Source organism: Callorhinchus milii, unplaced genomic scaffold, assembly GCF_018977255.1.
Source record: "Callorhinchus milii isolate IMCB2004 unplaced genomic scaffold, IMCB_Cmil_1.0 Scaffold95, whole genome shotgun sequence".
NCBI lineage: Eukaryota > Metazoa > Chordata > Chondrichthyes > Chimaeriformes > Callorhinchidae > Callorhinchus > Callorhinchus milii.
Genome location: NW_024704836.1, coordinates 10,304 through 81,005, shown reverse-complemented (window position 1 = coordinate 81,005; position 70,702 = coordinate 10,304). Strand labels below are relative to the sequence as shown.

Below are 70,702 nucleotides of genomic sequence, written 5' to 3'. Positions count from 1 at the left end.
GTCTACTTTATCAGCCCTTTAATAATCTTATATGTTTTAATAAGATCCCCTAATTCTTCTGTACTCCAGAAAATACAGTCCCAGTTTATTCAGTCTCTCCTCATAGGTCAGTCCACTCATCCCAGGAACTAACCGAGTGAAGTTACAGCCTCCCCCGGGGTATTGGTCAGGAACACGAGATCACAAAATTGGTCCCAGATTCAGAGACGTAGAGTGAACAGTGTGGAGAGTGGGCGACATGGAGCCGTGGCTACTCCGGCCCTGAACCTCGATTTCTCTCTGTCTCTCAATCGTCTGTGTTGATGGTTTTATTTCTGCAGAGACTGAGGCAGGTGTTGGCGGGGGAGCGGCTGGTGTGTGTGTGTGTGTATAGATCGAGTGGTTGTGTATCCTGTGTGAGGTTTATGTACGAGAGATCTGTCTCTCTCTCACGCTGTGCCCTTCTCTCGCAGCGCAGTAATACACCCCCTCCTGGGTTGGGTTCACGCTGGAGATCTCCAGGGTGGAGTTCATTCTGTCCGGTGTCTTGTAATGTTGTAGCCGGATTTAAACTTGTCCTCATATGTGGTTGAATATTGGTTATATCCGATCAATGTGAGGCCTCCCTGATGGGGTTGGATGTACCAGAGCATCACAGTAAGAGGCTGTCGTCCTGGTGACAATTCAAAGTCACTGTCTCCCCCTCTCTGGCTGTGACTGTCCGCGGCCACTGAGTCACCAAAGCTCCAGTGACAGACCTGCAAAGACAATATAACAATGAGATCCGCCGACAGGGAATCTGTGCTGAATGTCCTGGGGGTGTTCAATGGATTACGCACACACACAAAGCGCGATCATCCGGCGGACAGAGAGAGGGTGTGATATGAATTCCCAGTTGGATTTGAGAGTTACCGGGATGAGAGAGATGTTGAGAGATACTCACAGGGCCAGGGATGGAGATCAGAGAGACAGTGAGAAAGGACATTGTTGGCAGAGACTTGGATTAACATTGGAACCTCACACCAGAGCTCAGGTTCTCTCTCTCTCTCACATACACTCACTCTTTAACATTCACACTCTCGCTTTTGGGTTAACTTTCTCAATAACTCTCCCCCTCAATCCTAAACATTGTCTCTCTCACTCTATCTCTGTGGAATGAAGCTCTGGAAAAGGAAAGTCTCCAATGACACCAAAGTGTCGGCACCAAATCGGAAGTGACCTCTCCCCCCACCCACCCCCACCCACCTTGTGGGACATTGGTTGGAGAGGAGATGTGGGGGAGTGGGGGTGTCTTAGTGAAGCTACAGCCTCCCCCAAAGTATGGCCTGGGAACAGTTGGTCATAAAATTAGTCGTTGGTTCGGAGACGTAGAGGGAACAGTGTGGAGAGTGGGCGACATGGAGCCGTGGCTACTCCGGCCCTGAACCTCGATTTCTCTCTGTCTCTCAATCGTCTGTGTTGATGGGTTTTATTTCTGCAGAGACTGAGGGCAGGTGTTGGCGGGGAGAGGGCTGGTGTGTGTGTGTGTGTATAGAATCGAGTGGTTGTGTATCCTGTGTGAGGTTTATGTACGAGAGATCTGTCTCTCTCTCACGCTGTGCCCTTCTCTCGCAGCGCAGTAATACACCCCCTCCTGGGTTGGGTTCAAGCTGGAGATCTCCAGGGTGGATTCCTTGTCATTAGTTGTCTTTGTTCATGTTGTGCCGGATTCAAAAGCCTTTCTCATACGTTGGGGACATATAGATATATGCGATCAATGTGAGGCCTCCCTGGTGGGGTTGGATGTACCAGAGCATTGTATCAAGGGCACTGTCATTCTGATAACTGTAAAACTCACTGTCTCCCCCTCTGTGGCTGTGACTGTCCGCGGCCCCTGAGTCACCAAACTCCCAGTGACAGACCTGCAAAGACAATATAACAATGAGATCCCTCCGACAGGGAATCTGGGCTGAATGTCCTGGGGGGTGTTCCAATGGATTACGCACAAACACAAAGCGATCATCACCGATAGAGCGAGGGTGTGATATGAAATCCCTGTGGATTTGAGAGTTTACGGGGATGAGAGAGATGTTGAGAGATACTCACAGGGCCAGAGGATGGAGATCAGAGAGACAGTGAGAAAGGACAGACTCATTGTTGGCAGAGACTTGGATTAACATTGGGAACCTCACACCAGAGCTCAGGTTCCTCTCTCTGTCACTGTCTCTCTGTCTCTCCCTCTCTCTATGTCTCTGGAATGAAGCTCAGACAGAGTAAAGTCTGCACCACATCGGAAGTGGGCCTCACCTCCCCCAGTGATGGGAGGTGGAGCTGGGGAGGAGGGAGGTGTCTTAGTGAAGCTACAGCCTCCCCCGGGGTATGAACTGGGTACAGCGGGTCCCAAAATTGGTTCCAAATTCAGAGATAGAGACACAGATGCATCTGTAATGCGTTGCCTGAAAGTGAGGCATTGGTGGGAGGTTTGAGATGAGGGGAAAGGGAAGCCTTTTAGTGAAGTTACAGCCTCCCCCGGGTATTGGTCAGGAACACGAGATCACTAAAATTGGTCCCAGATTCAGAGACACAGAAGGGAACAGTGTGGAGAGTGGCGACATGGAGCCGTGGCTACTCCGGCCCTGAACCTCGATTTCTCTCTGTCTCGCAATCGTCTGTGTTGATGGGTTTTATTTCTGCAGAGACTGGGGCAGTGTTGGCGGGGGAGGGGCTGGTGTGTGTGTGTATAGAATCGAGTCGTGTATCCTGTGTGAGGTTTATGTACGAGAGATCTGTCTCTCTCTCACGCTGTGCCCTTCTCTCGCAGCGCAGTAATACACCCCCTCCTGGGTTGGGTTCATGCTGGAGATTTCCAGGGATGATTTCTTCTTGTCATTACTCTGTGTAATGTTGTAACCAGATTCAAAGCCTTTCTCATACGTTGGGTTTGACAGAACAGCATATCCGATCAATGTGAGGCCTCCCTGATCGGGTTGGAGGTACCAGAGCATTGTTTCATATTTAGTGTTATTCTGGTAACATCTCAAAGTCACTGTCTCCCCCTCTCTGGCTGTGACTGTCCGCGGCCTCTGAGTCACAAAAGCTCCCAGTGACAGACCTGCAAAGACAATATAACAGTGAGATCCGCCGACACGGAATCTGGGCTGAATGTCCTGGGGGGTGTTCAATGGATTACGCACACACACAAAGCGCGATCATCGCGGACAGAGAGAGGATGTGATATGAATTCCTTGTGGATTTGAGAGTTTACGGGGATGAGAGAGATGTTGAGAGATACTCACAGGGCCAGAGGATGGAGATCAGAGAGACAGTGAGAAAGGACAGACTCATTGTTGGCAGAGACTTGGATTAACATTGGGAACCTCACACCAGAGCTCAGGTTCCTCTCTCTCTCTCACATACACTCACTCTTTAACATTCACACTCTCACTTTTGGGTTAACTTTCCCAATAACTCGCCACCTCAATCCTAAACATTGTCTCTCTCACTCTATCTCTGTGGAATGAAGCTCTGGATAAGGAAAGCTCCAATGACACCAAAGTGTCGGCACCAAATCGGAAGTGGCCTCTCCCCCCACCCACCCCCTTGTGGGACATTGGTTGGAGAGGAGATGTGGGGGAGTGGGTTTGTCTTAGTGAAGCTACAGCCTCCACCAAAGTATGGCCTGGGAACAGTTGCTCATAAAATTAGTCGTTGGCTCGGAGACGTAGAGGGAACAGTGTGGAGAGTGGGCGACATGGAGCCGTGGCTACTCCGGCCCTGAACCTTATTTCTCTCTGTCTCTCAATCGTCTGTGTTGATGGATTTTATTTCTGCAGAGACTGAGGGCAGGTGTTGGCGCGGGAGGGGCTGGTGTGTGTGTATAGAATCGAGTGGTTGTGTATCCTGTGTGAGGTTTATGTACGAGAGATCTGTCTCTCTCTCACGCTGTGCCCTTCTCTCGCAGCGCAGTAATACACCCCCTCCTGGGTTGGGTTGATGTTGGAGATCTCCAGGGTGGAGTTCATTCTGTCAGGTGTCTCTGGTTAATGTTGTAGCCGGATTTAAACTTGTCCTCATAGGTGGTTGAGGCTCGGTTATATCCGATCAATGTGAGGCCTCCCTGATGGGGTTGGACGTACCAGAGCATTGTATTAAGGGCACTGTCATGCTGGGAACATCTCAAAGTCACTGTCTCCCCCTCTCTGGCTGTGACTGTCCGGGGCTCCTGAGTCACCAAAGCTCCCAGTGACAGACCTGCAAAGACAATATAACATCCATCATCCTGCCCACAGGGAATGTCCTGGTCTGATCCCCGGAATTACATACACATACGGGCGCACACACTCACACATACACATACACACACATACACAGAGCCGGATCTTCTCAGACATAGAGAGGGGAGGATGATATGAAATCCCAGTGTATTTGGGAGCCTGAGGGGAATTGAGAGATGTTGAGAGATACTCACAGGGCCAGAGGTTGGAGATCAGAGAGACAGTGAGAAAGGACAGACTCATTGTTGGCAGAGACTTGGATTAACTTTGGGAACCTCACACCAGAGCACAGGTTCCTCTCTCTATCTGTGTCTCTCTGTCTCTCCCTCTCTCTATGTCTCTGGAATGAAGCTCTGGCAGAATAAAGTCTGTACCACATCGGAAGTGGACCTCACCTCCCCCCAGTGATGGGAGGTGGAGCTGGGGAGGAGGGGAGGTGTCTTAGTGAAGCTACAGCCTACCCCAGGGTATGAACTGGGTACAGCGGGTCCCAAAATTGGTTCCAAATTCAGAGATAGGGACACAGATGCATCTGTAATGCGTTGCCTGAAAGGCTGGTGGAAACCCATTCGATAACAGCTTTTATGAGACAAGTAGATACCTATTTGTGGAGGACAAGTTTGCAGGTTATGGGGTGAGAGGGGGGGGAGTGGGGTTGAATTGGAAGCTCTTTTCAAAGACCGGCACAGACACAATGAGCTGAATGGCCTCCATCTGCGCTGTATAATTCTGTGATTCTACATCGGTCTCGTGCCCCACCCACCAGTGGGACATTGGTGGGAGGTTTGAGATGTGGGGAAAGGGAAGCCTTTTAGTGAAGTTACAGCCTCCCCCGGGGTATTGGTCAGGAACACGAGATCACTAAATTGGTCCCAGATTCAGAGACACAGAGGGAACAGTGTGGAGAGTGGGCGACATGGAGCCGTGGCTACTCCGGCCCTGAACCTCGATTTCTCTCTGTCTCTCAATCGTCTGTGTTGATGGGTTTTATTTCTGCAGAGACTGAGGGCAGGTGTTGGCGCGGGAGGGGCTGGTGTGTGTGTGTATAGAATCGAGTCGTTGTGTATCCTGTGTGAGGTTTATGTACGAGAGATCTGTCTCTCTCTCACGCTGTGCCCTTCTCTCGCAGCGCAGTAATACACCCCCTCCTGGGTTGCCTTCTTGATCTCCAGGGAACAGTTCTTATAATCGTCTGTCTGTTTAACTTCGTACTCAAGTTTGTAAGCATCCTCCATCGTTGGGTTTGACGCATAACCGTATCCAATCAATGTGAGGCCTCCCTGATGGGGTTGGAGGTACCACAGCATTGTTTGATAGGCTGTGTCCTTCTGGTGACAATTCAAACTCACTGTCTCCCCCTCTCTGGCTGTGACTGTCCGCGGCCTCTGAGTCACCAAAGCTCCCAGTGACAGACCTGCAAAGACAATATAACAGTGAGATCGCTCCGACAGGGAATCTGGGCTGAAAGGAGGTGATCAATGGATTACACACACACACACAAAGCGGGATCATCGCGGACATCCATCAATAGAGGCGAAGGGGTGATGTTGAGTGGAGGATGATATGAAATCCCAGTGTATTTGGGAGCCTGAAGGGAATTGAGAGATGTTGAGAGATACTCACAGGGCCAGAGGATGGAGATCAGATAGACAGTGAGAAAGGACAGACTCATTGTTGGCAGAGACTTGGATTAACATTGGGAACTTCACACCAGAGCTCAGGTTCCTCTCTCTGTCACTGTCTCTCTGTCTCTCCCTCTCTCTATGTCTCTGGAATGAAGCTCTGACAGAGTAAAGTCTGCACATCGGAAGTGGGCCTCACCTCCCCCCAGTGATGGGAGGTGGAGCTGGGGAGGAGGGGAGGTGTCTTAGTGTAGCTACAGCCTCCCCCGGGGTATGAACTGGGTACAGCGGGTCCCAAAATTGGTTCCAAATTCAGAGATAGAGACAGATGCATCTGGAATGCGTTACCTGAAAGTGAGGCGGGAGGTTTGAGGTGAGAGGAAAGGGAAGCCTTTTAGTGAAGTTACAGCCTCCCCCGGGGTATCGGTCAGGAACACAAGATCACTAAATTGGTCCCAGATTCAGAGACACAGAGGGAACAGTGTGGAGAGTGGGCGACATGGAGCCGTGGCTACTCCGGCCCTGAACCTCTATTTCTCTCTGTCCTCAATCGTCTGTGTTGATGGGTTTTATTTCTGCAGAGACTGAGGGCAGGTGTTGGTGGGGGAGGGGCTGGTGTGTGTGTGTGTGTGTATAGAATCGAGTCGTTGTGTATCCTGTGTGAGGTTTATGTACGAGAGATCTGTCTCTCTCTCACGCTGTGCCCTTCTCTCGCAGCGCAGTAATACACCCCCTCCTGGGTTGGGTTTATGCTGGAGATCTCCAGGGATGATTTCTTCTTGTCATTACTCTGTGTAATGTTGTAACCAGATTCAAAGCCTTTCTCATACGTTGGGTTTGACAGAACAGCATATCCGATCAATGTGAGGCCTCCCTGATGGGGTTGGAGGTACCAGAGCATTGTATTAAGGGCACTGTCATTCTGGTTACATGTAAAACTCACTGTCTCCCCCTCTCTGGCTGTGACTGTCCGCGGCAACTGAGTCACCAAAGCTCCCAGTGACAGACCTGCAAAGACAATATAACAATGATATCCGCCGACAGGGAATCTGGGCTGAATGTCCTGGGGGGTGTTCAATGGATTACGCACACACACAAAGCGCGATCATCGCGGACAGAGTGAGGTGTGATATGAAATCCCTGTGGATTTGAGAGTTTACGGGATGAGGGAGATGTTGAGAGATACTCACAGGGCCAGAGGATGGAGATCAGAGAGACAGTGAGAAAGGACAGACTCATTGTTGGCAGAGACTTGGATTAACATTGGGAACCTCACACCAGAGCTCAGGTTCCTCTCTGTCTTTCTAAATGTCTCTCACACATTGGCTCTGTCTCTATCTCTCACACTCGGCAGCGTAAAAACATTAATGACCCCAAAGCGGAAGCGCGTCTCTCTGCCTCCCCCCCACCCCCTCCCCCCAGTGGGACATTAGTGGGAGGTGGAGATGTTGGGGAGGTGTTGGTTTCTTTGTGTGTCTGGTAAATTGAGTCGTGTATCCAGTGTCAGGTTTATGTATGTAATTTTGATGAAGTGACGGAGAGTGTGGATGAACTTAGTGCAGTTGATGTAGTTTATATGTATTTTCAAAAGGCGTTTGATAAAATTCCATATAAGAGACAAGTAATCAACATAGAAGCCCTCGGTATTAAAGGGACAGGGGCAGCGGATACAGAACTGGTTGGGAGACAGAAAGCAGAGAGTGGTGGGTGGTGAACAGTTCTATCCTGACTGGAGGGAAGTGTGCAGTGGTGTCCCCCAGGGCTCAGTATTGGGACCACTGCTGTTTCTGATCTGTATAAATGACCAGGACTTGGCTATAGAGAGTATAATTTCCAAGTTTGCAGATGATACTAAGTTAGTAATAGCAGTAAACCGTGAGGAGGATAGTAGCCGACTGCAAATGGACATTGGCAGCCTGGTAATATGGGCAGACACGGGGCAGATGAAGTTTCATGTGGATAAATCCCAAGTGATGGATTTTGGAGGAAGAAAGATTAATGGTAATATAAGCTCATGGTAGAATTTTAAAGGAGGTGAAGGAATAGAGAGACATCAGTGTTCATATAAGTAAATGTTTGAAGGTGGCAGGACAGGTAGATAAAGCTATTTTATAGAAAACATAAGGGAAACTCGGCTTTAAAAATAGTGGCATAGAATACAAGTAGGGACGTTATGATTAACCTTTGTAAAGTCACTGGTTAGGGTCAGCCAGAGACTGTGTTCAGTTCTGGGCACCACACTTTAGAAATCATGTTAAGGCATCGGAGAGAGTGCAAAGGAGATTTACCAGGAAAATACAAGGAATGAGGGACTTCGGATATCAGAAGAAGCCGGAGAAGCGAGGATTATTCTAATTTGAATAGAGAAGGTGAAGAAGAGACTGAATAGAGGTTTTCCAAATTATGAAGGTATTTGATGGGGTGAACAAGGAGAAACTATTGCACTGGCGGGTGGGTCGGTAACCGGAGGACACCAATTTAAAATAGTTGTTAAAAGAAACAGAGGGGAAATGAAGAGACATGTTTTTACACAGCGAGTTGTTGGGCTCCGGAATGGATTGCCACAGAGGATGGTGGAAGCCCATTCGATAACAACTTTTAAGGGAGAAGCAAATTTGGGGGGGACAAGTTTGCAGGTTTGCAGAGGCGGGGAGTGGGGTTGAATTGGAAGCTCTTTTCAAAGACCGGCACAGACACGATGAGCCGAATGGCCTCCACCTGCGCTGTATAATCTATGATTCTACATCGGAAGTGGGTCTCGTGCCCCACCCACCAGTGGGGCATCGGTGGGAGGTTTGAGATGTGGGGAAAGAGAAGCCTTTTAGTGAAGTTACAGCCTCCCCCGGGGTATTGGTCAGGAACACGAGATCACTAAATTGTCCCAGATTCAGAGACACAGAGGGAACAGTGTGGAGAGTGGGCGACATGGAGCCGTGGCTACTCCGGCCCTGAACCTCGATTTCTCTCTGACTCTCAATCGTCTGTGTTGATGGGTTTTATTTCTGCAGAGACTGAGGGCAGGTGTTGGCGGGGGAGGGGCTGGTGTGTGTGTGTATAGAATCGAGTCGTTGTGTATCCTGTGTGAGGTTTATGTACGAGAGATCTGTCTCTCTCTCACGCTGTGCCCTTCTCTCGCAGCGCAGTAATACACCCCTCCTGGGTTGGGTTCATGCTGGAGATCTCCAGGGTGGAGTTCATTCTATTAGTTGTCTTGGTAATGTTGTAGCCGGATTTAAACTTGTCCTCATATATGGTTGAGTGTTCATTGTACCCGATCAATGTGAGGCCTCCCTGATGGGGTTGGATGTACCAGAGCATCGTATAAAGGGAGCTGTCGTCCTGGTGACAATTCAAACTCACTGTCTCCCCTCTCTGGCTGTGACTGTCCGCGGCCACTGAGTCACCAAAGCTCCCAGTGACAGACCTGCAAAGACAATATAACAGTGAGATCCGCCGACAGGGAATCTGGGCTGAATGTCCTGGGGGGTGTTCAATGAATTACGCACACAAAGCGCGATCATCGCGGATAGGGAGAGCGCGCATGTAATCCCAGTGTACTTAGAGCCTGAGGGGAAGTGAGAGATAATAATATAATAATAATAATCCTTGCATTTGATATAGTGCTTTTCACGTCGGGAGGACGTCCCAAAGCGCTTCACAGAACACACTGTAAAGTGAATTGACTGTATATTTGTGGGCGAACGCGGCAGCCAATTGCGCACAGCAATGTCCCACAAACAGTCGTAGATTGAAAATGACCAATTTAATTATTGTTTTTGGTTTTTTGGAGGGATTATTATTATTAATGTTGAGTTATACTCACAGGGCCAGAGGATGGAGATCAGAGAGACAGTGTAAAAGGACAGACTCATTGTTGGCAGAGACTTGGATTAACAATGGGAACTTCACACCTCAGTTGTCCTTCTCTGTCTCTGTATGTATGTATGCACACACTGTGTCTCACACACACTCCTTTTATTTCTCAGATCAATGGCCTCTCTCAGTCTGACTCTCTCTCTGTCTGTGGACTGAAGCTCTGGCAGTTTGAAGACACCAATGACACCAAAGTATTCGAACTACAGCAAAAGAACCCACCCCCTGTGGGAATGGGAGAGTGAGTCAATGAGGCCATAGCCTCCACTAGGGGACGGACTGGTAACTACAGACAGCAAAATTAGTACCAACTTCCTGTCTCCCAGCCTCAATTCTAGTTTCCTGTCTGTGCTCTTCTGGTTGCTGGCTATTTACGTCCTGTTTTCCAGTCTCGCTTCCCGTTTCCTGGCTGCAAACACCTGTTTCCCGGTGCTCACTTCCTATATCTGGCTGGTCACTTTCTGTTTCCGCCATTGTTGCCCACCGTTGGACAGAAGCTCCGAGATACGACCCAGCCATGGAGGCTCTGAGGCCTTGTTGACTTCCAGTCAACGAACGTGAGAGTCGGTGAATGTGTGTGAGTCAGTGAGTTTGAGTCTGAGAGTGCAAGTGAGTCAGTAAATAGGTGAGTGAGTTGGTCAGTGTGTGTGTGGGTGTGTGTTTCTTCGCCCTGGCTGACCAAACATCTGTCTTCTACCTTCAGATCTTGTCCCCTTCATCATTGAACTTGTCCTCCTCCCTCACCTCATTCACCTCTCCCCCCTCTCCCCCTATTTCACCTCCCCCCCTCACTCAGACACCTGGGGTGTTTAACCACCTCCCAAGAAGCTATTGTGAGTCTGTAGCTCAGTGGGTTAGAGCACTCGCCTCTGAAGGGCGAAATATTGGGCAAGTTTCTTTTCTCCACGCGCCTCTGTTTACCGAGCAGTAACTAGGCACCCGGTTGCCAGTTGATTAACGGATTGCTTTAGCGGTGATAATAATCCTTAAAAGAATAATAATTTGGTAACTGAACCCACGAATGTTTGTGAGATGTTGCTGTGCTCAATCGGCTGCTGTATACCCACAAACATACAGTCAATTCACTTTACAGTATACTCTGTGAAGCGCTTTGAGAGGTCGAGAAGATGTTACATCAAAGCGCTATATCAAATGCAAGGCATGTTATTATTAGGATCATCTCTTACACCAGAGACCAAATCTCCACCAGGGCAGAGGGAGAAGCTTTGTATCGGATCAGGACAAACGACTGGAATGAATGTAAGACAGTATTTACTGATCGAGCTGCAGACCAGCATGGATCGGGACAGTCAGATCCAAGGGTTCTCGTACCCCGTGCTGCACAGAGAATATCAGGATGGGAATATCCTCGGGAAGAGGTCAGTTTGGGTATTAGAACTTGCTGTACACAAACTATCTGTGCGCGCCAGGCAACCCTCTGCATGGTTCAGCATAAAACTTAACTGCTGATAGATTTGCTCTATGTCTTTGTTTACCCCTATATTACGGCAGAATCACCTCTGCAGCCCGGGGTATTAGTGGTGTAATATCCTTGGCTCCCTCATGGGGTCAAAACTTGCAAAGATTGAATAAAGGGAAGCTAAGTAGTTTGAGTTGAATATTGCTCTCTTACCTCTTGATGTTGTTTCCAGAATTGCTTCTAAAATGAGGCGATCATTTATTCCATGAATATAGGTTTGAATGAACATCGTCTTGAATTCAAGATCCTCGTCCTCACCTACAAGGCCATTCACGGCCTCGCTCCCTCCTACCTCTCCGAATTACTATCCCCCTACCTACCTGCCCGTACCCTCCGTTCCTCTGGCTCCGGTCTGCTCCACATCCCCCGCCCCAACCGCCCTACCATCGGGGCCGGGCCTTCAGGCTCTCAGCCCCGAAGCTCTGGAACTCTATCCCCCAGTGCCTTCGCCGCCTCCTCCCTTTCCTCCTTGAAGGCCGGTCTCAAGACCTCTCTCTTTGACCGAGCCTTCAGCTCCCCTCTCGACTCTCTTCCCCCTCCTCGCTCCCTCCCTTCCCTCCCCTCACCCTGACCATTTCCCCCCAATGCTCGGGTCCTGACCCAACTGTCCAGCGCCTTGGGACGTCCTCTCGACGTGAAAGGCGCTCTATAAATGAAATCTTGTTGTTGTATGAATTGTTGATTTGCTGGTGAGGCAAATGCTCAAGCAATAACCAGCTTTGTTCTTCCTCAGTGATATCAGTCCGGTTTAGGTGGATTATGTGCAGCACGGCTAAGATTTGAATGTTATTTTTCAATTTGATACTGAATTAGTTCCTCGGCAAAGGCAACATGAAGTGTCTGATAATGCACTGAAAACTATATCTTTGGATCTTCAGGGAGTTTCAAACAGAAACATCCAGGGGTATAAATTTTGGTCGGCCGTGTGTCTTGACACATGTGGAAACTAACCATCATGTTTAAGAGTATGCAAATGAAGCTGGGATTTCCATTCATCTCAACTACACAAGGAAATCTCAGCGATAGATTGCAGTTACCAGTCCGTGCTCTAGGGGAGGCTATAGCCTCATTGATTCACTCACCAATACCCCAGGGAACGGGGGGGGGGGGGGGGGGGCGGAGGAGTTCTTGTGCTGTAGTTCGAATACTTTGGTGTCATTGGTACCTTCAATCTGCCAGAGCTGCAGTCCACAGACAGAGAGAGAGAGTCAGAGTGAGAGAGGGCGTTGATATGAGAGAGAAAAGCAGTGTGTGCGCAAATGTGTTAGGATGAAGAGAGAGAGAGAACTAAGGGGTGAGGTTCCCAATGTTAATCCAAGTCTCTGCCAACAATGAGTCTGTCCTTTCTCACCGTCTCTCTGATCTCCATCCTGTGGCCCTGTGAGTATCTCTCAACATCTCTCTCATCCCCGTAAACTCTCAAATCCACAGGGATTTCATATCCTCCCATCCCGACCGCCCCGGCCTCCATTGCTGTCCCTGTTGGTGTGTGCGTAATCCATTGAACACCCCCCAGGACATTCAGCTCAGATTCCCTGTTGGAGCGATCTCATTGTTATATTGTCTTTGCAGGTCTGTCACTGGGAGCTTTGGTGACTCAGAGGCCGCGGACAGTCACAGCCAGAGAGGGGGAGACAGTGACTTTGAATTGTCACCAGGACGATACTGCCAGTACTGACATTACGATGCTCTGGTACCTCCAACCCCATCAGGGAGGCCTCACATTGGTCGGATATAACCGATACTCAACCGAATATGAGGACAAGTTTAAATCCGGCTACAACATTACCAAGACACCTGACAACATGAACTCCACCCTGGAGATCACCAACATGAACCCAACCCAGGAGGGGGTGTATTACTGCGCTGCGAGAGAAGGGCACAGCGTGAGAGAGAGACAGATCTCTCGTACATAAACCTCACACAGGATACACAACCACTCGATTCTATACACACACACACACACACACCAACCCCTCCCCCGCCAACACCTGCCCTCAGTCTCTGCAGAAATAAAACCCATCAACACAGACGATTGAGAGACAGAGAGAAATAGAGGTTCAGGGCCGGAGTAGCCACGGCTCCATGTCACCCACTCTCCTCACTGTTCACTCTACGTCTCCGAACCAACGACTAATTTTATGAGCAACTGTTCCCAGGCCATACTTTGGGGGAGGCTGTAGCTTCACTAAGACATCCCCACCCACCCACATCTCCTCTCCAACCAATGTCCCACAAGGTGGGTGGGGGGGGGGGGAGTAGAGGTCACTTCCGATGTGGTGCCGACACTTTGGTGTCATTGGAGCCTTTCCTTTTCCAGAGCTTCACAGAGATAAAGTGAGAGAGACAACGTTTAGGATAGAGGGGGAGAGTTACTGAGAAAGGGAGTGTGAGTGTTAAAGAAAGAGTTAAAGAAAGAGTTAAAGAAAGAGTGTATATGAGAGAGAGAGAGGAACCTGAGCTCTGGTGTGAGGTTCCCAATGTTAATCCAAGTCTCTGCCAACAATGTCCTTTCTCACTGTGTCCCTGATCTCCATCCTCTGGCCCTGTGAGTATCTCTCAACATCTCTCAATTCCCCGTAAACTCTCAAATCCACAGAGATTTCATATCACACCCTCTCTCTGTCCGCGATGATTGCGCTTTGTGTGTGTGCGTAATCCATTGAACACCCCCCAGGACATTCAGCCCAGATTCCCTGTCGGCGGATCTCATTGTTATATTGTCTTTGCAGGTCTGTCACTGGGAGCTTTGGTGACTCAGAGGCCGCGGACAGTCACAGCCAGAGAGGGGGAGACAGTGACTTTGAGATGCAGCCACAACGACAAATCCCTTGATATGATGCTCTGGTACATCCAACCCCATCAGGGAGGCCTCACATTGATCGGATATGCCTTTATGTCAAACCCAACGTATGAAAAAGGCTTTGAATCTGGTTACAACATTACACAGAGTAATGACAAGAAGAAATCATCCCTGGAGATCTCCAGCATGAACCCAACCCAGGAGGGGGTGTATTACTGCGCTGCGAGAGAAGGGCACAGCGTGAGAGAGAGACAGATCTCTCGTACATAAACCTCACACAGGATACACAACGACTCGATTCTATACACACACACACCAGCCCCTCCCCCACCAACACCTGCCCTCAGTCTCTGCAGAAATAAAACCCATCAACACAGACGATTGAGAGACAGAGAAATCGAGGTTCAGGGCCGGAGTAGCCACGGCTCCATGTCGCCCACTCTCCACACTGTTCCCTCTGTGTCTCTGACTCTGAGACCAATTTAGTGATCTCGTGTTCCTGACCAATACCCCGGGGGAGGCTGCAACTTCACTAAAAGGCTTCATCTCAAACTTCCCACCAATGCCCCACTGGTGGGTGGGGCATGAGACCCACTTCCGATGTAGATTCGTAGAATCATATAGCGCAGATGGAGGCCATTCAGCTCATTGTGTCTGTGCCGGTCTTTGAAAAGTGCTTCCAATTCAACCCCACTCCCCCGCTCTCTCCCCATAACCTGCAAATTTGTCCTCCCCAAATAGGTATCTGTTTCTTTCATAAAAGCTGTTATCGAATGGGCTTCCACCAGCCTTTCAGGTAACGCATTCCAGATGCATCTGTGTCTCTATCTCTGAATTTGGAACCTATTTTGGGACCCGCTGTACCCAGTTCATACCCCGGGGGAGGCTGTAGCTTCACTAAGACACCTCCCCTCCTCCCCAGCTCCACCTCCCATCACTGGGGGGAGGTGAGGCCCACTTCCGATGTGGTACAGACTTTACTCTGCCAGAGCTTCATTCCAGAGACATAGAGAGAGGGAGAGACAGAGAGACAGTGACAGAGAGAGGAACCTGAGCTCTGGTGTGAAGTTCCCAATGTTAATCCAAGTCTCTGCCAACAATGAGTCTGTCCTTTCTCACTGTCTCTCTGATCTCCATCCTCTGGCCCCGTGAGTATGTCTCAACATCTCCCAATCCCCCTCAGGCTCCCAAATTCACTGCGATTTCATATCCAAATCCTCTCTGTGTTTGAGATGAGGGATGTGTTTGTGTGAATGTGAGTTTGTATTTGTGTGTAATTACAGGAATCAGACCAGGACATTCCCTGTGGGCAGGATGACCTGATGTTATATTGCCTTTGCAGGTCTGTCACTGGGAGCTTTGGTGACTCAGGGGCCGCGGACAGTCACAGCCAGAGAGGGGGAGACAGTGAGTTTGAATTGTCACCAGGACGACAGCTCCCTTTATACGATGCTCTGGTACATCCAACCCCATCAGGGAGGCCTCACATTGATCGGATATAACCAATATTCAACCACATATGAGGACAAGTTTAAATCCGGCTACAACATTACCAAGACACCGGACAACATGAACTCCACCCTGGAGATCGCCAACATGAACCCAACCCAGGAGGGGGTGTATTACTGCGCTGCGAGAGAAGGGCACAGCGTGAGAGAGAGACAGATCTCTCGTACATAAACCTCACACAGGATACACAACCACTCGATTCTATACACACACACACCAGCCCCTCCCCCACCAACACCTGCCCTCAGTCTCTGCAGAAATAAAACCCATCAACACAGACGATTGAGAGACAGAGAGAAATCGAGGTTCAGGGCCGGAGTAGCCACGGCTCCATGTCGCCCACTCTCCACACTGTTCCCTCTGTGTCTCTGAATCTGGGACCAATTTTGTGATCTCGTGTTCCTGACCAATACCCCGGGGGAGGCTGTAACTTCACTAAAAGGCTTCCCTTTCCCCACATCTCAAACCTCCCACCAATGCCCCACTGGTGGGTGGGGCACGAGACCGATGTAGAATCACAGAATTATACAGCGCAGATGGAGGCCATTCGGCTCATCGTGTCTGTGCCGGTCTTTGAAAAGAGCTTCCAATTCAACCCCACTCCCCCGCTCTCTCCCCATAACCTGCAAACTTGTCCTCCCCAAATAGGTATCTACTTGTCTCATGAAAGCTGTTATCGAATGGGCTTCCACCAGCCTTTCAGGCAACGCATTCCAGATGCATCTGTGTCCCTATCTCTGAATTTGGAACCAATTTTGGGACCCGCTGTACCCAGTTCATACCCCGGGGGAGGCTGTAGCTTCACTAAGACACCTCCCCTCCTCCCCAGCTCCACCTCCCATCACTGGGGGGAGGTGAGGCCCCACTTCCGATATGGTTCAGACTTTACTCTGTCAGAGCTTCAGTCCAGAGACATAGAGAGAGGGAGAGACAGAGAGATACAGATAGAGAGAGGAACCTGAGCTCTGGTGTGAGGTTCCCAATGTTAATCCAAGTCTCTGCCAACAATGTCCTTTCTCACTGTCTCTCTGATCTCCATCCTCTGGCCCTGTGAGTATCTCTCAACATCTCTCTCATCCCCGTAAACTCTCAAATCCACAGGGATTTCATATCACACCTCTCTCTGTCCGCGATGATTGCGCTTTGTGTGTGTGCGTAATCCATTGAACACTCCCCAGGACATTCAGCCCAGATTCCCTGTCGGCGGATCTCACTGTTATATTGTCTTTGCAGGTCTGTCACTGGGAGGTTTGGTGACTCAGGGACCGCGGACAGTCACAGCCAGAGAGGGGGACACAGTGAGTTTGAATTGTCACCAGAATAACAAAGACTATTTTATAATGCTCTGGTACATCCAACCCCATCAGGGAGGCCTCACATTGATCGGATATAACCAAGCCTCAACAGTATATGAGGACAAGTTTAAATCCGGCTACAACATGACCAAGACACCGGACAACATGAACTCCACCCTGGAGATCGCCAACATGAACCCAACCCAGGAGGGGGTGTATTACTGCGCTGCGAGAGAAGGGCACAGCGTGAGAGAGAGACAGATCTCTCGTACATAAACCTCACACAGGATACACAACCACTCGATTCTATACACACACACACACACCAGCCCCTCCCCCGCCAACACCTGCCCTCAGTCTCTGCAGAAATAAAACCCATCAACACAGACGATTGAGAGACAGAGAGAAATCGAGGTTCAGGGCCGGAGTAGCCACGGCTCCATGTCGCCCACTCTCCACACTGTTCCCTCTGTGTCTCTGTCTCTGTCCCCGATTAAAGCAGTCAGTGCAGGGAACACACACACCCACCGACTCACTCACACACTCACTGCCTCACTGACACTCTCACACTCACACACACTGACTCCCAAACTCACTGACTCTCCAACTCAAAGCCAACAAGGACTGGGGTTTACTCAGCGCCTTCATGGGTCTTCATGGCCGGCAAACATGGGGTGGGTCTGTCTCTCACACCTTCTGAGACACGGACAATAAAGGATGTGGAGTCCTGGAGCTCAGTGGTTAGAGCACTCGCTTTGCGAGCGAGAGACCTGGGTTCGATTCCCAGCGATGTGAAACCTCGGGCAAGTTTCCCTACTCCACAAACCTGATAATAATCCCTGAAAATAAAACAACAATGATAAATTAGTCGTTTCAATCCGCGACTGTTTGTTTGTGGGACGCTGCTGTGCGCAATTGGCTGCCACATTCCACCCACAAATATACGGTCAATTCATTTGATAGTCTCTTCTGTGAAGCGCTTTGAGATGTCTGGAAGACGTGAAAAACACTTTATCAAATGCAAGGATTATTATTGTTATTAATATTGTAAGACGGTCCCCGACCGCATCTACAACATCACATTGAATTAAGCTCCTCACTGCCTATCGCCTTCCACAGATAATTATCATTCACACTTCTCTTCCATAGTCACCAACACGAGTGCTTAACTTTCCCTGATTCGTTTCTGTCTCATCCCAACCCCCAACACACGCACACAAACACACAAGTAACTGCCTCATGTTGAACACACACAAACACACAATACTAACCATCTTCCTGCCTCCATTGAGCCAACTTCCTCCACCGTATCTTCTGTGTATCTCCATATCTAAACCTGGGAACAATTTTGCACTCTGTAGTTACAAGTCTATGCCCGAGGGGAGGCTGCAGCGTCACTGATTCACTCTCCTGTCCCACAGGGTGGGGGGTGTGGGGGTGGGGGGGGAGTTGGGGGTTGTGATATCTTTTGAATACTTTGGTGTCATTGGTGCCTTCAATCCGTCAGAGCGTCAGTCCACAAAAAAAAGTCAGAGAGAGAGAGAGAGTCGATGTGAGACATAAAAAGAGTGTGAGATACAGTGTGTGACCGCGTGTGAGGATAAAGAGGGAGGAAGAGAGAACTGAGGTGTGAGGTTTCCAATGTTAATCCAAGTTTCTGCCAACAATGAGTCTGTCCTTTCTCACTGTCTCTCTGATCTCCATCCTCTGGCCCTGTGAGTATCTCTCAACATCTCTCTCATCCCCGTAAACGCTCAAATCCACAGGGATTTCATAACCTCCCCTCCCCACTGCCCCGGCCTCCATTGCTGTCCATGATGATTCCCCTGTTGGTGTGTGCGTAATCCATTGAACACCCCCCAGGACATTCAGCCCAGATTCCCTGTTGGAGGGATCTCATTGTTATATTGTCTTTGCAGGTCTGTCACTGGGAGTTTTTGTGACTCAGAGGCCGCGGACAGTCACAGCCAGAGAGGGGGAGACAGTGAGTTTGAATTGTCACCAGGACAATACTGCCAGTACTGACAATACAATGCTCTGGTACATCCAACCCCATCAGGGAGGCCTCACATTGATCGGATATAACCGATACTCAACCGAATATGAGGACAAGTTTAAATCCGGCTACAACATTACCAAGACACCGGACAACATGAACTCCACCCTGGAGATCACCAACATCAACCCAACCCAGGAGGGGGTGTATTACTGCGCTGCGAGAGAAGGGCACAGCGTGAGAGAGAGACAGATCTCTCGTACATAAACCTCACACAGGATACACAACCACTCGATTCTATACACACACACACCAACCCCTCCCCCGCCAACACCTGCCCTCAGTCTCTGCAGAAATAAAACCCATCAACACAGACGATTGAGAGACAGAGAGAAATCGAGGTTCAGGGCCGGAGTAGCCACGGCTCCATGTCGCCCACTCTCCACACTGTTCACTCTACGTCTCCGAACCAACGACTAATTTTATGAGCAACTGTTCCCAGGCCATACTTTGGTGGAGGCTGTAGCTTCACTAAGACATCCCCACTCCGCCACATCTCCTCTCTAACCAATGTCCCACAAGGTGGGTGGGGGGAGAGGCCACTTCCGTTGTGGTGCCGACACTTTGGTGTCATTGGAGACTTTCCTTTTCCAGAGCTTCATTCCGCAGAGATAGAGTGAGAGAGACAACGGTTAGGATTGAGGTGGAGAGTTATTGAGAAAGTTAACCCGAAAGAGAGAGTGTGAGTGTTAAAGAGTGAGAGTATGTGAGAGAGAGAGGAACCTGAGCTCTGGTGTGAGGTTCCCAATGTTAATCCAAGTCTCTGCCAACAATGAGTCTGTCCTTTCTCACTGTCTCTCTGATCTCCATCCTCTGGCCCTGTGAGTATCTCTCCACATCTCTCTCATCCCCGTAAACTCTCAAATCCACAGGGATTTCATATCACACCTCTCTCTGTCCGCGATGATCGCGCTTTGTGTGTGTGCGTAATCCATTGAACACCCCCCAGGACATTCAGCCCAGATTCCCTGTCGGCGGGATCTCATTGTTATATTGTCTTTGCAGGTCTGTCACTGGGAGCTTTGGTGACTCAGAGGCCGCGGACAGTCACAGCCAGAGAGGGGGAGACAGTGAGTTTGAAATGTAGCCACAACGACAAATCCCTTGATATGATGCTCTGGTACATCCAACGCCATCAGGGAGGCCTCACATTGATCGGATATGCCTTTATGTCAAACCCAACGTATGAGAAAGGCTTTGAATCTGGTTACAACATTACACAGAGTAATGACAAGAAGAAATCATCCCTGGAGATCTCCAACATGAACCCAACCCAGGAGGGGGTGTATTACTGCGCTGCGAGAGAAGGGCACAGCGTGAGAGAGAGACAGATCTCTCGTACATAAACCTCACACAGGATACACAACCACTCGATTCTATACACACACACACACACCAGCCCCTCCCTCGCCAACACCTGCCCTCAGTCTCTGCAGAAATAAAACCCATCAACACAGACGATTGAGAGACAGAGAGAAACAGAGGTTCAGGGCCGGAGTAGCCACGGCTCCATGTCGCCCACTCTCCACACTGTTCCCTCTGTGTCTCTGAATCTGGGACCAATTTTGTGATCTCGTGTTCCTGACCAATACCCCGGGGGAGGCTGTAACTTCACTAAAAGGCTTCCCTTTCCCCACATCTCAAACCTCCCACCAATGCCCCACTGGTGGGTGGGGCACGAGACCGATGTAGAATCACAGGATTATACAGCGCAGATGGAGGCCATTCGGCTCATCGTGTCTGTGCCGGTCTTTGAAAAGAGCTTCCAATTCAACCCCACTCCCCCCCTCACCCCATAACCTGCAAACTTGTCCTCCCCAAATAGGTATCTACTTGTCTCATAAAAGCTGTTATCGAATGGGCTTCCACCAGCCTTTCAGGCAACGCATTCCAGATGCATCTGTGTGTCTATCTCTGAATTTGGAACCAATTTTGGGACCCGCTGTACCCAGTTCATACCCCGGGGGAGGCTGTAGCTTCACTAAGACACCTCCCCTCCTCCCCAGCTCCACCTCCCATCACTGGGGGGAGGTGAGGCCCACTTCCGAAGTCGTGCAGACTTTACTCTGTCAGAGCTTCATTCCAGAGATACAGAGAGAGGGAGAGACAGAGAGACAGTGACAGAGAGAGGAACCTGAGCTCTGGTGTGAGGTTCCCAATGTTAATCCAAGTCTCTGCGAAGAATGAGTCTATCCTTTCTCACTGTCTCTCTGATCTCCATCCTCTGGCCCTGTGAGTATCTCTCAACATCTCTCTCATCCCCGTAAACTCTCAAATCCACACGGATTTCATATCACATCCTCTCTCGGTCCGCGATGATCGCGCTTTGTGTGTGTGCGTAATCCATTGAACACCCCCCAGGACATTCAGCCCAGATTCCCTGTCGGCGGATCTAACTGTTATATTGTCTTTGCAGGTCTGTCACTGGGAGCTTTGGTGACTCAGAGGCCGCGGACAGTCACAGCCAGAGAGGGGGAGACAGTGAGTTTGAATTGTCACCAGAATAACAAAGACTATTTAATAATGCTCTGGTACCTCCAACCCCATCAGGGAGGCCTCACATTGATCGGATATAACCAATATTCAACCGTATATGAGGACAAGTTTAAATCCGGCTACAACATTACCAAGACACCGGACAACATGAACTCCACCCTGGAGATCACCAACATCAACCCAACCCAGGAGGGGGTGTATTACTGCGCTGCGAGAGAAGGGCACAGCGTGAGAGAGAGACAGATCTCTCGTACATAAACCTCACACAGGATACACAACGACTCGATTCTATACACACACACACACACCAGCCCCTCCCCCACCAACACCTGCCCTCAGTCTCTGCAGAAATAAAACCCATCAACACAGACGATTGAGAGACAGAGAGAAATCGAGGTTCAGGGCCGGAGTAGCCACGGCTCCATGTCGCCCACTCTCCACACTGTTCCCTCTGTGTCTCTGAATCTGGGACCAATTTAGTGATCTCGTGTTCCTGACCAATACCCCGGGGGAGGCTGTAACTTCACGAAAAGGCTTCCCTTTCACCTCATCTCAAACCTCCCACCAATGCCCCACTAGTGGGTGGGGCACGAGACCCACTTCCGATGTCGAATCGTAGAATTATACAGCGCACATGGAGGCCATTCGGCTCATCGTGTCTGTGCCGGTTGTTGAAAAGAGCTTCCAATTCGACCCCACTCCCCCCCTCTCACCCCATAACCTGCAAACTTGTCCTCCCCAAATCCTCTGCTTCTCTCATAAAAGCTGCTATCGAATGGGCTTCCACCAGCCTTTCAGGCAACGCATTCCAGATGCATCTGTGTCTCTATCTCTGAATTTGGAACCAATTTTGGGACCCGCTGTACCCAGTTCATACCCTGGGGGAGGCTGTAGCTTCACTAAGACACCTCCCCTCCTCCCCAGCTCCACCTCCCATCACTGGGGGGAGGTGAGGTCCACTTCCGATGTGGTGCAGACTTTACTCTGTCAGAGCTTCATTCCAGAGACATAGAGAGAGGGAGAGACAGAGAGACACAGATAGAGAGAGGAACCTGTGCTCTGGTGTGAGGTTCCCAAAGTTAATCCAAGTCTCTGCCAACAATGAGTCTGTCCTTTCTCACTGTCTCTCTGATCTCCATCCTATGGCCCTGTGAGTATCTCTCAACATCTCTCAATTCCCCTCAGGCTCCCAAATACACTGGGATTTCATATCATCCTCCCCTCTCTTTGTCTGAGAAGATCCGGCTCTGTGTATGTGTGTGTATGTGTATGTGTGAGTGTGTGCGCCCGTATGTGTATGTAATTCCGAGGATCAGACCAGGACATTCCCTGTGGTCAGGATGACGGATGTTATATTGTCTTTGCAGGTCTGTCACTGGGAGCTTTGGTGACTCAGAGGCCGCGGACAGTCACAGCCAGAGAGGGGGAGACAGTGACTTTGAGATGTAGCCACAACGACAAATCCCTTAATATGATGCTCTGGTACATCCAACCCCATCAGGGAGGCCTCACATTGATCGGATACGGTTATTTGTCAAACCCAACGTATGAGAAAGGCTTTGAATCTGGTTACAACATTACACAGAGTAATGACAAAAATAAATCATCCCTGGAGATCTCCAGCATGAACCCAACCCAGGAGGGGGTGTATTACTGCGCTGCGAGAGAAGGGCACAGCGTGAGAGAGAGACAGATCTCTCGTACATAAACCTCACACAGGATACACAACCACTCGATTCTATACACACACACACCAGCCCCTCCCGCGCCAACACCTGCCCTCAGTCTCTGCAGAAATAAAATCTATCAACACAGACGATTGAGAGACAGAGAGAAATCGAGGTTCAGGGCCGGAGTAGCCACGGCTCCATGTCGCCCACTCTCCACACTGTTCCCTCTGTGTCTCTGTCTCTGTCCCCGATTAAAGCAGTCAGTGCGGGGAACACACACACCCACCGACTCACTCACACACTCACTGCCTCACTGACACTCTCACACTCACACACACTGACTCCCAAACTCACTGACTCTCCAACTCAAAGCCAACAAGAACTGGGGTTTACTCAGCGCCTTCATGGGTCTTCATGGCCGGCAAACATGGGGTGGGTCTGTCTCTCACACCTTCTGAGACACCGACACAAAAAGATAAGACGGTCCCCGACTGCATCTACAAAATCACATTGAATTAACCCCCTCACTGCCTATCGCCTGCCACACAGATAATTATCATTCACACTTCCCTTCCATAGTCACCAACATGAGTGCTTAACTTTCCCTGACTCTTCTCTGTCTAATTCCAACTCCCCAATACACACACAGTAGTAACTGCCTCATGTCGAACGCACACAAACACACAATACTAACCATCTCCCTGCCTCCATTGAGCCAACTTCCTACAGCGTATCTTCTCCAGGTCTCCATATCTAAAATTGGGAAAAACTTTGCACTCTGTAGTTACAAGTCTATCCCCGAGGGGAGGCTGCAGCGTCACTGATTCACTCTCCCATCCCACGGGGTGGGGGTGGAGGTTGGGGGTTGTGAAATGCTTCAAATACTTTGGTGTCATTGGTGCATTCAATCCGTCAGAGCTTCAGTCCACAGAAAAAAAAGAGTCAGAGAGAGATAGAGAGAGTCGATGTGAGAGATAAAAAGAGTGTGAGATACAGTGTGTGACCGCGTGTGAGGATAAAGAGGGAGGAAGAGAGAACTGAGGTGTGAGGATCCCAATGTTAATCCAAGTCTCTGCCAACAATGAGTCTGTCCTTTCTCACTATGTCTCTGATCTCCATCCTATGGCCTTGTGAGTATCTCTCAACATCTCTCAATTCCCCTCAGGTGCCCAATTCCACTGGGATTTCATATCATCCTCCACTCTCTCTGTCTGAGAAGATCTGACTCTGTGTATGTATGTGTATGTGTATATGTGTGAGTGTGTGCGCCCGTATGTGTATGTAATTCTGGGAATCAGACTAGGACCTTCTCGTGGACAGGATGATGGATGTTATATTGCCTTTGCAGGTCTGTCACTGGGAGCTTTGGTGACTCAGTGGCCGCGGACAGTCACAGCCAGAGAGGGGGAGACAGTGACTTTGAATTGTCACCAGGATGACAGCTCCCTTAATACGATGCTCTGGTACCTCCAACCCCATCAGGGAGGCCTCACATTGATCGGGTATGGCGTTTACTCAGTGATAACGCATGAGAGACCTGACTACAACATTACCACAACACCCGACAACATGAACTCCACCCTGGAGATCACCAGCATGAACCCAACCCAGGAGGGGGTGTATTACTGCGCTGCGAGAGAAGGGCACAGCGTGAGAGAGAGACAGATCTCTCGTACATAAACCTCACACAGGATACACAACGACTCGATTCTATACACACACACACACCAGCCCCTCCCCCACCAACACCTGCCCTCAGTCTCCGCAGAAATAAAACCCATCAACACAGACGATTGTGAGACAGAGAGAAATAGAGGTTCAGGGCCGGAGTAGCCACGGCTCCATGTCGCCCACTCTCCACACTGTTCACTCTACGTCTCCGATGCAACGACTAATTTTATGACCTCTTGTTCCCAGGCTATACTTTGGTGGAGGCTGTAGCTCCACTAAGACAAACCCACTCCCCCATATCTCCTCTCCAACCAATGTCCCACAACGTGGGTGGGGAGTGGGGGGGAAGGCCACTTCCGTTGTGGTGCCGACACTTTGGTGTCATGTGAGCCTTTTCCTTTCCAGAGCTTCATTCCACAGAGATAAGAGTGAGAGAGACAACGTTTAGGATTGAAGCGGAGAATTATTGAGAAAGTTAACTCGAAAGAGAGAGTGTCAGTGTTAAAGAAAGAGTGTATCTGAGAGAGAGAGAGGAACTTGAGTTCTGGTGTGAGGTTCTCAAGGTTAATCCAAGTCTCTGCCAACAATGAGTCTGTCCTTTCTCACTGTCTCTCTGATCTCCATCCTATGGCCCTGTGAGTATCTCCCAAAGAATCTCAATTCCCCTCAGGCTCCCAAATACACTGGGATTACATATCATCCTCTCCTCTCTCTGTCTGAGAGGATCCGGCTCTGTGTATGTGTGTGTATGTGTGTATGTGTGAGTGTGTGCGCCCGTATGTGTATGTAATTCCGAGGATCAGACTAGGACCTTCTCGTGGGCAGGATGATGGATGTTATATTGTCTTTGCAGGTCTGTCACTGGGAGCTTTGGTGACTCAGTGGCCGCGGACAGTCACAGCCAGAGAGGGGGAGACTGTGAGTTTGAGATGTAGCCACAACGACAAATCCCTTAAAATGATGCTCTGGTACATCCAACCCCATCAGGGAGGCCTCACATTGATTGGATATAACGAACTCTCAACCGTATATGAGGACAAGTTTAAATCCGGCTACAACATTACCAAGACACCTGACAACATGAACTCCACCCTGGAGATCACCAACATGAACCCAACCCAGGAGGGGGTGTATTACTGCGCTGCGAGAGAAGGGCACAGCGTGAGAGAGAGACAGATCTCTCGTACATAAACCTCACACAGGATACACAACGACTCGATTCTGTACACACACACACCAGCCCCTCCCCCACCAACACCTGCCCTCAGTCTCCGCAGAAATAAAACCCATCAACACAGACGATTGAGGACAGAGAGAAATCGAGGTTCAGGGCCGGAGTAGCCACAGCTCCATGTCGCCCACTCTCCACACTGTTCCCTCTGTGTCTCTAGAGTCTGAATCTGGGACCAATTTTGTGATCTCGTGTTCCTGACCAATACCCCGGGGGAGGCTGTAACTTCACTAAAAGGCTTCCCTTTCCCCACATCTCAAACCTCCCACCAATGCCCCACTGGCGGGTGGGGCACGAGACCGATGTAGAATCACAGAATTATACAGCGCAGATGGAGGCCATTCGGCTCATCGTGTCTGTGCCGGTCTTTGAAAAGAGCTTCCAATTCGACCCCACTCCCCCGCTCTCTCCCTATAACCTGCAAACTTGTCCTCCCCAAATAGGTATCTACTGGTCTCATAAAAGCTGTTATCGAATGGGCTTCCACCAGCCTTTCAGGCAACGCATTCCAGATGCATCTGTATTCCTATCTCTGAATTTGGAGCCAATCTTGGGACCCGCTGTACCCAGTTCATACCCTGGGGGAGGCTGTAGCTTCACTAAGATACCTCCCCTCCTCCCCAGCTCCACCTCCCATCACTGGGGGGAGGTGAGGCCCACTTCCGATGTGGTGCAGACTTTACTCTGTCAGAGCCTCATTCCAGAGACATAGAGAGAGGGAGAGACAGAGAGACGCAGATAGAGAGAGGAACCTGAGCTCTGGTGTGAGGTTCCCATTGTTAATCCAAGTCTCTGCCAACAATGAGTCTGTCCTTTCTCACTGTCTCTCTGATCTCCATCCTCTGGCCCTGTGAGTATCTCTCAACATCTCTCAATTCCCTTCAGGGTCCCAAAGCCATTGGGATTTCATATCCAAACCCTCTTTCTGTTTGAGGGATGTGTTTGTGTGAATGTGAGTTTGTGTGTGTGTGTCATTCCGGGAATCAGACCAGAACATTCCCTGTGGGCAGGATGACCTGATGTTATATTGTCTTTGCAGGTCTGTCACTGGGAGCTTTGGTGACTCAGTTGCCGCGGACAGTCACAGCCAGAGAGGGGGAGACAGTGACTTTGAATTGTCACCAGAAGGACACAGCCTATCAAACAATGCTGTGGTACCTCCAACCCCATCAGGGAGGCCTCACATTGATTGGATACGGTTTTGCGTCAAACCCAACGATGGAGGATGCTTACAAACTTGACTACGAAGTTAAACAGACAGACGACTATAAGAACTGTTCCCTGGAGATCAAGAAGGCAACCCAGGAGGGGGTGTATTACTGCGCTGCGAGAGAAGGGCACAGCGTGAGAGAGAGACAGACCTCTCGTACATAAACCTCACACAGGATACACAACGACTCGATTCTATACACACACACACCAGCCCCTCCCCCGCCAACACCTGCCCTCAGTCTCTGCGGAAATAAAACCCATCGACACAGACGATTGAGAGACAGAGAGAAATCGAGGTTCAGGGCCGGAGTAGCCACAGCTCCATGTCACCCACTCTCCTCACTGTTCCCTCTGTGTCTCTGAATCTGAATCTGGGACCAATTTTGTGATCTCGTGTTCCTGACCAATACCCCGGGGGAGGCTGTAACTTCACTAAAAGGCTTCCCTTTCCCCTCATCTCAAACCTCCCACCAATGCCCCACTGGTGGGTGGGGCACAAGACCCACTTCCGATGTAGAATCGAATAGAATTATACAGCGCAGATGGAGACCATTCGGCTCATCGTGTCTGTGCCGGTCTTTGAAAAGAGCTTCCAATTCGACCCCACTCCCCCACTCTCTCCCCATAACCTGCAAACTTGTCCTCCCCAAATAGTTATTTGCTTCTCCCTTAGAAGCTTTTAAGCCTTAGAAGAGAGACACAGATAGTGAGAGGAACCTGAGCTCTGGTGTGAGGTTCCCAACGTTAATCCAAGTCTCTGCCAACAATGTGTCTGTCCTTTCTCACTGTCTCTCTGATCCCCATCCTCTGGCCCTGTGAGTATCTCCCAACGTCTCTCATCCCCGTAAACTCTCAAATCCACAGGGATTTCATATCACACCTCTCTCTCTCCGCGATGATTGCGCTTTGTGTGTGTGCATAATCCATTGAACACCCGCCAGGACATTCAGCTCAGATTCCCTGTTGGAGGGATCTCATTGTTATATTGTCTTTGCAGGTCTGTCACTGGGAGCTTTGGTGACTCAGTGGCCGCGGACAGTCACAGCCAGAGAGGGGGAGACAGTGACTTTGAATTGTCACCAGGACAATACTGCCAGTACTGACATTACAATGCTCTGGTACATCCAACCCCATCAGGGAGGCCTCACATTGATCGGATATAACCGATTCTCAACCGAATATGAGGACAAGTTTAAATCCGGCTACAACATTACCAAGACACCTGACAACATGAACTCCACCCTGGAGATCTCCAACATCAACCCAACCCAGGAGGGGGTGTATTACTGCGCTACGAGAGAAGGGCACAGCGTGAGAGAGAGACAGATCTGTCATACATAAACCTCACACAGGATACACAACGACTCGATTCTATACACACACACACACACACACCAGTCCCTCCCCCACCAACACCTGCCCTCACTCTCTGTGGAAATAAAATCCATCAACACAGCCGATTGAGAGACAGAGAGAAATAAAGGTTCAGGGCCGGAGTCGCCACGGCTCCATGTCGCCCACTGTTCCCTCTGTGTCTCTGAGTCTGAATCTGGGACCAATTTTGTGATCTCGTGTTCCTGACCAATACCCCGGGGGAGGCTGTAACTTCACTAAAAGGCTTCCCTTTCCCCACATCTCAAACCTCCCACCAATGCCCCACTGGTGGGTGGGGCACGAGACCCACTTCCGATGTAGAATCGTAGAATTATACAGCGCACATGGAGGCCATTCGGCTCATTGTGTCTGTGCCGGTCTTTGAAAAGAGCTTCCAATTCAACCCCACTCCCCCCCTCTCACCCCATAACCTGCAAACTTGTCCTCCCCAAATCCTCTGCTTCTCTCATAAAAGCTGTTATCGAATGGGCTTCCACCAGCCTTTCAGGCAACGCATTCCAGATGCATCTGTATTTCTATCTCTGAATTTGGAACCAATTTTGGGACCCGCTGTACCCAGTTCATACCCTGGGGGAGGCTGTAGCTTCACTAGGACACCTCCCCTCCTCCCCAGCTCCACCTCCCATCACTGGGGGGAGGTGAGGCCCACTTCCGATGTGGTGCAGACTTTACTCTGTCAGAGCTTCATTCCAGAGACATAGAGAGAGGGAGAGACAGAGAGACAGTGACAGAGAGAGGAACCTGAGCTCTGGTGTGAGGTTCCCAATGTTAATCCAAGTCTCTGCCAACAATGCGTCTGTCCTTTCTCACTGTCTCTCTGATCTCCATCCTCTGGCCCTGTGAGTATCTCCCAACATTTCTCTTCCCCGTAAACTCTCAAATCCACAGGGATTTCATATCACACCCTCTCTCTGTCCGCGATGATTGCGCTTTGTGTGTGTGTGCGTAATCCATTGAACACCCCCCAGGACATTCAGCCCAGATTCCCTGTCGGAGGGATCTCATTGTTATATTGTCTTTGCAGGTCTGTCACTGGGAGCTTTGGTGACTCAGAGGCCGCGGACAGTCATAGCCAGAGAGGGGGAGACAGTGACTTTGAGATGTCGCCAGGACGATAGCTCCGTTTATACGATGCTCTGGTACATCCAACCCCATCAGGGAGGCCTCACATTGATCGCTTATGTCTCTGCATCAACCCCAAACTATGAGAAGGGTTTTGAATCTGACTACAAAGTTAACCAGACCAGTAACAGGAAGGAGTCCTTCTTGGAGATCTCCAGATTGACCCCAACCCAGGAGGGGGTGTATTACTGTGCTGCGAGAGAAGGGCACAGCGTGAGAGAGAGACAGATCTCTCGTACATAAACCTCACACAGGATACACAACCACTAGATTCTATACACACACACACACACACCAGCCCCTCCCGCGCCAACACCTGCCCTCAGTCTCTGCAGAAATAAAACCCATCAACACAGATGATTGAGAGACAGAGAGAAATCGAGGTTCAGGGCCGGAGTAGCCACGGCTCCATTTCGCCCACTCTCCACACTGTTCCCTCTGTGCCTCTGTCTCTGAATCTGGGACCAATTTTGTGACTTGCAGTTCCTGGACCAGACCCTGGGGGAGGCTGTGGCTTCACTAAGACATCTCCACCTCCCACCAATGTCCCTCGGTGGGGGGCGGGAGTGACACCCACTTCCGATGTGGTACCGACACCTTGGGGTCATTGGTGCCTTTACTCTGCTGGAGCTTAATTCCACAAATACAGAGAGAGAGAGAGAGTGAGAGACAGAGGGAGACAACCATTAGGAGAGAGGGGGAGTGTTGTTGAGAAAGGTAAACAGAAAGAGGGCGTGTGACAGTGGGGGGGGAGAGAGAGAGAGGAACCTGAGCTCTGGTGTGAGGTTCTCAATGTTAATCCAAGTCTCTGCCAACAATGAGTCTGTCCTTTCTCACTATCTCTCTGATCTCCATCCTATGGCCCTGTGAGTATCTCCCAAAGTCTCTCAATTCCCCTCAGGCTCCCAATTCCAATGGGATTTTGATATCATCCTCCACTCTCTCTGTCTGAGAATATCTGGCTCTGTGTATGTGTGTGTATGTGCATGTGTGTATGTGTGAGTGTGTGCGCCCGTATGTGTATGTCATTCCGGGGATCAGACCAGGACATTCCCTGTGGGCAGGATGATGGATGTTATATTGTCTTTGCAGGTCTGTCACTGGGAGCTTTGGTGACTCAGTGGCCGGAGACAGTCACAGCCAGAGAGGGGGAGACAGTGACTTTGAGATGTCACCAGGATGACAGTGCCCTTGATACGATGCTCTGGTACATCCAACCCCATCAGGGAGGCCTCACATTGATTGGATACGGTTTTATGTCAACTCCAACGATTGAGGATGACAAACCTGACTACAAAATTACACAGACTGATGACTATAAGAACTGCTCCTTGGAGATCAAGAACGTAGCCCAGGAGGGGGTGTATTACTGCGCTGCGAGAGAAGGGCACAGTGTGAGAGAGAGACAGATCTCTCGTACATAAACCTCACACGGGATACCCAACGACTCGATTCTATACACACACACACACACCAGCCCCTCCCCCGCCAACACCTGCCCTCAGTCTCTGCAGAAATAAAACTCAACAACACATGACTGAGAGACAGAGAGAAATAGAGGTTCAGGGCCGGAGTAGCCACGGCTCCATGTCGCCCACTCTCCACACTGTTCCCTCTACGTCTCCGAACCAACGACTAATTTTATGATCTCCCAGGCCATACTTTGGGGGAGGCTGTAGCTTCACTAAGACTCCCCCACATCTCCTCTCCAACCAATGTCCCACTAGGTGGGTGGGGAGTGGGGGGGGGGGAGAGGTCACTTCCGATATGGTGCCGACACTTTGGTGTCATTGGAGCCTTTCCTTTTCCAGAGCTTCACGGAGATACAGTGAGAGAGACAACATTTAGGATAGAGGGGGAGAGTTACTGAGAAAGAGAGAGTGTGAGTGTTAAAGAAAGAGTTAAAGAACGAGTTAAAGAAAGAGTGTATATGAGAGAGAGAAAGGAACCTGAGCTCTGGTGTGAGGTTCCCAATGTTAATCCAAGTCTCTGCCAACAATGAGTCTGTCCTTTCTCACTGTCTCTCTGGTCTCCATCCTCTGGCCCTGTGAGTATCTCCCAAAGTCTCCCAATTCCTCTCAGGCTCCCAATTCCAATCGGATTTCATATCATCCTCCACTCTGTCTGTCTGAGAAGATCCGGCTCTGTGTATGTGTGTGTATGTGTATATACATATACGTATGTAATTCCGGGGATCAGACCAGGACATTCCCTGTGGGCAGGATGATGGATGTTATATTGTCTTTGCAGGTCTGTCACTGGGAGCTTTGGTGACTCAGTGGCCGGGACAGTCACAGCCAGAGAGGGGGAGACAGTGAGTTTGAATTGTTATCAGAATGACACAGACTATCAAGTAATGCTCTGGTACTTCCAACCCCATCATGGAGGCCTCACATTGATCGCATACGCCGTGGTGACAACTCCAACGTATGAGAAAGGCTTTGAATCCGGCTACAATATGACAAAGACAACTGATGACAAGGAATCCTCCCTGAAGATCTCCAACTTGAACCCAACCCAGGAGGGGGTGTATTACTGCGCTGCGAGAGAAGGACACAGCGTGAGATAGAGACAGATCTCTCGTACATAAACCTCACACAGGACAAACAACGACTCGATTCTATACACACACACACCAGCCCCTCCCCCACCAACACCTGCCCTCAGTCTCCGCAGAAATAAAACCCAACAACACAGACCATTGAGAGACAGAGAGAAATAGAGGTTCAGGGCCGGAGTAGCCACGGCTCCATGTCGCCCACTCTCCACACTGTTCCCTCTGTGTCTCTGTCTCTGTCCCCGATTAAAGCCGTCAGGGCGGGGAACACACACACCCACCGACTCACTCACACACTCACTGCCTCACTGACACTCTCACACTCACACACACTGACTCCCAAACTCACTGACTCTCCAACTCAAAGCCAACAAGGACTGGGGTTTACTCAGCGCCTTCATGGGTCTTCATGGCCGGCAAACGTGGGGTGGGTCTGTCTCTCACACCTTCTGAGACACCGACACAAAAAGATAAGACGGTCCCCGACTGCATCTACAACGTCACCTTGAATTAACCCCCTCACTGCCAAATGGATAATTATCCTTCACACTTCTCTTCCATAGTCACCAACACCAGTGCTCAACTTTCCCTGAGTCTTCTCTGTCTCATCCCAACCCCCCAACACACACACACACAAGTAACTACCTCATGTTGAACACACACAAACACACAATATTAACCATCTCCCTGCCTCCATTGAACCAACTTCCTCCACCGTATTTTCTCTGTATCTCCATATCTAAACCTGGGAACAATTTTGAACCCTGTAGTTACAAGTCTATCCCCGAGGGGAGGCTGCAGCGTCACTGATTCACTCTCCTGTCCCACAGGGTGGGGGGTGGGGGGGGTTGGGGCTTGTGATATCTTTCGAATACTTTGGTGTCATTGGTGCCTTCAATCCGTCAGAGCTTCAGTCCAGAAAAAAAAGCCAGAGAGAGAGAGTCGATGTGAGAGATAAAAAGAGTGTGAGATACAGTGTGTGACCGCGTGTGAGGATAAAGAGGGAGGAAGAGAGAACTGAGGTGTGAGGTTCCCAATGTTAATCCAAGTCTCTGCCAACAATGTCCTCTCTCACTGTCTCTCTGATCTCCATCCTCTGGCCCTGTGAGTATCTCTCAACATATCTCTTATCCCCGTAAACTCTCAAATCCACAGGGATTTCACATCACACCCTCTCTCTGTCCGCGATGATTGCGCTTTGTGTGTGTGCGTAATCCATTGAACACCCCCCAGGACATTCAGCCCAGATTCCCTGTCGGCGGATCTCATTGTTATATTGTCTTTGCAGGTCTGTCACTGGGAGCTTTGGTGACTCAGGTGCCGCGGACAGTCACAGCCAGAGAGGGGGACACAGTTACTTTAAATTGTCACCAGAAGGACACAGCCTATCAAACAATGCTCTGGTACCTACAACCCCATCAGGGAGGCCTCACATTGATTGGATACGGTTATTTGTCAAACCCAACGATGGAGGATGCTTACAAACTTGAGTACGAAGTTAAACAGACAGATGACTATAAGAACTGTTCCCTGGAGATCAAGAAGGCAACCCAGGAGGGGGTGTATTACTGCGCTGCGAGAGAAGGGCACAGCGTGAGAGAGAGACAGATCTCTCGTACATAAACCTCACACAGGATACACAACCACTCGATTCTATACACACACACACACACCAGCCCCTCCCCCGCCAACACCTGCCCTCAGTCTCTGCAGAAATAAAACCCATCAACACAGACGATTGAGAGACAGAGAGAAGTAGAGGTTCAGGACCAGAGTAGCCACGGCTCCATGTCGCCCACTCTCCACACTGTTCCCTCTGTGTCTCTGTCTCTGAATCTGGTACCAATTTTGTGACTTGCAGTTCCTGGACCAGATCCTGGGGGAGGCTGTGGCTTCAGTAAGACACCCCCACTCCCCCACATCTCCACCCCCAACCAATGTCCCTCGGTGGGGGGCGGGAGTGACACCCACTTCCGATGTGGTACCGACACATTGGGGTCATTGCTGCCTTTACTGTGCTGGAGCTTAATTCCTCAGATACAGAGAGAGAGAGTGTGAGAGGCAGAGGGAGACAACCTTTGGGAAAGAGGGAGTGTTATTGAGAAAGGTAAAGAGAAAGAGAGACTGTGAGATTGAGGCGGAGAGAGAGAGTGGAACCTGAGCTCTGGTGTGAGGTTCCTAATGTTAATCCAAGTCTCTGCCAACAATGAGTCTGTCCTTTCTCACTGTCTCTCTGATCTCCATCCTCTGGCCCTGTGAGTATCTCTGGCCCTGTGAGTATCTCTCAACATCTCTCAATTCCCCTCAGGCTCCTGAATACACTGGGATTTCATATCATCCTCCACTCAACATCACCCCTTCGCCTCTATTGATGGATGTCCGCGATGATCCCGCTTTGTGTGTGTGTGTGTAATCCATTGATCACCTCCTTTCAGCCCAGATTCCCTGTCGGAGCGATCTCACTGTTATATTGTCTTTGCAGGTCTGTCACTGGGAGCTTTGGTGACTCAGTGGCCGGGGACAGTCACAGCCAGAGAGGGGGAGACAGTGACTTTGAATTGTTATCAGAATAACAAAGACTATGAAGTAATGCTCTGGTACCTCCAACCCCATCAGGGAGGCCTCACATTGCTCGGGTATGTCTACTACACAACGGTAACGCATGAGGAATCTGGTTACAACATTACCAAGACATCTGACAAGATGAACTCCACGCTGGAGATCTCCAGCGTGAACCCAACCCAGGAGGGGGTGTATTACTGCGCTGCGAGAGAAGGGCACAGCGTGAGAGAGAGACAGATCTCTCGTACATAAACCTCACACAGGATACACAACGACTCAATTAACCCCCTACACACACACACACACACACACATACATACAAACCAGTTCCTGCCCCACCAACACCTGCACCTCGTCTCTGCAAGAAGAAAACACAACAAAACAGTTCCCTCTATGTTTCTCTAAAATTTGGGACCAATTTTATGCTTGCAGTTACCAGTCCATACACGAGGGGAGGCAATAGGTTCACAGAGATTCCTCCCCGCCCCTTCCCCCCCATGTCTCCCACCTATCAATCGCGGCCACTGGGTGGTGGTGGGTGGGTGGGTGTGGGGGGGAGTGTTCTACTTGCCAGATGGCTCATAAGCTTTGGTGTCATTTTTGCTTCAACCTGCCAGAGCTTCATTCCGAAAGAGAGAGAGTGTGTGAGAGACGGAGAGAGGGGAGAGAGAAAGAAAGGGGTAGCAGTAGACGATGGCTTTATCTCCCCAACGCCCCACATCAATAATAATAATAATAATCCTTGCATTGATATTGTGCTTTTCACGTCTTCTCGACGTCTCAAAGTGCTTCACAGAATAGACTGTAAAGTGAATTGACTATATTTGTGGGCGAAACACGGCTGCCAATTGCGCACAGCAATGTCCCTCAAACAGTCGTGGATTGAACTGAGCAATTTATTACTGGTTTTTTCTTGAGGGGTTATTATCAGGCGTGTGGAGTGAGGAAACTCGCCCAAGGTTTCGCCCTGACCGGGAATCAAACCCAGGTCTCTCGCTTGCAAAGCCAGTGCTCTAACCACAAGGACTCCAGAAATATTATCCCCGTGCGAGACACGCTGATTATATGCAATTTATTGATGTTGTTGTTCACTCTATGTCTCTCTCCCGAAACCTGGGGCCAACTTTTCTCCCTCCCCTGGAGGGATGGAACTGTATCATGACTGGGAGTCTGGAGATCAGTGGGGTCTCCTTGGGGCGGAACTGGCTCCAAGATTATGTGCTTGGTAATGGAACGTCAGAATTGAGGCTACCCACTGCGATGATCTCGAGTCTGGGTCCTGAGCCAGGAGGAACCGGGCACTGCTGATGACAACACAGCCCAGCCTAGCTCATCGGCAGGACCTGCAAGGGCAGACCAGTCACTGGGGGCAGGGAATCCTTCCACCGAGTACCAGGAATGGAGGGGCTTCAATTACAAGGAGTGGCTAGAGACGCTGGGATTATTCTCCTTGGAAAAGGATAAGTAAGAGGAGACTTAATAGAGGTTTTCAAAATTATGAGGGGGATTCAATAGGGATTCAATCGACACCTGCACCCACCTCCCAACAACAGCCACTGGGGGGGGTGTCCACTCGCCACGTAGTTCATAAACTTTGCTGTCATTGTTGCCTTCAATTTACCAAAGCTTCAGTCCACAGAGAAGCAGAGAGAGAGAGAGAGAGAGGAACCTGAGCTCTGGTGTGAGGTTCCCAATGTTAATCCAAGTCTCTGCCAACAATGAGTCTGTCCTTTCTCTCTGTCTCTCTGATCTCCATCCTCTGGCCCTGTGAGTATCTCTCAACATCTCTCAATTCCCCTCAGGGTCTAAATACACTGGGATTTTATACCATCCTCCTCTCTCTGTGTCTGAGATGATCTCGCGGTGCTTGTGTATAAATGTGTGTGTGAGTATGTGAGTGTGTATGTCAGTGTGTGTGTGTGTAATCCCTGTGGGCAGGATGATTGATATTAAATTGTCTTTGCAGGTCTGTCGCTGGGAGCTTTGATGACTCAGTGGCCGGGGACAGTCACAGCCAGAGAGGGGGAGACAGTGACTTTGAGATGTTACCAGAATGACAGTGCCCTTGGTGCAATGCTCTAGTACCTCCAACCCCGCAAGGGAGGCCTCACATTGATCGGATATGTCTATGTGTCCCCAACGTATGAGAAAGGCTTTGAATCCGGCTACAACATGACAAAGACAACTGACGACAAGGAATCCTCCCTGGAGATCTCCAGCTTGAACGCAGCCCAGGAGGGGGTGTATTACTGTGCTGCTAGAGAAGGGCACAGCGTGAGAGAGAGACACATCTCTCACACATAAACCTCACACATAAACCTCACACAGGAGTCACGTGTGACTCCCGCCCCAAGCTTCCCCCGCCCCAACTGCACATACACACAGAAGGCCCCATCCGCTCCTCCACACCTGCACCCTTCAAATACAAAACCAGGTCAACGCAGGCAATGAGAGACAGAGAGAAAGCAAGTGGTTGAGGGCAGGAGTAGTCCATGGCTTTAGTTCACCAACTTATTGTCCCCATGTGAAATTCGCTGATTAAATGTCATTACCTCATGTCTCCGTCACGAAACCTGGGAACAACTTCTCTCCCTGCAGTTCCAGGGGGAGGGAGTGGGGAGTGGGGGGTGCGGGGAGCTGTAAAGTCACTAGAATTCAGCGAGGTCTCCTCAGGGCCGATCTGGTTCCAAGTTGATGTGCACGGCAATGGAATATCGGAATTGAGTCCACCATCTGTTCCTGTCTCTATACTGGTTCCGGAGTCAGTCGTGTTTGCAGTATTCCAGGGCACTGCTGATGACAGCACTGTCCAGTTTGGCTTATCAGCAGGACCCAGAAGGGCAGACCAGTCACTCGGAGTAAGGAATCCTCCCACTGAGCTCCTGTTAACACTGCAAACCAAAGCCCTAACGGGTAATGTGGTCCAAGGGTGGTGATAAGTCACCCAGGCCGGATGGGATGCTGAGGGAAGTAAGGGTGGAAATAACGGAGGCTCGGGCCACAATCTTGCTATCCTCCTTGGACATCAGAGAGGTGCCAGAGGACTGGAGGGTTACAAATGTCACTCCCCTATACAAAAAGGGGCAGAAGGATAAACCAGATAACCACAGGCCAGTCAGCCTGACGTCAGTAGTGGAGAAATTTCTAGGGACTATAATCCGGGACAAAATAAATTTTCAATGTGGGTTAATAAAGCACAGAGGCTGGAGAAGCCGGGATTATTCTCCTTGGAGCAGAGAAGGTGAAGAGGAGACGTATTAGAAGGTTTTAAAATTAAGAGGGGATTCGATAGAGTGAACAAGGAGAAACTATTCCCACTGGCGGGTGGGTCGGTAACCCGAGGACATGGATTTAAAATAGTTGTTAAAAGAAACAGAGTGGGGGGGGGGAAAACACAGTGAGTTGCTCAAATCTGGAATGCATTGCCTGAAAGGCTGGTGGAAGCCGATAACAACTTTGAGGAGAGAGGTAGACACTTATTTGGGATTGACAAGTTTGCAGGGCTATGGGGAGAACGCGGGGAAATGGGATTCATTTGGATAGTCCTTTCCAAAGATCCAGCACACACACACACGATGGGTCGAATGGCCTGCTTCCGAGCTGTATAATTATATGAATCTATGAATGCCCCACGATGGGGGAGTTCTGCTTTCATTATGGTTCAATACTTTGGTGCCATTGGTGGATTATCTGTGACAGAGATTTATATCTGAGGTGGGGGGGGGGGCGGAGGGGTGGGGAGTGGGAGGAGATACGTAGAGTGTAAGCGAGAAAGAGAAAAAGAGAGTGTGTGAGACATAGAGAGTGAGAGAGAAAGAGAGAGGAATCTGTGCTCTGGTGTGAGGTTCCCAATGTTAATCCAAGTCTCTGCCAACAATGAGTCTGTCCTTTCTCACTGTCTCTCTGATCTCCATCCTCTGGCCCTGTGAGTATCTCTCAACATCTCTCAATTCCCCTCAGGCTCCCAAATACACTCGGATTGCATATCATCCACTTCGATCTCTGTCTGAGATGATGCCACTCTGTGTGTGTGTGTGTGTGTGAGAATGTGTGAGTGTGTAATCCCGGGAATCAGAACATTCCCTGTGGGCAGGATGATGGATCCTGTCTTATTGTCTTTGCAGGTCTGTCACTGGGAGCTTTGCTGACTCAGTGGCCGGGGACAGTCACAGCCAGAGAGGGGGAGACAGAGAGTTTGCATTGTTATCAGAATGATACAGACTATCAAGTAATGCTCTGGTACCTCCAACCCCATCAGGGAGGCCTCACATTGATCGGATATGCCATGGTGTCGAGCCCAAATTACGAGGCGGGTATGGAAGCTCACTACACGATTACACAGACTAGAAACAAAGAATCCTCCCTGAAGATCTCCAACATGATCGCAGCCCGGGAGGGGGTGTATTACTGTGCTGCTAGAGATGGGCACAGTGTGAGAGAGAGACAGATCTCTCATACATAAACCTCACACAGGATACACAAAGCTTCCCCGTACCCCCCCCCCCACACACACAAGCGCTCCTTCCACATCCCCGACACCTGTACTCAGCCGCTTCAAATACAAAACCAGGTCAACACCGACGATGAGACACAGAGAGCGAAAGGGAGGCTTTGAGTTGAGGGGTAGATCATGGCTTTATCTCCGCATCTCCCCACAAACCCGCTGATTAAATGCAATTTCTTGTTGTTGCTGTTCACTCCGTGTCTCTGTCACGAAACCTGGAACCACTTCTCTCCCTGCAGTTCCTGCCCCTGTGGGTGCTGAAGCTTCACTGGTTGTCCAGAAGCCGGCGGGGTCTCCTCTGAGCCAAACTGGCTCCAAGGTGATGTGCTTGGCCATAGAATGTCTGAAATGAGTCCATCCATTGGGATGAGATGGAGTCCGGTTCCTGAGCAAATCCGCAGTCTTCCAGGGCGTTGCTGATGATAGCACAACCCAGCCTGGCTCATCGGCAGGACCAGGAAGGGCTAACCGGTCACTGGTGGCAGGGATTCCACCCTCTGAGCTTCTGTTCAAGCCAAAGCCCAACAGGTAGGTTGATCCTAACTGGAGAAGCAGTGAGAAAGCTTGCCAGACAGCAGTATCAATGGCAAGCTACGTGGTTTAACTGGTTACACTCCAACGCACAGTATGGGATCCCACCAAGCCTAGGAGCTCGCCAAACTGCACCTAACACTCTCCAGAATTAGTTAAGCAGGATGGGACCCTCTGGGGAGAGAGTGCACATGACATTCCAAGGATCTATCTCTGGGATTTGTATGTGTGGGTGGGTTACATGGACATTTCAGTTCAGTTTGGAGAATCTTAGCTGCTGTGATGGGTTTCCGCGTGTGTCCGACACCGGGCCGGCCAAAGAAAATGTCTCAGGACGTTCCTTCCCCCTCCCCACGTCTCCATAGCCCAACAATCATAGAATTATACATTGGGTCTGTTTCCAACAAGGAATACAATGTCCCACTCGGGGCACGGCTCATACACTATTTCAGCGCCTTGGGACGTCCACATCACTCCCACCCTCGCTCGCCTCCACTGGCTCCCCATCCCCCAGAGGATCGATTTTAAGATCCTCATCCTCACCTATAAGGCCATTCACGGCCTCGCTCCCTCCTACCTCTCCGACCTACTATCCCCCTACCTACCTGCCCATACCCTCCGTTCCTCTGGCTCCCATATGCTCCACATCCCCCGCCCCAACTGCCCTACCATCAGTGGCCGGGCCTTCAGCCTCTCAGCCCCGAGGCTCTGGAACTCCATCCCCCAGTGCCTTCGCCGCCTCCTCCCTTTCCTCCTTCAAGGCTGGTCTCAAGACATTTCTCTTTGACCGTGCCTTCAGCTCCCCTCTCGACTCTCTACCCCCTCCTCGCTCCCACCCTTCCCTCCCCTCACCCTGACCATTTCCCCCACTGCTCGGGTCCTGACCCAACCGTACATCGCCTTGGAACGTCCTCCCGACGTGAAAGGCGCTCTATAAATGGAATCTTGTTGCTTTTGTTGTATTGTGTCATTGGTGGATTATCTGTGACAGAGATTCACGTCTGTGGTGGAGGGGGCGGAGGGGTGGGGAGAGGGAGGAGACACGTTAGAGTGTAAGTGAGAGAGAGAAAAAGAGAGTGTGTGAGACATAGAGAGGGAGAGAGAAAGAGAGAGAGGAACCTGAGCTCTGGTGTGAGGTTCCCAAGGTTAATCCAAGTCTCTACCAACAATGAGTCTGTCCTTTCTCACTGTCTCTCTGATCTCCATCCTCTGGCCCTGTGAGTATCTCTCAACATCTCTCAATTCCCCTCAGGCTCCCAAATACACTCGGATTTCATGTCATCCACTTCTCTCTGTCTGAGATGATGCCACTCTGCATGTATGTGTGTGTATGTGTGCATGTCCGTATGTATGTGTGTGTGTGTGTGTGTTTAATCCCGGGATCAGACCAGAACATTCTCTGTGGGCAGAATGATGGATGTTATATTGTCTTTGCAGGTCTGTCAGTGGGAGCTTTGTTGACTCAGTGGCCGCGGACAGTCACAGCCAGAGAGGGGGAGACAGAGAGTTTGAATTGTTATCAGAATGACACAGACTATAACACAATGCTCTGGTACCTCCAACCCCATCAGGGAGGCCTAACATTGATCGGATATGCCTTGGTGTCAAACCCAAATTACGAGACGGGTATGGAAGCTCACTACACGATTACACAGACTGGAAACAAAGAATCCTCCCTGAAGATCTCCAACATGACTGCAATCCAGGAGGGGGTGTATTACTGTGCTGCTAAAGATGGGCACAGCGTGAGAGACAGACAGATCTCTCATACATAAACCTCACTCCCACACATACACACACACACAAGTGCCCCTTCCACATCCCCGACACCTGTACTCTGCCTTTTCAAATACAAAATGAGGTCAACCCCGACATTGAGACACAGAGAGCGAAAAGTAGGGTTTGAGTTGAGGGGCACATCATGGCTTTATCTCCCCATCTCCCTACATTATTTTCCCCATGTGGAACCCGCTGATTCAATGCAATTTCTTGTTGCTGTTGCTCACTCCGTGTCTCTGTCACGAAACCTGGAATCCACTTCTCTCTCTGCAGTTCCTGCCCCTGGTGGTGCTGTAGCTTCACTGGTTGTCTGGAAGCTGGCGGGGTCTCCTCTGAGCCAAACTGGCTACAAGGTGATGTGCTTGGCCATAGAATGTCTGAATTGAGTCCACCCATTGCGATGAGATGGAGTCCAGTTCCTGAGCGAGTCTGCAGTCTTCCAGGGCATTGCTGATGATGGAACAACCCAGTCTGGCTCATCGGCAGCACCAGGAATGGCTAACACATCACTGCTTCAAAGGAACCTACGCTCTTTGCTTCTGTTCAAGCCAAAGCACAACAGGTAGGTTGGTCCCAACTGGAAAAGCAGCGTGAAAGCTTGCCAGACAGCAGTATCAATGGCAAGCTACGTGGTTTTAGCTGGTTACACTCCAATGCACAGTGTGGGATCCCGCCAAGCCTGGGAGCTCGCCAAACGGCACCTCACACTCTCCGGAATTAGTTAAGCAGGATGGGACCCTCTGGGTAGAGAGTGCGCATGACATTCCAATGATCTCTCTCTGGGATTTGTATGTATGGGTGGGTTACATGGACATTTCAGTTTGGTTTGGAGAATCTTAGCTGCTGTGATGGGTTTCCACGTGTGCCAGACACCGGGCCGGCCAAAGAAAATGTCTCAGGCCGTTCCCTCCCCCTCCCCACGTCTCCACAGCCCAACAATCATAGAATCATACAGCACAGGACCATTGTGTATGTGGGCGCCATTCGGCCCATTGGGTCTGTTTCCAACAAGGAATACAATGTCCCACTAGGGGCACGGCTCACACACTATTGTGTCATTGGTGGATTATCTGTGACAGAGATTTACGTCTGTGGTGGAGTGGGAGGAGACAATAGAGTGTAAGCGAGAAAGAGAAAAAGAGAGTGTGTGAGACAGAGAGAAGGAGAGAGAGAGAGAGAGAGGAACCAGAGCTCTGGTGTGAGGTTCCCAATGTTAATCCAAGTCTCTGCGAGCAATGAGTCTGTCCTTCCTCACTGTCTCTGTGATCTCCATCCTCTGGCCCTGTGAGTATCTCTCAACATCTCTCAATTCCCCTCAGGTTCCCAAATACACTGCGATTTCATATCACCCACTTCTCTCTGTGTGTGAGATGATGCCACTCTGTGTGTGTGTGTGTGTGTGTGTGTAATCCCGGGAATCAGACCAGGACATTCCCTGTGGGCAGAATGAATGATGTTATATTGTCTTTGCAGGTCTGTCACTGGGAGCTTTGTTGACTCAGTGGCCGCGGACAGTCACAGCCAGAGAGGGGGAGACAGAGAGTTTGAATTGTTATCAGAATGACACAGACTATAACATGATGCTCTGGTACCTCCAACCCCATCAAGGAGGCCTAACATTGATCGGATATGCCTGGGCGTCAAGCCTAAATTACGAGGCGGGTATGGAAGCTCACTACACGATTATACAGACTGGAAACAAAGAATCCTCCCTGAAGATCTCCAACATGACCGCAGCCCAGGAGGGGGTGTATTACTGTGCTGCTAAAGATGGGCACAGCGTGAGAGACAGACAGATCTCTCATACATAAACCTCACACCGGATATACAAAGCTACCCTGCCACCCCCCCGCCACCCCACACACACACACACACACACACACACACACACACACAAGTGCCCCTTCCACCTCCCCGACACCTGTACTCTGCCTTTTCAAATCCAAAACCAGGTCAACACAGACGATGAGAGACAGAGAGCGAAAGGGAGGGTTTGAGTTGAGGGGCAGATCATGGCTTTATCTCCCCATCTCCCCACATTATTTTCCCCATGTGAAACCCGCTGATTAAATGCAACTTCTTGTTGCTGTTGTTCACTCCGTGTCTCTGTCACGAAACCTGGAACCCACTTCTCTCCCTCCAGTTCCTGCCCCTGTGGGTGCTGTAGCTTCACTGGTTGTCTGGAAGCCGCCGGGGTTTCCTCTGAGCCAAACTGGCTCCAAGGTGATGTGCTTGGCAATAGAATGTCTGAATTGAGTCCACCGATTGGGATGAGATGGAGACCGGTTCCTGAGCGAGTCCGCAGTCTTCCAGGGCGTTACTGATGAGGTGAGGGGGCGGAGGAGGGGTGGGGAGTGGGAGGAGACACATAGTGTAAGTGAGAAAGAGAGAGAGAAAAAGAGGGTGTGTGATATATATAGAGAGAGAGAAAATCTGAGCTCTGGTGTGAGGTTCGCACGGTTAATCCAAGTCTCTGCCAACAATGAGTCTGTCCTTTCTCACTGTCTCTCTGATCTCCATCCTCTGGCCCCGTGAGTATGTCTCAACATCTCACTCATCCCCTCAGGCTCGCAAATACACTGGGATTTCATATCATCCTATTCTCTCTGTCTGAGATGATGCCACTCTATGTGTGTGTGTGTGTGTGTGTATAGAATCCGGGAATCCGGGTAGATACATGCCCTATGGGCAGGATGACGGATATTATATTGTCTTTGCAGGTCTATCACTGGGAGCTTTGGTGACTTAGTAGCAGGAGAGGGAGAGATAGTGACTTCGAGATGTTACCCGAAGGAAACAGCCTATGAAAGAATGCTTTGGTACCTTCAACCCCAGCTGGGAGGCCTCATATTTAATCAGACATAGCCTTTACTCAAGCCCAACAGTTGAGGAGAATTTTAAACCTGACTACAGCATTACTCCGAGGAGGAACTATAAGAATTCCTCCCTGGAGAACTCCTCCAGGAATACATCTGCAGGAGGGGTCGTAATACTGTGTTGCTGGAGAAGCGTTCAGCGTGAGAGAGAGAGATATAGATCTCTCACACATAAACCACACACAGGATACAAAAACCCTGCCTACACCACACGTGTAGATGCAGATACCTCAGAATACAGCACCGTGTGTCAAGGTCAACACCAGCGATAGATGGAGCGAGAGAGAGAGAGGTTCTTGGCAGGTGTAAGCCATTGCTCCATCTCAGCAACTTCCACAACAACAACAACACAATTACATTTATAAAGCGCCTTTCATGTCGGGAGGACGTCCCAAAACTTCCAACGTTTGTGCAATACTGTAACTCAGTGTAATAATACTGTAATAATTTGGTCACTCAATACATGACGGTTTGTGGGACACTGTTTGCCGCAATTGACTACCGATTTTCGCCAACAGAAGTCCCTTCACTTTACTGTATATTCTGTGAAGCGCTTTGAAATATCTCGAAGACGTGATCAGGCTCTATATCAGATGGAAGGATCACTGTTATTATTCGTGTTCTATCTCTGATTATGGTGCTGATTTTGCACCTTGCAGTTCACAGTGCTGTCACGAGGTGATCTCGCTGAGTAAGTGGAGGAACCTCCAACTCATTAGCTCTTGCACCATTTCTTGCCATTTGCTTCTTGTACACATCCCCCATATTAACAGTGACAACTCTATATAGCATGTTGTTTATTATCAGTGACACCTCTATATGGAGTGATGTAAACAGTGACACCTCTATAAAGGGTGATATTAGCAGTGACACCTCTATAGAGTGCGATATTAGAAGTGATATTAACATTGACACCTCTTTATAGTCTGATATTAACAGTGACACCTCTATACAGTACCATATGAACAGCGACACCTCTACATAATCTGATATTAACTGTGACACCTCAATATAGTCTGATATTGACCGTTGCTCCCCTATACAGTCTGATATTAACAGAGACACCTCTACATAGTCTGATATTAACAGTGACACTTCTGTATAATCTAATATTAACAGTGACACCTCCATGTAGTCTGATATTATCAGTGTTGCCTCTATATAGTCCAATATTAAAAGTGACATATCTGTATATAGGGATATAAACAGTGACATCTCTATATATTTTGATAGTAACATTGACACCTCTATGTGTTCTATATTAAGAATGACATGTCTATTCAGTCTGATATTAACAGTGACACCTCTATATGGTCCCATATTAACAGGAGGGAGGGGGAAGGGGAAAGAGAGGGGTAACAGAACCACAATGATCTGTGTTAACGAGATCTTATTTTTTTTTCTTGCACTATATTTGCGTCTTATCCCATCTCTCACTCACCACTAATATCAGCCAAGTTTCCTTACTCCACAAACACACCCACACACACTTCTGCTTACTGAGCAGCAAGTGGAAACCCGGATATTAGTCGATTGGCAGATTGCTTTCCGGGTGTAATAATCCCATCAAATAACAATAATTGGGTCACTCAATCCACTGCTGTTTTTGGGACACTGTTGTGCGCAGTTGGCTGGTCTGTTTCACCCATAAAACACAGTCACTAAACTTTGCAGTATCTTCTGTGAAGCACTTTGAGATGACTTGACGTGGTAAGGCGCTATATCAAATGCAAGGATTATTATTATTGTATTAACGGTGACACCTCTATATAATCTGATATTAAGTGACAACTCTATGGAGTCTGATATTAACAGTGACAACTCTATATAGTCTGATATGAACAGCGACATCTCCACATAGTCTGATATGAACAGTGACACCTCTATATAGTCTGATATGAACAGCGACACCTTTATATAGTCTGATCTTAACAGGGACGCCTCTGTACAGGTTTGATATTAACGGCTAATAAGGCCAATATGTTAACTCACTTTCCTCTCTCCATAGATGCTGCCTGACCTGTTTTTATATGTGTTTTTGCTGTGTCGGTGGTTTGGGGGGTGGGGGGGGGGAAAGGGGTGGTGTTGGGTGGGGGGGGGAAGAGTCGTTGTGGTCTATCTGCCCCTCTCTCTGTCGGTGGGTGTTTTTGAACGAGTCTTTCTCATTGTGGGGACAACAGGGAGCACTGTGGTACATCTCTCGGTAACAGCTGTACAAAAACTAGTTGTGGGAGGGGATCTCTGTAGGTCCATCACAGATGGGGTTTACGAGTAACTTCTGGTTAGGTTTAGTTGTAAAGCAGGAGAGAGAGAGAGAGAGAGGGAGAGATAGGAGAGACATGGTAGGAGTAATAGGAAGAAACGTTTTGAGAGAGGAAGCGAGCGAAGGAGAAAAAGGAAGGGGAGTAGCAGAGTCTCAAAGCACTTCGCAGTAACGTGAATTGACACGGTATGCGTTTGGGTGAAACCCGGCAGCCATTCGCACGCTGCGCAAACATTCGTGGATTGCGGCGGCCAAATTATTATTTAAAAAAAAACAAGTTCTGAAGGGATTGTTAGCCTCCGGAAACGCGATCAGCCAATTGACTATCAACCGGGTTCCTCCTCACTGCGCAGTTAACCGGAGACGTGAGTAAGGAAACTTGCCCAACCTTTCGCGCTGCAAGGAAACTGAATCCAGTTCCTCCGGCTTGAGTGGTGGTCAAAAGGTGTGAGAGAGAGGCACAGAAAGAATGAGATCGAGGGAGAGAGAGCGAAGGAAAAAGGAGAGCGCGAGTGAAAGAAGATGGGGCGAAGAGATAGGGAGTGTTTATGTCAGTCGTTGACATGATGTGCAAACTCAATTGCGTATTTTGGAAACGGGACAAGACTGAGAGTCCTGGGTAAGTATTGACTGGATGTGAGGGTCTGTCTGTCTCTCTCTCTGTCCCTGTCTCTGTCTACCTCTCCCCCTCTCTGTCTCTGTCTCTGACTGTCTCTCAGCCAGGAGATATACGTCAGACACTGCTCGCTGTGTACAATCCAGCATTCTTCGGTAGCGGGTCTAAACTGGCTGTTATCGGTGAGTTAAATACCTTTTAAATCCTGGTTAAGTTCTGTCCTCTAACCCCACAACCCCTGCTCTCTCTCTCCTGCATCGTGGGTCTGCTCTGGTCCTCTTTCCCCCACACTGGAACTCTCCATTCTCATCCCATTCCCTACTCTCTCTCCCAACCCTCCATCATGTCCTTGTTGGTGTTTGCCTCTGAACTCTGTCTCTCTCTCTGTCTCAATCCGTCTTTTTCTGTCTGTCTGTCTCCCTCTCTTTCTCTCAGTCTTTCTCTCTCTCTCTGCTACTCTGTCTCTATCTTTCTCCTGTCTCTGATGTAAACTGCTTTTCAAATGGAACAAAGCTAATCCTTATCGGTGAGTTTGAGTGGATTTTTCTGGTTCAAATATGAGCATCGGACACAACTTAATGTCTCAGTCTCCGCGTCTAGTTATCTCTCTGTCAGCCTCTGGCTGTCTGTTTGTATGTAACTCTCAGCTCCTATGCCTCTCGCTCTATCCATATCTCTCCTTCTCTGCCGTGCCTTGTCTCAGTCCCTCTCCCTCTCAGTATCTTTCCATCTCTCTTGCTTCTCTCTCTCTCTATATATGTTAGGGTTGTAATATACCCACCTGTCTCTGTGCTCCTCTGGTGTAAACTACTTTGCAGATGGAACAAAGTTAATTGTTCTCGGTGAGTTTCAGTTCATTTCTCTGGTTCAAAATGTGTATTAGGCATCAGTCCCCATCTCTAATCCGCTCGCTTTGTCTCAGTTTCTCTCTCACAATCTCGCTCAGTCTTTCTCTCTCTCTCTCAGTGTATATCTCAGTCTGTCTCTCTGTTTATTCTCTAAGCCTCTCTCTCTCTCTCTCTGACTGTCAGTATCTCTTTTCGTCTCTTTCTTAATCCCCATTGCAATCTCTACCATTCAGTCTCTCTCTGTATTTGTCTCTCCTTCGCTTTCTCTCTCTCTCTCTGTCTTTCTCGTGGTCTCTCTGTAAGGTAGACTGTGAGTATGAGATGCAATGATGATAAAAAAAACAGATGCAGGTACAGAGGGAATTGGTGAGAGAGCAATCGTCTATTCCTTCCTTGAAATTGGTCCTTGATTTAGAGTTAGAGACATGGAGGGAACAGTTGAGGCAGTTGGTGAAATGGGGACCCAGATTTATGGACAGATTAACAGTGAGACACTGGGTATTCCAGGCTGCAAAATTAGTCCCAGGGTTAGAGATGGAGATAAGGAATGAACAGAGAAGGGAGGTGGCGAGATGGTCTGCTGTAAAATTGGTCCCGGCTTCAGAGATTGAGCCATGGAGAGGATTTTGAGAGATGGAGGAATGGAGTTGGACATGGACAGAGAGATATGAAGAGCCAGAGAGAGAGATTTTATTTTTGTCAGCGCTATATAAACGTAACAACTTGCATTTATATAGCACCCTTCACGCCAGGTAGTGTCCTGGAGTGCTCGACAGTGGCAGAGTCTGACCCCGAGCCAGGGGGGAGATGGAGGTGGGAAATTGGAGAGATAGAGAGGTGCGAGGGCATGAAAGGATTTGAAAACAAGTGAGGGGATCTTGAAGTCGATCCGTTCAGATATTGGTAGCTATTGGAACGACGAATGTGAGGGGTTATGGAGTTTTGTACGGGTTATTATCCGGCGGGGGGTATATATATATATTTCTAATTCTCTCTCGAAAGACTACGTGGATTCTGCTTCCAACACTGCTCCTTGCCAGGATACTCCGTATCCGAAACACCCTTTGTGAAAACAACTCACTAACTTGCTTGTTTATTGAATATCTTATGTTGAGAGATGAGGGACTTCAGTTAAGTGGAGAGACAAGAGAGGATGGGGTTGTTCTCCAAAGAGCGGAGAAGGTTGAGGGGAGATTTAATAAAGGTGTTCAAAATTATGAGGGATTTTGATAAGAGTAAATAGTGAGAAAGTGTTTCCTCGGGTGGGTGGGTGGGTGGGTGGGTCGGTGGGACAAACGAGAACACACGTTTAAGAAAATTGGCAAAGGAACCAGAAGGGAGTTGATGAGAATTTGGTTTTACGCAGAAAGACGTTACGGTCTGGAATGCACTGTCTGAAAGGGCGGTGGAAGCAGATTCGATAGTAGTTTTCAAAAGGGAATTTGATATTTACTTAGAAAGGAACGATGTGCAGGGCTGTGGGATAATAGCGAGGGAGTAGGACTGGTTGGTAGAACAATCCATTCTCTCTCGTCTCTCCACACATTTGTGGTTGCTCATCTCTGGTACCAGTCTTCCAAATCTTTTCTGTTATAAAGTATGGCTTAGAGAATTGGACCCAATTTCCCTCTTTCTCTCTGTCTGTCTGTCCCTCTCTATGTCTCTCTCAGTTTGTTGTTGTTGTATTCTCAATTTTTCACGACCACTCTCTTCTGAGAACTTGAGATGAAACACTCATTAAAAATCTCTCCCAGATCCTCATTTTCTATGACTAGATTCCCCTTTCCGTTTCCATATGGCTGTACCTTCCTTACTTTAATGATCCTTTTGTGTTTTATATAAAATAATATAATAATCCTTGCATTTGATATAGCGCTTTTTTTCCCCGTCTTCTCGACGTCTCAAAGCGCTTCACAGAACATGATGTAAAGTGAATTGACCGTATATTTGTGGGTGAAACGCGGCAGCCAACTGCAGCGTCCCACAAACAGTCGTGGATTGAAAACGACCAATTTATTATTGTTTTGTTTTGGAGGGATTATTATTAGGCTCTGTGTGGAGTAAGAAAACTTGCCCAAGGTTTTGCCCTCTGCCTGGAATTGAACCCAGGTGTCTCGCTTGCAAGGCGAGTGCTCTAACCACTGAGCTACAGGATTCCACCTTTCATGTGTTTTATAATCTTTTGGTGTTTTTCTACACAGATTTGTTCAAAGCAAATCATGTCTGACAAACCTGATAGAGTTTTGTGATGAAGTGACGGAGAGGGTGGATGAAGGTAGTGCAGTTGATGCAGTTTATAGGGATTTTCAAAAAGCGTTTGATAAACTGCCACATAAGTGACTTGTAAGCAAAATAGAAGCCCACGGTATTAAAGGGACAGGGGCAGCGTGGATTCGGAACTGGGAGACAGAAAGCAGACAGTGGTGGTGAACAGTGGTTATTCTGAGTGATAGGGGTGGTGGTGGGGGTTGGAGAAGTGTGCAGTGATGTCCCCAGGGGTCAGTATTGGGATCACTAGTATTTTTGATCCATATAGATGACCTGGACTTGGGTATCATAGAATCATACAGCACAGAAAGAGGCCATTCGGCCCATCGCGTCTGCGCCAAAGAGCTTCCAACTCAATCCCACCGGCCCGCTTTCTCTCCATAGCCCTGCAGTCCCGTCCTCCCCAAATACCCATCAACTTCTCTCTAGAAAGTTGTTATTGAATCGGCTTCCACTACCCTTTCAGGTAATGCATTCCAGATCCCAACAACTCGCTGGGTGAAAAAATGCTTCCTAACCCCCCCTCTGTTTCTTCTAACAACTATCTTAAATTGGTGTCCTCGGGTTACTGACCTACATCCCAGTGGAAACAGTTTTTCCCAGTTCAACCTATTGAATCCTTTCATAACCTTGAAAACCTCTATTAAATCCCCTCTTAATCTTCTCTACTCCAGGGAGAATAATCCTAGTTTCGCTGCTAACCTCTCCTCATCACTAAGGTCCTTCATTCCTGGTACCATCCTGGTAAACCTCCTTTGCACCCTCTCCAATGCCCAAACATCTTTCCTAAAGTTCAGAATTGAACGCAGTCCCCAACTGAGGCCTAACCAGCATTTTATAAATATTCAACATAACCTCCTGACTTTGTATTCTACGCCCCTATTTATAAACCCTAGGATCCCGTATGCTTTTTTTTAACAGCTTTATCTACCTGTCCTGCCACCTTCAGAGATTTGCTTATGTGGACCCCCAGGTCTCTCTGTTCATTTGCCCCCTTTAAGATTGTACCATCAGCTTATACTGTCTCTCCTTATTCTTCCTACCAAAATGCAACACTTGGCATTTCTCCACATTAAACCTCATCTGCCACGTTTCTGCCCATTTTACCAATCTGTTTAAATCCTCTTGGAGTCTGGTGCTATCCTCCTCACCATTAACTACTTTTCCTGGCTTAGTATCGTCTGCAAATTTGGAAATTGTGCTTCCTATATCCAGGTCCAGATGATTAATATAGATCAGAAAGAGCAGTGGTCCCAATACCGACCCCTGAGGGACACCACTACACACCTCCCTCCAGTCAGAAAAGCAACCGTTTACTACCACTCTCTGCTTTCTGTCTCCTCGCCAGTTCTGAATCCATGTTGCCACAGTCCCTTTAATACCGTGGGCTTCTATTTTGTTTATAAGTCTCTTATGAAGCCCACGGTATTTGTCAAATTCCTTTTGAAAATCTAGATAAACTACTTCTACTGCACTACCTTCATCCACCCGCTCAGTCACTTCACAAAAAAATTCTATTAGGTTTGTCAGATCTGCCGTTAACAAATCCGTGTTGACTGTCCTTTATTAGATCATATTTTTCTGAGTGAGAATTTATATTGTCCCAGATTATAGTCTCAAGAAGTTTCCCTACAACTGATCGGCCTGTAATTCTTCTGCCCCTTTTTGTACAGGGGAGTAACATTTACAACCTTCCAGTCCTCTGGCACCACTCCAGTGTCCAAAGAGGATTGAAAGCTTGTGGCCAGAGCCTCTGCTCTTTCCACCCTTGCTTCCCTCAGTAACCTCGGATGCATCCCGTCCGGACCAGGTGACTTATCTATGTTGAGCACCGACAGCCTTTTTAGTACCTCCACTCTGTTAATTTTTATCACATCCAATTTCTGTACACACGCCTGCGATATTGTGGCATTGGTTGCACCATCTTCTTTTGTAAAGACAGTTGCAAAGTACTTATTTAGTACATCAGCCTCAACAAGAAGATTTCCACTTGGGTCCCTAATTGGACCCACCCTACCTTTGACTAACCTTTTACTCTTGATATGCTTATAAAATACCTTAGGGTTTCCTGCTAATCTTTTCTTGTACAATCTCTTTGCCCCTCTTATTTCCCTTTTCACTTCTCCTCTGTACTTCCCATATTCCATTTGATTATTCTGTGTGTTTTGGACCTGACATTTGTCACAAGCCTCCTTTTTTTGTTTTATTTTAATCCCAATTTGTTTGTCTGATGACCTACCTGCCAATCTTTCTTTCCAATCTACAGGGAGTACAATTTCCAAGTTTGCAGATGATACTAAGCTGGCAAAAGTAGTAAACAGTGAGGAAGGTAGTAGCAGACTGCAAATGGATAGACTGGTAAAATGGGCAGACTTGTGGCAGATGAAGTTTAATGTGGAGAAATGCCAAGTGATGCATTTTAAAAGGAAGAACGTGGAGAGACAATATAAGCGAGATTGTACAATCTTAAAGTGGGTGAAGGAACAAAGTTTCATATTAGTAAATCTTTGAAGGTGGCAGGACAGGAAGATAAAGCTGTTAAAAAATCTTACAGGATGCTAGACTTTATAGATAGGGGCATAGACTACAGAAGTCAGGAAGTTAAGATGAACCTTTATATAAAACACTGGTTAGGCCTCAGCGAGAGACTGGGTTCAGTTCTGGGCCCCACACTTTAGGAAGGATGTCAAGGCATTGGAGAGGGTGCAAAGGAGATTGACCAGGATGGTACCAGGAATGAGGGACTTCAGTTATCAGGAGAGGCGAGAGAAGCCGGGATTATTCTCCCTGGAGCAGAGAAGGTTAAGAGGAGACTCAGTAGAAGTTTTCAAAGTTATGAGGGGATTTGATCGGGTGAACAAGGAGAAACCATTCCCACTGGCGGGTGGGTTGGTAACCCGAGGAGACCGAACTAAAATAGTTGTTAAAAGAAACAGAGAGGAGGTGAGGAGACATTTTTTTCACACAGCGAGTTGTTGGGCTCTGGAATCATTGACTGAAAGGCCGGTGGAAGCCGATTCGGCAACAACCTTGAAGAGAGTAGATAATTATTTGGGGAGGACAAGTTTACAAGGCAATTGGGAGAGCGTGAGGGAGCGGGATTGATTTAGAAGCTCTTTTCAAAGAGCCGGCACAGACACAATGACTCGAATGGCCTCCTTCTGTGCTGCATAATTCTATGATTATATATGTTGCCTATCAGCATCTGTCTATGTTTTCTATACCTAATTTTCTTGTGTATTATTAGCGTTACATTTATTGTCTACTGGGGTGAGGGGAGGTGGAAGAGTGAAATAGGTAAATAGGGAAAGAGAGACAAAGGGAGAGAGAAAGGGAGAAAAAGTCAGAGAGATAGAAAGACAGAGAAAGAGAGAGAGAGAGAGACAGGCACAATGTGAGAGTAAAAGGCGGAGAGACAGATACAAGGACAGCGAGAGAGAGAGAGCGATAGAGAGAGACAGCGAGACTGAGAGAGTCTAGGACAGACAGAGACAAGGAGAATTAGACAGAGAAACAGATAAATGCAGAGAGACAGAGATAGAGAAAGGCATACAGACAGATAGAGACAGAGAGACACACAGAATGGCAGGGAGAAAGAAAGAGACATGGACAGACAGATCGCAAGAAATACAGAGATAGAGTGAGAGAGATACCATTCTCACTTTTCTCTTTCATTATTTCTCTTAACTCTTTCTCTCATTCTCTCTCTTTCCCGCCCTCTAATTTTCTTTTTCTCTCTCTCATTCCCCCTTTCTGTCTTTCATCATCACTCTTACTCTTTCTCATTTTCTCCCGGTCTCGCCCTACCTCATTCTCTCTCTCTCTCGCTCATTCTTTCTCTCTATTGCTCCCTCAGGCCCAAAAGACGAAATACAACCCCCCAAAGTCTTCCTCTACGATGCATCCCATGACGAGCTGAGGACGGAGAACTGGGGAACATTGGTGTGTCTTGTCTCTGAGTTTTACCCGGACACAGTTGAGATAGAGTGGAAAATCGATGGTGCATTGGTGAGTATCTCTCAGAGTGTTAAAGAATCCACAATAAAATTATAAGAACATTTGGTGTAGCACATTTCAATGTATACTGTGAAGTTCAGCGACTGTGTAATTTGTTGACAGACGCAGCAGCTAATTTGCACACAGAGATGCCCAACAAATAGCAAATGAATGAGCGATCAATTTTATTTGGGGGATTGTTGGCCAATACAGCGAGAGAGAGAGAGAGAGAGAGAGAGAACAAGACACTCCCTTCTGTTTTCAAGTAGTGTCATGGGATCTTTAATCCCCGCAAGATTGGGGGGGGGGGTGAGGTTTAACACGTCACCCAAAGGACCACTTATCTGACAATGTAATGTCCCTAACCCCCAGCTCTGCACCGGAATATCAGCCTAGACTGTGATCACAGAGGCCACCGAGTGTGTCTTGAACGCCCAACTTTCCGTTTCGGAGGCGAAAGGGCGAGTGACTGATCCGAGCTGAGATACTGGGTCTGGTTGTAAGTTAACAACAGTACCAAAAATCTCACAACATGATGATGATCAATCATGGCTGCCCCTAACGTCACTTCCTGCCCCCAAACGGCTGCATTTGTGTTTCTGAGCTTGAATGAAAGAAACAAACTGCGATCACAAAATAGCAACGTGTTGGCCAGGCTCTGCCAGTCACTCTCTGTGCCAACTCTACTCTCCAACGCTGTGCCCTGGAGGCCTGTAGCCCAGTGGTTACAGTGGTCAGATTAGCTGAGAGCCACAGCCCCCACCCACCCACCGCTGAAGGTGGGGTGGGTCGGTGGGGACATGAAGCAGATCAGGAACCAGACAGTGAGATTGAGCCGTGGTCAATTTCTGTTGTGCAATTGGGGACATTGGAGAATGTGACTGTAGGCATGGTCAAAGAGGAAGGTCTTTAAGCGCTCTGGGATGCTGCCCGGGGTGGTGGGTGGGGGGGGGCAATATAAATGCAAGTTGTTGTTGTTTTCATGTGCGATCTGAAGATGCTGGAAGGAGAGAAAGGCGGAGGGAGGGAATCGAGTGAACAGGTGGCAAGAGTTTCGGGCGTAGTGGCTGAAAGTGCGGCTGCCGAAGGACAACCCGAGCGGTTGTGGAGACGGAGCGATGGTCTGCTCTGCCCTGAAATTGGTTCCGAGACATTTCCTAATGTGGATTTTTTTTTTACAGGTTAAGAATGAGGACAGCAGACCAATTCACACCGATTTAAAATCCCTCAAGTCAAAATCCAGCTCAACGTATTCTGTGACCAGTCGTCTCCGTCTGTCTGTAAACGACTGGGCTGATGCCAAACTTATAACCTGCCGCGTCACCCACTTTGGGGAAGGAACTACTATAACGAACCATGAGGCAAATGTGGAGCCGACTGGAGGTAAATATATATACATATGCATGTCCGTCACTGTCTAACACACACACAAAACCGTCTTCAGTTAGGCATCTGATTCACACAAAATCCAACATCTGTGGTCACAATCCCATCACCTGTCACCGTGACACACACGCACACGGAAACTACGCACGCAAAGATTCCTGAGCCAAGCTGGTCCTCAGTGTTCCAGGGTATCGGCTCATCGGCACGACACCCCTCAATTTAGAACACTGTCTATCAAGCTTTGCATAACTCAGACTGTTGAACTCATGGGAACATCGTAACAGGAGGAGGCATTTCAGCCCTTCGAGCCTGTTCCGCCATTCTATAAGATCACGGCCTGATCTGTACCTCAACTCCAATTTCCCGCCCTGGCCCCATATCCCTTGATACCCTGACCTAACAAACATCTATCCACTCCGTCAACTCATCAGTCAGGGTTTTGGCCTGGGAGCTGAGTCGGCTGAATCCCCAGCCCCTCCTCAATGACCTGTCTGCTCCCTCCCGAATCTGGCCAACCAGCCCGGCTATGTCAGACAGTGCGCTGTCTGGCTCAGGAACCCGGGTGACCTGGAGAGCCAAGAGAGAGAGTGAGAGAGAGATCATCTCAGCCCTCAGGTGATGCAGTACAATGCAGTAACTTTTTCTCATTGGTTTCCCCTCTAGAACTCTGTGCCTTCATTACAAAAGGTGAGTGTAAAGAACTGGATACTTGGTCTAGACATGAAGGGGATGGATTGAGGTAAGAGAGGGAGGTGGATAGAGACTTGAGGAGACAGGGATAGATTAATTAACTGACTTTTGTTGATTCTTAGATGATATTCAGGAGAGGATGGTGACTGGGAAATTAACCTATCTAATCTTGCTGTGTAAAAGTATCCTCTTTGGCGTTTTCATATCCTTCGTTGTATGGAAAATTAAGGTAGGAACAAAATAATTTCACTCAATAAGTGTGAGTCGTTGTGAGACTCTGAGATGTGTGGTGTGAGCGGTGATGTGTGAGCGTGAGTCGTTGTGTGAAATTAAACTAAATTAGGTTGTTTGCTGTTTCTTTTTCCCCCTCAGTCTCCTTCCGGAAAGCGATTTGACTGATTCTGAAACTGTGAAGGTTTTGAACAAGAAGCAGGGAGAGAGATCATCACATCTGAACCGCTTTCATTTAAATATTTTCTTGGCAGGGGATGGGGTTAGATTAGAGAGCTCCAGTGGGGGTGTGAGATGGAAAGAGCACCAGCGCACTGGGGAGTGAGCGAGAGAGAGAGAGAGCAGGGGGTTAGGTTTAGAGTAAAGAAATACAATTTTGAGGGGAATGAGCAAGAGCAAGGACAAGATGGATGGAGAGAGAGAGAAAGAGAGCAGGGAATGGGATTAGACCAGAGGGAGCTCCAGTGTGGCGAGATGTGCGTGTAGAATGACCTCTATTTCATGACAGAGCTTTCGCTATCGTAACCGTACAATTTAGTGACTCGCAAAGAGTAAGCGCTTTCTTGTAGTGGAATAGCTCCTGCGTTTATTAAACTCTTGATTTTTATTCACATTTAATTCCTGTTGATTACTTTTCTCTCATTGGCTTGAACGAGGCCTCAAAATGGCCGTCAGAAGTGGCTTCTGGACGCTGTCAAATGGCCGCCATAAGAGGAGGGGGTGAGGGGGGTGTCCCTAAATGACCGACAAAGTGGGGGCATCTCAAGTTGCCAACTAAGGGCAACTTGGGGGTAGTGAGCACTGCGTCTATTGTCTGTTTCTGTCTATATGTCTGTCTGCCTGTGTTATATCGTTGCCTAGAATCATAGAATATTACAGTTGACACATCCTGCCTCTGCCGGCTTTTTGAAAGAGATACCCAATCAGTCCAATTCCCCCACTCCCTCGTGCAAATCTTTCCTCTTCAAGTACCTCTCTAATTATTATTATTATTATTAATTCCCTTTTAAACGTTCTTATTGACTCTGTTTCCACCGCCCTTTCAGGCTGTGCGTTCCAGACCGTAACAACTTTCTGTGTGTAAAAAAAAATCCTCATTTCCCCACTGGTTCTTTTGACAATCAGCTTAAATCTACGTGCCCTGCTTGCCGACCCACCTGACAGTGGAAACGGTTTCTCAGTATGTACTCTATCAAAACCCCTCATGATTGTGACCTACATTAAATCTCCCGTTAACCTTGTCTGCTCCAAGGAGAACAATCCCAGCCTCGCTAGTGTCTCTACCAGAAAGGCAATATAAGCTGATGGTACAATATTAAACACGGTGAAGGAATAGGGAGACCTGGAGATTCATACAAGTAAATCTTTGTAGGTGGCAGGACAGGTAGATAAAGTTGTTAAAAAAAGATACAGCATACTAGGCTTTATAAATAGGGGCATAGAATACAAAAGTCAGGAAGTTATGACGAACCTTTATATAAAACTGGTTAGGCCTCAGCGAGAGACTGGGTTCAGTTCTGCGAACCACGCTTTAGAAAGGATGTCAAGTGATTAGAGAGGGTGCAAAGGACATTGACCAGGATGGCACTAGGAATGAGGGACCTCAGTTATCAGGCGAGGCCAGAGAAGCCGGGATTATCCTCCTCGGAGCAGAGAAAGTTAAGAGGAGACTTAATAGAAGTTTTCAAAATTATGAGGGGATTCGATAGGGTGAACAAGGAGAAACTATTCCTACTGGCGGGTGGGTCGTAACCCGAGGACCCCGATTTAAAATTGTTGTTAAACGGAGGGGAGGTGAGGAGAGTTTTTTTTTTACACACAGCGAGTTTTTCGGATCTCGAATGCATTGCCTGAAAGGGCGATGAAAGCCACGCTGACCCCTTTAACCATTCACTGTACATTCCCTCTCCTCGTTCTTCCTTCCAAAATGCATCGCCTCACACTTCTCTGTATTAAACTGCATCTGCCATGCGTCTGCCCATTTCACCAGCCTGTCTACGTCCATCCTCCTCCCTGTTTGCTACCTTCCCAAGTTTTGTGTCATCTGCAAACTTTAAACTTGTTATTTATACACAAGTCCCACGTTATTCAGCTTGTCTCTGTGTGTGTGTGTGTTTCTGCCCGTGCGTTGGTTTCTGTCTGTGTATTTCTCTGTATGTGTCTTTTTCTGCTTATCTGTGTATGTCTGTTCGTCGGTGTCTCTATCTCATACCCCTCCCCCCCCCTCAAGACATTTGGAAAGATTATGACTCAAATTTCCGAGACTGTTGATCTTGTAGAAAGAGCTCGGGTGTGCGGGTGACATAATTAGAGCACACGGATGTGGTGAGGTTGAGCTGTGGAAACTTCTGCACTTTCTGCGTGTTTTTAATGTGAGCAAAGTGTTTGCAGACACCTGCTATCTCTCCCCCCCACCCCCACCATCTCTCCTCAATCCACCCCCGACCTAATACTGCATTCACTCTGCTGTCTGTCTGTGCGTCTGTCTCTCTCTCTTTGTGTCTCCCACTCTCTTGTCTCTTTTTGTGTCATTCTCTCCATATCTCTCTGTTTATGTCTCTCTCTTTCTGTCGCTCTCTGTCTTTTTCTATCCATCTCTCTCTGTCTTTCTTTCACTTTTCGCTTTGTCTCCCTCTTTCTGTTATTATCCACTTGATGGGACAAAATGCAAGGTGTTTTTCTGTGTGTTTGGCTGTGTATCTGTCGGTGTGTCTATGTGCGAGTCTGTCTGTGTGTATGTTTGTCTGTGTGTGTTTCTGCCTTGTGTCACAAGATTGGTCTGGGTAAAGGAAGCCCTTCAGCCCATCTTCTCTATTCCCTCCAGAACCCCAACAGACCAACAGATTCCCCCCATCACAGTATCGAGCAGCTGTTTAAATGAGTCCCAGCGTCCAGTCCTCAAAGACCCGTCCGGTCTTTAATTACCCTCTGGGTAAAGATAAACTTCCTGGTCTCTGTCCTCAAATTGTCCTTTGCATCTCTAAACCTGTGTTCTCTTGTTCTACTGTCATGACACATCCTAAAGCATTGATCTAGGTTTACTTTTTCAATTCCATTTAAAATAAGATTCCAGGCATTTGATACAGCGCCTGATCACATCGTCGAGGCGTCTCAAAGTGCTTCACAGGATCTACTGCAAAGTGTAGTGACTGTATTTTGTGGGTGAAACACAGCAGTCATTTTCCGCACAGCGACGGTCCCACAAACAGCCGTGGAGCGAGCGACCAATTTTGTTTGGGGGAAATGTTGGCCAGGTCACCAGAGAGAAATTCTCTTTTCAAATTGAACCACAGGAGATCTTTAGCGTTCATCTGAACAGGTCCTCCCCCCTCCCTGGACTGCACTGGAGCATCAGCACACACTGTGTGATTCCAGCTCCCAACACGGGGCTTGAACCCACAACCTTGTGATTCAAAAGGCCAGATCCCGATGACTGAGCCACGCTGATACAGTAAGCCTCTGGGTGGAATAATGAGGGACCAGGTTTGCGAGTACTTATACAGGCGTGGGTTAATTATGGATAGATATATAACAATCACATCCTCTCTCGTGTCTCCACGTAACTAAAGTCCCTCATCGCTGGTACCATTCTGGCAAATCTCCCCTGCACCCTCTCCTAGGACTTGACATCCTTCCTAAAGTGCTATAGATTTCCTTGAGGTAGTTACGGCAAATGTAGATCAAGGCTGTTCTATGGGATGTAGCATATCTGGACTTTCAAAAGGTATTTGATGAGATGTCGTATATAGGTTGAAGAAGAAACAATGCACACAGAGAATAGGGGGAAATGTGATGATTTGGATAGTAGGATGGTTGAAGAATAAAAAGCAGATTAGGGCTCTCTCATTCACTCTTTGTCTCCGAGTCTGTCTTGGTTTCTGTTGCTCTCCAACTCTTCGGCTCTCTTGAAAGAGTATGTGATAGGCATGAGAGAGAGAGAGAGAGAGAGAGGGGAAACAAGCAGGGAAGAGACAGGGACTGAGAGATAGACAGAGAGATACACACAGAGAGTGAGACAAAGAGAGAGAGAGATCAAGAAAAAGAGAGTGGGAGAGAGAGCGAGAGATACAGAGATTCAGACAGAGAGAAAGGAGGCAGACAGACAGACAGACAGACAGAGAGAGACAGATGGATGAAGATACAGAAAGAGGGAGAATAATAGGAAGATAGGAGAGCGGCAGACACAGAGACAGAAAGGAGATCGACAAATCGAGACAGATAGAGGGAGAGAAAAGAAACAGAGAGAAACCGGAGAGAAACCAACAAAGAGACACAGATGGAGGGAGAGACCGAGACATCCTTGACTGTGACCCCAAAACCCCACAACATGGAGCTCAGACTCAGAACCTTGAGCCCAGAGCCCGAGCTACAAGCCTGACACCTGTTAACCACAGAGCCAAAACAGCACAGCTCCACACAATAACAGGATGTCACCGGCCACACTCAGCACAAATCGCAAAGAGCAGATGTGGGCAGATAGTTTGCTGCTGGTTTATCCGACCTCAAATTTCCCTTATGCTCTGTGCTCTCTAAACTAGGTCAAGGGCTGGTGTCTCCACCCTCCCCCACCCCACCACCACTCTCTCTCTCTGTGTCCCTCGGGGAGATATCTGCCCTCTGTTGGCCAGTTGGCGTGATGATCTACTCATTCTCGCTCTCACGTTCTGTCTCTCTGTCGACATTGCTGCATTCTGTTGGAGAGTACAGGTGCCAGTGTGAAGCGGGGAGGGAGGTGGAGTGGCAGGAAGGGTGTGTGAGGAGTGAGGTTTATGAGTGAGCTTTCAGTCAATCTCTCTCACTGTGCTCATCTCTGGCTGCGCAGTAATACATCCCCTCCTGCGGCGCTCTCACCATTGAGATGTTCAGCCGAGATGTTGTCTGATCTTGCGATATGATCTCAAAATTACTCTGCTCGTCCTTCTCCATAGTCGGTGGGTTTGGATAGTAGGTAAAGCCGATCAGTCTCAGGCCCTCTCCATCTCTCTGCTGGTACCAGAGCATTATAGGTTTACTGCTGTCATTCTGGTGGCAACCCAATAGCACAGAGTCGCTCTCTCTCACCACCGTCCTCGGAGGCCACTGATAGATCAGCTCGGCCGTCACCCAGCCTGAGGGAGACACAAGCGTTGAAACAAAAGTGGGACTCGCTGCAAAGGGTAGTGACTGTGTGTTGTGGGCCAACACAGCAGCCACTTCCAGGCAAACAGCCGTGACGATTGTATCTGTCGGCCAGACACTGGGAGAGAGACATTGGTGTGTAGCGGGAGGGAGGGTGGGGTGTCACTGCTGGGGTTTGACCAGCTAGAACCTGACGGTTTCTCCACCCCAAAATTGCGAGCGCTGCCTGGCAAGCTTCCCGCTGCTTGGAACCCAAGCCGTCAGTCGGGACTTTGTCTTGGAGCCGAGCGGGAAGAATCCCACCTGCCCCCCAAGACCTGTCTCCGGCCAGGCTCAGGAACTGCAGGTTAAAGAGAGAGACACACATACACTCACTCAGACACAGAGAGACAGAGATACGCAGAGAGTCTGGGAGAGTGGGGTGTGATATGGATATGAATCTCAGTGGAATTGAGAGCCTGAGGGAAATTCAGAGCTGTTGAGAGATACTCACAGGGCCAGAAGATGGAGATCAGAGAGACAGTGAGAAAGGACAGACTCATTGTTTGCAGAGACTTGGATTAACCTTGGGAACCTCACAACCTCCCTCTCTCTCTCTCTCTCACTCACACTCTCTCTCTGTGATGTGAATCTCTGGCAGAGTGAAGGTAACCCTCGCACCTCATGTGATGTGAAGATGTGGGTGTTTGGGTGATTTAGTGAGGCCACAGCCTCCCCCAGGGGATAGTCTGGGAACTGCAAGGTGCAGACTCACAGATAAGAGATAAAGAGTGAACAGAACGGAGAGTGAGCGAGATGGAGTGATGGTCGACTGCTGCTCTGAAACCGACCAAATTAGAGCTCCTGTAAGTTAAGAGTTAAATGATAATATTGATTCTTTCATTTGTTGTAGCGTTTTATCCGGTCTTCTAGACGTCTCAATAGCACTTCACAGATTACACTGTAAAAGTGTAGTGACTGTATGTGTTGTGGGCGAAATGCGGCAGCCAATTGCGCACAGCAGTGTCCCACAAACAGTTGTTAATTGAGTGACCAAATTATTATTGTTTCATTTATTTTTTTGAAGGGGTTATTACCCCCGGAAAAATGATCTGCCAATCGACTAACAACTGGGTTCCTACTTACTGACCAGAGGCGCGCGCGCGCGTGTGTGTGTGTGCGGCGTTAGGAAACTTAAAACTTTTCGCCCTGACCCACCCGGGAATCAAATCCAGATCCTCTTGCTTGCAAGGCGAGTGCTCTACCCACTGAGCCACAGGACTCCACAATAAAATAACTGTGAGAAGGATCAAATTACCTTGTGTCACAGAATCATTTGTAATTCAGTGGGAAAAAAGTGATTTGACTACCGCATTTCACGCATAGTCACTACACTTTACAGTATATTCTGTGAAGAGCTTTGAGATGTCTCAACGACGTGATAAGGTGCAGTATCAAATGCAAGAACTATATTATTATAATAAGTGTAGTGTGTGTTTTGTGCGCTCCGAGACGCTACCCTGCACGGAGAGCACTATATAGGTGCAAGTTGTTGTTGTTGTCTCGTTGGCAGTGTCCCACAAACAGTGGTGGATTGAGTGACCAAATCATTCTTATTAACTAGATATTTTTAGCAGATTATTACCCCGGGAAAGCGATCCGCCAATTGACTAACAACCGGGTTCCTTTTTACTTCTCGGTAAATTGAGGGGTAAGGAAACTTGCCTAAGGAATCGAACCCAAGACCTCTCGTTTGGTGAGGCGAGTGGTCTAACCATGACACTATGGAACTCCTCATCCAACCTCCGAACATGGCCTGCCCTGATTTAGGCACCAATTATTTGCCAAATAATGCAAGTGACGAGGCCAGAATGTTGTCAGTGTGAGGAACCTGCTATGTGTGATTGCAGGGGTGGCTGCCCACAACAACAACAACTCACATTTACACAGCATCCCTCACGCAAGGAGAGTCCCAGAGCGCTTGACAGTGACGGAGCACAGTGCTGAGCCGAGGGGAGGAGGAGGGGGGAGGCGGCGAGGGGAAAGTCTTCAGATATGACCTGAAGATGGGGAAGGAGGGATAGAGTGAGTAAGTTCCAGAGTTTGGGGGCGTGTTGGCTGAAAGCTACCTCCAATGGTGGGGGCAGACGCGAGGAATGACCAGGTGGCCGGTGCTAGTCGAGGGGAGATGCCGGGTGCTGGATTGGGGAGTGAGGAGGTCACAGAGTTTGGAAGGTGCCACGAGTGTGAGAGGATCTTGAAGTCGATCCACTCGTTGATGGGGAGCCAGTGGAGCCTGGGCCAGAACTGGTGAGATGAGGGTACGGAGTTTGGTCCAGGTCAGTATGCGGGCGGGAGAGTTTTGAATGAGATGGAGCTTGTGAATGGTGGAGCTGGGGAGACCGGCGAGGAGTGTGTTGGGACAAATACTAGCGGGAGATGACAAACCCATGCATGAGGATTTTGGCTGCGTTTGGGGTAAGGTACGGTCGGAGGCGAGCAATGTGGCGGATGTGGAAGAAGGTCATGGACCGGACTGTTTTGGGACACTGCTGTGCGCAATTGGCTGCCACATTTCGCCCACAAAACATACATTTACTACACTTTTACAGCCTCTCAGCCCCGAGGCTCTGGAACTCTATCCCCCAGTGCCTTCGCCTTGCTTCCTCCCTTTCCTCCTTCAAGGCCGGTCTCAAGACCTTTCTCTTTGACCGTGCCTTCAGCTCCCCTCTTGACCCTCCTCGCTCCCTCCCTTCCCTCCCTCACCCAACTGTCCAGCGCCTTGGGACGTCCTCCCGACGTGAAAGGCGCTCTATAAATGGAATCATGTTGTTGTTGTTGTTGGATGTGGGGGAGGAAGGACAGCTGGGGGTCGAACCGGACACCTAGTATGCGCACTGGTTCGGTGAGTCTGAGGGAGAGCCCAGGGAGGTTGAGGAGTGACTAATCGAGACTTTAAAATGATGAAGGGTTTTGATGGTGTCAAATAGTCAATTCACTGATCAGTAGCAAGGAAATGAGTTTAATAAATGAGCAAGTGGGGATGTTAGGAGAGACGTTTTATAGAACCATAGAATCATACAATTTTACAGCACAGAAGGAGGCCATTCGGCCCATCGTGTCTGTGATGGATCTTTGAAAAGAGCTATCCAAATAAATCCCACTCCCCCGCTCTCCCCATAGCCGTGGAAACTTGTCCTCCCCAAATAATGATCTACTTCTCTCTTAAAAGTGGTTATCGAATCGGCTTCCACCAGCTTTTCAGGCAACGCATTCCAGATTCCAACAACTCGCTGTCTGAAAACATTTCTCCTCACCTCCCTTCTGTTTCTTTTAACAACTATTTTAAATCGGTGTCCTCGAGTTACCGACCCACCCGCCAGTGGGAATAGTTTCTCTTTGTTCACCCTATCGAACCCCCTCATAATTTTGAAAACTTTTATTAAGTCTCCTCTTAACCTTCTCTGCTCCAAGGAGAGTAATCCCGGCTTCTCTACCTCTCCTGATAACTGAAGTCCCTCATTCCTGGTACCATCCTGGTAAACCTCCTCTGCACCCTCTCCAATGCCCTAACATCTTTCCTAAAGTGCGGTGCCCAGAATTAAACGCAGTCTCCAACTGAGGCCTAAAAATTATAAATATTCAACATAACCTCCTGACTTTGTATTCTATACCCCTATTCATAAAGCCCAGTATCTCGTAATCTTTTTCAACAGCCTTATCTACCTGTCCTGCCACCTTCAGAATTTGCAGATGTGGACCCCCAGGGCTCTCTGTTCATTTGCCCCCTTTTAGATTGTACCATCAACTTAGTCTCTCCTCATTCTTCCTACCAAAATGCAACACTTTGCATTTCTCTGCATTAAACCTCATCTGCCACGTTTCTGCCCATTTTACCAATCTGTCTAAGTCCTCTTGGAGTCTGGCTTTTCCTCCAGTCCCCGCACTGTCTCGTGCGGTGTTCCTCAGGGCTCTGTCCTTGGTCCCCTCCTCTTCACCCTCTATATGCTCCCCCTGTGGTGACATCATCCGCAGACATGGGGTTAACTTCCACATGTATGTGGATGACACCCAACTCTACCTTTCCTCCTCTACCCTCAACTCCACGACCCCCGATGTCCTGACAGCTGTCTGTCCGACATTGAGTCCTGGACGAGACAACTTTCTTCAGCTCAACGTGCGCAAAACTGAGGCCCTCCTGATTGGCTCACGTCAGCGCCTCCGCACCTCAGGCACTGACAGCATCAGCATCCAAGGCCGCACTCTCCACCTCTCAAACCCAGTCAGGAACCTCGGTGTTCTGTTCGACCCTGATATCCGCGCCACAACTGGCACCGCCTTCCATCACCTCCGGAACATCGCCAGACTACGGCACTACCTCACCCCTCACGCGGCTGAAACTCTGGTCCACACCTTTATCACCTCAAGGCTGGACTATGGGAACTCTCTTCCCGGCACAAGCTGCAGGTCATTCAGAACTCTGCAGCTCGTATACTGTCCCGCCCCAGGCTTCGCGACCACATCACTCCCACCCTCGCTCGCCTCCACTGGCTCCCCATCCCCCAGAGGATCGAATTCAAGATCCTCATCCTCACCTACAAGGCCATTCACGGCCTCGCTCCCTCCTACCTCTCCAACCTACTATCCCCCTACCTACCTGCCCGTACCCTCCGTTCCTCTGGCTCCGGTCTGCTCCGCGTCCCCCGCCCCAACCGCCCTACCATCGGTGGCCGGGCCTTCAGCCTCTCAGCCCCGAGGCTCTGGAACTCCATCCCCCAGTGCTTTCGCCGCTTCCTCCCTTTCCTCCTTCAACGCTGGTCTCAAGACCTTTCTCTTTGACCGAGCCTTCAGCTCCCCTCTCGACTCTCTTCCCCCTCCTCGCTCCCTCCCTCCCCTCCCCTCACCCTGACCATTTCCCCCTTGCTCGGATCCTGACCCAACTGTACAGCGCCTTGGGACGTCCTCCCGACGTGAAAGGCGCTCTATAAATGGAATCTTGTTGTTGTTGTTATTGTGGTGCTATCCTCCTCACCATTAACTATTTTTCCTAACTTAGTATCTTAGTATCAGAAAGAGCAGGGGTCCCAGTACCGACAGAGAGACTGAGACTGAGAGACACACAGAGAGGGTGGGTTGAAAGGGCAGTGTCTGACCCCCGTTAGACAGAGAGTGTCAGGCCTGGGCTGTGGGATTTCCCTGTTTCTCCGGCTCCAGGGATCAATCTCAAAGGTTATTGCTGACAGTGGAGATGTGAGCAGACAGCTGGTCAGGTCAGTCCAGAGTTAAACATTAACTCACTCTCGGAATCTGAGTGAGAGAGACAGAGAGAGAGAGAGAGAGAGAGGGACTGACTGAGTGAGAGACTGAGTGAGACAGAACGAGAGACTGAGTGAGAGACAGACTGAGAGAGAGAGACTGAAAGAGAGAGAAGTACTGAATGACAGAGAGACTGAGAGAGACTCAGAGTGAGAGAGACTGAGACTGAGAGAGAGAGAGACTGAGAGAGAGAGAGTGAGACTGAGAGAGAGAGTGAGACTGAGAGAGACTGAAATTTTTCCAGTTTCTATGACCTGAAATTTTTTCTTCAATTGTGGAAAATTTTGAATACCGAGATGGAGAGGTGAGGGGAGAGACTGAGAGAGAGAGAGAGAGAGAGAGAGACTGAGAGAGTCAGCAGGTCATCGAGTTATGGGGGTGCGGGATGAGTGATTGAAAGAGAGATGGCGGAGACAGATGGAAGGAAAGAATTAGTGAGTGAGTGACGGACTGAGTGAGTGAATGAGTGAGTGAGGAAGAGAGTGAAGAGGGAAGTAGTGAGCAAGTGAGAAAATGGGTGAGTGAGTGAGTGAAGAAGTGAGGGGAATGTGTGAGTGAGCAAGTGAGTGAGCGACCGAGTGAGTGAGCAAGGGACGGAGGGAGGCAGTGAGTGAATGAGTGAGTGCGGGGGCGAGTCAGGGATCGAGGGAGTGAGCGCGCGTGCCAGTGAGTGAGGGTGTGAGTGTGCGCGCGAAGGAAGTGAGAGAAGGCTGGAGGGAGCGAGACTCAAGGTGGTTGCTGCTGTAGTTGTTGTTGCGGTTGTCGTTGTTGTCATCGTCTCTCCCCGCAGTGTTTCAAGGGAGGTTTACGAGGCAGCCATGCTGCTGAGCGCGGTTGGAGATGCGTTGGGCTATCGGAACGAACAGTGGGAATACTGCGAGAGCGGGGAGCAGATTCATTCCGAGCTGGAGGGGCTGGGGGGCCTGGGCAACATTCACGTCTGTCTGCCACACTGGCCTGTCAGTGACGACACTGTACTACACCTCGCCAGCGCTCAGGCTCTCAACACTGGTACACGATCACAGTGGGGGTGGGGGTGTGGGGGTGTGGGGGGGGGGTGGAGAGAGAGAGCGAGAGAGTGTGTGTGGGAGAGTGAGACAGAGAGAGGGTGAGAGTGTTGTGTGAGATACAGTGTGTATAAGTGTGTGTGTGTCAGAGTGAGACAGTGTGTGTGAATGTGTGTGACAGTGTGTGTGTCAGTGAGACAGAGTGTGTGTGTAAGACAGAGGGTGAGAGACAGTGTGTGTGAGATACAGTGTGTGAGTGAGAGAGTTTGTGTGAGAGTGTGTGTGTGTGAGAGGGTGTGTGTGATATAGTGTGTGTGAGAGTGAGATAGAGAGCATGTGTGTGAGTGTGTGTGAGATACAGTGTGTGTGAGTTTGTGAGAGAGTGAGTGTGCGAGAGAGACACAGAGTGTGTGTGTGAGAGAGTCAGAGAGTGTGTGTGTGTGAGAGTGTGTGTGAGATTCAGTGTGTGGGAGAGTATGTGTGAGAGAGTGTATGAGTATGTGAGTATGTGAAAGCGAATGTGTTACAGAGAGAGCTTGTGTGTGAGAGTGTGTGTGAGAGTGTGTGTGTGAACGAGAATGTGTGCCAGAGACTGTGTGAGAGCGTTTGTGAGATATAGCATTTGTGAGAGCGAGTGTGAGGGAGTGTTTGAGAGAGAGTGAGAGCCAGAGTGTAGGGTGCTATATAAATGCGAGTTCTAGTTTTTTTGTTGATCACTGTAAAAGAGTGTGGTTTGGAGAAGATTAGCGGCTGATGTGGTTGGGAGGCGTTGGGGAAGGGGGGGTGTGTGCGGGGGATTTGGGGGTGAAGTGCTGGGAGACACGGAGATTAATGATAAATTATGATTCTCATCCAGGGAAAGATGGAGATGCACTGCTGCATGAGTTTGCTGCTCAATATGTTGAAGCCATGAAGGACATGAAGGGCAGGAAGCCAGGTCCCACCAGCATCCTTGGTAAATAAAGCCTGGACACATATATCCTCTTGGGGTGGGTGGGGGTGGCAGAGGGGGAGTGGCGGGGTCTCCGTGGAGCTCAGTTGGCTCCAAAGTGACCCAGCCCTGAGGACAACCGCAGCCCCAGGTTGTGAAAGTCTCCTCTCACTCTGATGGCTTTGGTTTGGGTTCTGTGTCTCTTGAGACAGGTTTCGGTTGCGTTGGTTGTGTTATGCTGGGATGGGTTAGGTTGGCGTTTGGGGTGGGTTGGGTTGGAAGTTGGCTAGATTGGCCTGGGTTAGGCTGGGGTTGGGTGGTCTATGCTGAGTTGGGTTTGGGCTGGGGTTGGGTGGCCTATGCTTAGTTGGGTTTGGGCTGGGTTGGGTGGACTGGGGTTGGGTTGGGGTTGAGTGGGTTGGGTTGGGTTTCAGTGGGCTATGCTTGGTTGGATTGGGCTGGGGTTGAGTGGCCTATGCTGGCCTTAAAGGTCAAATCTATTAAAGATCTCCTGCGGTGCTGTCGGGAGGGAAAAGAGAGTGTCTTGCTCTCTCTCTATCTCCCAGTATCCTGGCAGATAAAACCACTCACTCGCTTCATGACTGTTTGCTGGAGCTTCACTGTGCGCAGTCATCTGCTGAATTAAACAGACAGTCACTACACTCACAGTGAATGCTGGGAAACATGGGTGAAAAGGTCAGGTATAACGGTTAACCTTGTTGATCCTGGCTTTCTGTCAATCAGGAACTTCACAGCTGAGACCCGGAGAGCCGTTGGGTTTCCAGATTCCCTTTAACCCGAAAGGAGTTGGATGTGGTGCAGCAATGAGATCGATGTGTATCGGTCTGAGGTCAGAGAGGCGTGAGAGAGACTGCGAGAGAGAGAGAGAGAGAGAGAGCTGGGAAAGATAGAGATCGAGAGAGAGAGAGAGACTATATGCGTACAGAGAGAGAGAGTGACTGACTCACTCTCTGTGTGTGTGTCAGGTATCCACGCCCGGAGCAACTCCCACACCTGGTGAGGGTCAGTATAGATTCCGGCCGAATGACACACAACCACCCAACAGGTCAGTGCATCCCCACCCAACTATCCCTACACAACTACCCCCCAACTAAACTTCCCCCACTACTCCCCCCAATTACCCCTCCCAACTACCCCCAACCACCCACCCCAACTACCCACCCAAATAGCCCCCCAAATACCCCACCCAACTACCCCTACACAACTACACCGCAACTACCCCCTCACTACTACCCCAAATTACCCCTATAACACCAACTACCCCCAACCACCCACCCCAACTACCCCCCAACCACCCCCCAACCACCCACCCCAACTACCCCCCAACCACCCACCCAAATAGCCCCCAAATACCCCACCCAACTAACCCCCATCTACCCCCACCCAACTACCCCCCCAACTACCCCCACCCAACTACACCCCTAACTATCCCTCCAACAACCCCAAAACTAATCCCCCAACTGCACTCCAACTATCACCCCCAACTAACTCCCTAACTACCCCCACCCAATTGTTGTTATTATGTAATTTGTTGTTGTCAGGTTACCTGGGGGCTT

At 49.1% G+C, this 70,702-nt stretch overlaps 2 protein-coding genes and 8 gene segments (V, D, J or C); 8 read left to right on the top strand and 2 right to left on the bottom strand.

Annotated features, from left to right (window-relative positions):
- Positions 1–5,294: 5,294 nt before the first annotated feature.
- On the bottom strand, positions 5,295–5,951 carry LOC121851720. The segment is given in 2 exon segments: positions 5,295–5,646; positions 5,856–5,951. Coding segments are annotated over 2 exon segments (384 nt in total).
- Positions 5,952–13,666: 7,715 nt separating this feature from the next.
- On the top strand, positions 13,667–14,297 carry LOC103173819. The segment is given in 2 exon segments: positions 13,667–13,755; positions 13,940–14,297. Coding segments are annotated over 2 exon segments (384 nt in total).
- Positions 14,298–19,163: 4,866 nt separating this feature from the next.
- On the top strand, positions 19,164–20,232 carry LOC121848022. The segment is given in 2 exon segments: positions 19,164–19,691; positions 19,876–20,232. Coding segments are annotated over 2 exon segments (390 nt in total).
- Positions 20,233–22,383: 2,151 nt separating this feature from the next.
- LOC103173903 lies at positions 22,384–23,152 on the top strand. The segment is given in 2 exon segments: positions 22,384–22,516; positions 22,734–23,152. Coding segments are annotated over 2 exon segments (390 nt in total).
- A 2,107-nt stretch (positions 23,153–25,259) lies between these two features.
- On the top strand, positions 25,260–25,915 carry LOC103191102. The segment is given in 2 exon segments: positions 25,260–25,342; positions 25,561–25,915. Coding segments are annotated over 2 exon segments (387 nt in total).
- A 5,716-nt stretch (positions 25,916–31,631) lies between these two features.
- On the top strand, positions 31,632–33,898 carry LOC103190981. The segment is given in 2 exon segments: positions 31,632–31,714; positions 33,513–33,898. Coding segments are annotated over 2 exon segments (384 nt in total).
- Positions 33,899–34,363: 465 nt separating this feature from the next.
- On the top strand, positions 34,364–35,055 carry LOC103190979. The segment is given in 2 exon segments: positions 34,364–34,479; positions 34,707–35,055. Coding segments are annotated over 2 exon segments (381 nt in total).
- A 7,744-nt stretch (positions 35,056–42,799) lies between these two features.
- On the top strand, positions 42,800–57,392 carry LOC103171793 (M1-specific T cell receptor beta chain-like). Its single transcript, XM_042345778.1, has 10 exons — positions 42,800–42,884; positions 43,074–43,381; positions 44,321–44,340; positions 45,136–45,167; positions 47,364–47,537; positions 54,328–54,479; positions 55,649–55,850; positions 56,517–56,540; positions 56,666–56,772; positions 56,916–57,392. The coding sequence occupies exons 1-10, from the start codon at positions 42,836–42,838 to the stop codon at positions 56,940–56,942; spliced, it is 1,095 nt and encodes a 364-aa protein (XP_042201712.1). The 5' UTR covers positions 42,800–42,835; the 3' UTR covers positions 56,943–57,392.
- Positions 57,393–61,415: 4,023 nt separating this feature from the next.
- Positions 61,416–62,597, bottom strand: LOC103172852. The segment is given in 2 exon segments: positions 61,416–61,882; positions 62,386–62,597. Coding segments are annotated over 2 exon segments (372 nt in total).
- A 4,774-nt stretch (positions 62,598–67,371) lies between these two features.
- Positions 67,372–70,702, top strand: part of LOC103173788 (protein ADP-ribosylarginine hydrolase-like) — a 5,177-nt gene continuing 1,846 nt past the window's right edge. The window contains exons 1-6 of the mRNA XM_042345784.1: positions 67,372–67,491; positions 67,978–68,198; positions 69,051–69,149; positions 69,870–69,975; positions 70,112–70,191; positions 70,688–70,702. The exon at positions 70,688–70,702 is cut by the window's right edge and continues 169 nt beyond it. Of these exons, the coding sequence (XP_042201718.1) occupies positions 67,484–67,491; positions 67,978–68,198; positions 69,051–69,149; positions 69,870–69,975; positions 70,112–70,191; positions 70,688–70,702 (529 nt within the window). The 5' untranslated portion in view covers positions 67,372–67,483. The remainder of the gene's footprint in view (positions 67,492–67,977; positions 68,199–69,050; positions 69,150–69,869; positions 69,976–70,111; positions 70,192–70,687) is intronic.

Coding starts and splice junctions, on each gene's coding strand:
- LOC103171793 (XM_042345778.1), top strand. CDS start 42,836: ATGAGTCTGTCCTTCCTCACTGTCTCTGTGATCTCCATCCTCTGGCCC. Junction 44,341..45,135: donor GTCTATCACTGGGAGCTTTG/GTGACTTAGTAG, acceptor TGCACCTTGCAG/TTCACAGTGCTGTCACGAGG. Junction 56,541..56,665: donor CTGTGCCTTCATTACAAAAG/GTGAGTGTAAAG, acceptor GTTGATTCTTAG/ATGATATTCAGGAGAGGATG.